We start from the raw sequence: 71245 nt of genomic DNA, 5'->3' as shown, positions 1-71245 counted from the left end.
ACAGGAACTTTGTGTCAGTGGTTCCCCTCCAGTGTTTGGGTCCCTCCTCTTCTAACTGGCTCAGTTGCAACTGAAGTACTGATTTACAGGAAAATGAAAGTAAGTTCAGTGATGTCAACCAACCAAAAGCTGTTCAGCATCAGTGTTGTGCGTGTTGTGTCATAAACACATCTTGTCACCTACCAACATCTGGTACGGCTGAGGTAACACTTCTGCAGGTACAGTCAAAGTCTATACATCATATTTTAATGTAGGACGAATTCAGTGAACATGTTGATTTGTTAATTGATTTTATAACCAAATAGTCTGTGGCACTGAATTGTGACTGCTGTTACTAACATTAGATTGTTAAAGTCATTTGTCTGTGTGTGTGTGTGTGTGTGTGAAGCTTCAGACAGAGATTACAGTTGCAGCGACGTTGGGAGAAGGAGCTTGGATTCCAGGTTGTACCCTGCTTGTGCTGGTCGCATTGTGTGGACCAGTCGTTTGCAGCCAAAATCATCACAAAGGTGGGTGATAGAAAAGAAGTTAAACAATATGGACTTCCTTTTTTTTTAGCATCTGCTTGTCAATCATAATTCTTTATAGGTCAGATGGCCTTTTCTCAATTTTGTATTAAATTCTCAACAGAGGAAAAGAAAGAAAATTGCTTGTACTTTTTCTGATTTTCTACATAAATCGGTCATGAAATGGTCTGATCTTCACTAAAGTCACAAATATCAACAACACAAACACACAAAGCTGGTGAAGGTATTTCATGTCCGGAACACACCCATAAACTAAAGCATACAGAGTGATGGCTGAAGCAGCTCTAGTTCTATAAGTGGTAATAACAGGTTGAACCACCTTTGGCAGTGCTTGAGGTTATTGTTAAGTTTATCAAGGTGTCCTACAGGATAATGTATGGGTGGCTGACTGCAAACTGCAAGCTGAAACGCTAAATGATTTTAAGAGAGTCGTTCACACCAAACGTCCTAAGAATATGTCTGGACTGAAGCAATTCTGTAAATTAAAAATGGTCCAGAATTTCGCTTACTTTTTCCACCATCACTGTTTACATTACATGGGTGTGTTCAATAATGACTATTTCTGCTTTACTTTTACTTGCAACTGCTAGTAATCCTAAAGTCAGTGTGAAGACCATGAATAAAGTAGTTTTCAGTAAATGGGCTACTTACTCTGGATGCTGTCGCAGTATTTTACTAGCTTTAATGTGTCACAGTTAAAATTAGAAATGTATTTAGGCTACTTATTTTTGACAAATTGAAATGAACTAAGACAGACATGTCATGAAACACTATGTGTTGTTAAATGTTGTCAGATTCTACAGATCTCGAAGAGTTGAGACTCATTCTGGTGGGAAAAACTGGAGCAGGGAAGAGTGCTACAGGAAACACCATCCTGGGGGATAAAGACGCCTTTAAGGAGGATATTTCACCAGAGTCTGTGACTAAAGGCTGTCACAGAGCAGAGGTCAGAGATGGTAACAGGAACATTATTGTCATCGACACCCCAGGGCTGTTTGACACAAATGTAACACAAGAAGATGTGAAGAAACAACTTGAGCACTGCATTGAACAGTCAGTTCCTGGACCCCACGGGTTTCTGTTAGTGATCAGTCTGAAGTCGAGGTTCACAGATGAGGAGAAGGCAGCTGTGAAGTGGATCCAGGATAACTTTGGCCCAGATGCTGCCATGTTTACCATAGTCCTGTTTACACACGCTGACCTACTGCAGGATAAATCTGTGGATGACTATTTGTCAGAGAGCAAAGACCTACAAAGACTGGTAAACCAGTGTGGAGGACGATACCATTCACTCATCAACACCCCGACAGAAAACAGAGCTCAGGTCAGAGAACTTCTGGGTAAGATAGATAAAATGTTGAAGTTGACTGGACAACGTTATTACACCAATGAGATGTACCGGAAAGCCCAAAAGAAACTTGAGGAGAAGGAAAAAAGGAGAAAAAAGGAGGAAGAGCAAAGGAGGAAGGAAGAGGAAGAAAGGATCAGAGAGGAAGAGAAAAGGATTGCGTGGTGTAAAAACATAGCTCTCTTGTCTCTGGGAGTTTTTGGGGCAGGAGCATATTACTCATCATATCTCCTCATGTCAGCAGGTGCAGCACTTGGCCTCACTGAGGGCTTTAACTGCACTATAGATATGTTCATGTAGCAGTGAGACCTGTGAAAAAAGAAAAGATGGAGAAGGTAAAAGATGATGGCTAAACGAGCATAATACTAATAATGTAACAGCCTAAGGTAGCCGTACTCAGATGGCTGTTAAGTTAATCTTAAATTGAAAATTAGTGTGTATTCTTTGCTTGGCCTTAGGAATACGGAATGTGCTTTGTGGATCAGCTTCTCTCTATGTGATCATGTAAGCTAAAAACATTCTGAATAAAGTTCAGTTGGTTTCTTCTGGTTTCGGGTTCTTTCTTTATGTTTTTGCCTTTGCAGGTTGTCAATGACATCAATCAATTTAACTCAATCCATGTATTAGAAAGAACAACACACATCTGCATGGTCTGTTATACATAATATATTTGAAATGTTTATTATTTTTTGCATGATTTTTCAAACTGTGCAGAAATAGAACATGATAAAAGTCACAATATGTTAATGTAGTAATGGGAGGGGATGTCAACAATGGAAGGATATGATGCCAAAACTCCCAGGTTTTTCTTGTTTCCCTGTTTCCTCGTTGTCTCATGGCATGTCTATAGTAAAATAACGTAATATTTAGATTACAATTCCCAAAACATACCACCCATACAGATACAAAAGTGTTAGCATAGCATATTCATTGTGGTGTGGACAGTCCCTATTTGGATGCACATTTTTAGATGTAAGCTAAAGACAATACAAGGAAATAGGAAGCCCCCTGTTCGTAGGCCGAGCTTCCAGAAGCTTCTCAGAAAAGGAATGTGAATGTTGAGCTGCAGAGCTCGTCCAAGTCACAGTCCGGGCCTGGAAAAACATATTTGGCCTTGTGGGATTTGAAAAAGACACATCAGAAGAGATGGCTGAAGGTAAGACAATCTATCTGATGTCATGTTAAACTAAACTATCCTTAACCCTTTGATCAGTGAGATGTATCACTTGTGATACAGCACCACTGGAAAAAGAGGGAAATAGAAAGATAAGTAGATCTTGATAATAATATCATTGGCTTATAGTCGTTTTTTTCTGTTGTGTCTCACTAATTTCATGTCATAGCAATACCGCTGCGAGAAAAGAAGCAGAAAACTCTACCTCGATCCGATGGGTGTGGTCTGAATAACTTTGACGGTATGCTAACATAGTACTTTTCATGGCCTCCCTAAGGCATTCCTCTTTTAGTGTTACACTCCTAATCTTAATACATAGGCTGTTGTTTATTTTAACATCATTAACAAATTTTGGGTTGTGAAAAATCCCCTTGACTGGTGTTCAGTATTACTAGCTCTGACGCTCCTGTTCAATACTTTACACAAAAATAAATAATAAGAGTTATTATTATGTACAACATGATCTGTACCTAAATGGTGTAACAGCTTATCATTTGCATAACAACTTTTTGTTATTTCTAACAAGCCAAGTGCCTGTAATACTACAGTAATACAAAGGTAGACGTCTCTCATGTGTTTGCCTATCAATAAATGTTGCTAATCAAATCTTTTAATACGTATTAAATTGTTCAATATTTACATCATGGAGGAATGTAGAAGAACTAGATACCGCACTGCGAAGTTGATGATGAAATGAATGGTGTTTCCGCCTTTACTTCCATGATGCAGAGTTCACTGCGCATGAACATTAGTGTTTCTCCTGCCGGCCCCACCCTTGTCATCCCACTTGACCCTATCACCTCTAGGCATCAGAATTTATTATAGACAGAGTGATGATTGAGCTGATTAGCTGAGCAGTCATGTAGACATACTAATATCTTTTTGTGTTTCATTCCCTGTGTCGCAGTACCGCAGTTCGTCACCTCAGGCAAATTGGCAGTGTTGTATTCAAAACTGGGACAAACAGGAAAGAGAGTTAGTTCTGACATGGGCGTGTTCATGTGTTCCTTCCAGGGAGTTAGCCCCAGTGCTAACCCTGTATTCACAGCAGATGACAAATTAATTTGCTGCTTTTCTTGAGTTATGAAACAGATACAAACAAACATAGCTCCTACACGTTGTGATTAAAGGATTATGGGGGATTTGCAGCCATTCTGTTTGTTGATTTGTGGGTAGATCAGAAATGCCTGAGAGCTATGAATATCAGGTTTCCTGCCTCATCCCCGTCCTGTTGGTTTTTGTTTTTTTTTTTGTCTCCCCCTGGTGTTCACTTGGCCTCCTGTGTTTTCTGTTCCCTTTATAAACTCCCCTCAGTCTTTTTTTTGTTTGTTGCCCATTAAACCCTACACTGCTCATTATACTCTACACCCTCCATGACTCCAGTGTGTTTGTTCACACTTTGTATTTTTTAGTTTGTATATTTGTTCACATTTTCCTGCTTTCGGCAGTGATTTTTGTTTGTTACTTTGCATTTCTTATTCAGTGAGTTAGTAGTTTGTGCTTAGTGGTGTTTTGTTTGGTTTATTCTTTGTGTCTTTAGTTTATTAATTCGTATTTTGCCTGCGTTTCTGCAGAGTTTTTCAGTTGTCACTTTGTATGTCTGTTTATGCTTTTGTTTGTACTTATCCACCGTGTTGTTTCGGGTCTCTTTATGTTGTTACTTTGTTAGTGTTTGTTAGTTCTCCGTGTCCCTGCCTTTTTGTTAATAAAAGACCCTATCAGTCTAAACCCTCACAATGAACTTGGCACTACAAGTCACAGGCTGCTGCAAATGGCTTTTCCTCTTTTGACTGCTCATAATGACAGGTTAAATTACATTATATCACAGTTTGCTACCTTGTAGTTTTCTATTCCTCTGCCATTGTTGGCACATGTGCATCATTACTTTACATCTTATCACCACCAGCTATCAGTCGTTAGTATAATATACACGACCTCATTTGTGCAAACTAGTAAATAAATATTTAGGAATTCGCTTGTTAAAACATTGAACTATTCCACTCTTAATGAGAGGGCTACAGATATGTAAAACAAATTATAACGGGGGAAGACTTACACCAGCCAAAGAGGTTTTTCACAGCCTAGCAAATCCAAGTGAACCCTCACAGCAGAGTAATGTTACAACAAAAGAGACGGTACAGGTTTCCTGTTATTCATTTCCTTTTTACTGTCACAGCTCTGGATTTGTCTGGAGGGCTGAGGATAGTCCTTGTTGGCAAGACTGGATCGGGGAAGAGTGCAACAGGAAACACCATCCTCGGAAGAGCTGCCTTCAAAGAGGACCCAAGCCCCATGTCTGTGACCAAACATTGTGAGACACAGAGTGGAGAAGTGGACGGGACTCTGGTCCAGGTGACCGACACTCCAGGTCTGTTTGATACAGGCATCACAGAAGAGGAATTAAAAACCAGAATAGAGGAGTGTGTGACGATGTCGATCCCCGGCCCTCACGCCTTCCTACTGGTGATCAGGCTAGGAGTGAGGTTCACTGAGGAGGAAAGGAATGCTGTGAAGTGGATCCAGGATAACTTTGGAGATGATGCCTCCATGTACACTATCATGCTGTTTACCTGTAAAGACCAGGCTAAAGCTGACAATGCTCTAAAGGAGTGCAAGGAGCTGCGGAGACTCTCAATAACATTTGGACGCAGGTACCATGCCTTCAACAACAATGACGCAGACGACCGCGTCCAGGTCTCAGAGTTGATCACTATGATCAAGGAAATGGTACACGACAACGGAGGGAAACACTACACGAATGAGATGTATGAGAAAGCCCAGAGGAAGCTCAGAGAGGAGGAGGAGCGCAAGAAGCAAGAGGAAGAGGAGAAGAAAAAGGAGGAGAAGAAAATATGGGAAGCAGAGAGGGAAAAGAAAGAAAAAGAGAGAGTGAAGGAGAAAAAAGTCAAGAGGAAGAATATACTTGCGTCATCGGCTGCTGCTGTTGTGCTGGTGTTTGCCGGGGTGATTATAGCAGTGGGAGCTAACACCACAGTCGCCCTGGCTCTGGGAGCTCCTGTGCTCGGCGTGGGAGTGATTTGTGGTTTAGCTGCTCTTTGCATATGGAAAAACATAAGATGCAAGCCTAAAGAAAACAGCTCAATACAAGCAGTTTAGTGACTGGTAGCAAGGACGTGTTTATCACTCTGCAGTATGTGGCACTGAATCCACAGCAGATACAGTATTAGTACTGCAAACGTTACTATTTAAATGTCAGTGAATGGTGTCATCTTGGTCTCTTCTGCATTCTGCTCCAAACATATTAGGTTTTGACCCAACATTGCATTAACAGTATGTGAATTTAATGCTCCTAGTAAATGAACAGCATGAAACACAATGCTTGTTTTCTTGACTTGTTTTATTTTGTTCTGACCCACTTTCTGAGTTATACTTGAAGAGTTTATAAGACACAGTCTGAGCCTACAGAACTCATATACAGTATTTTGCAAATACATCACATCATTTACACTCTCATAATTTATGCTATTATTTCTTAAATAAAATAGTCTGTTCCGCATGTGTTGTTCCCTGACTTTATTATTAGTAACATTACGAGCTGACTTCCCCAAAAGGAAACAGAGACAATGGTAAACATCTGCTGAGCGCTCGCATTTAGGTGAGGAAATGTTTTACACAAAGCAAGACCTCATTACATCACTGCCGTCACATACCATCAGTCACAAAGCAAGATCAGGTCTTAAAATGTTGAACTGTAGGCTGATCTGAATCAGCCACACACTGACTAACTTTAGCACAGTAGCGTGTTGCCAAATCCTATTGTTTCACTGATAAACAATATTTAATGGTACAGAAAAGTGAAATATTATTAAATCTACTAATCACTGGTTATTCTTCTCCTGCAACTTTGTTTCAGACTGTAAAAGTGATTTATAAGTACAGAGTGTTCTGTGATTTAACACGCAAGCACAAAACAGGTTGCCACAATTAGGACAATAAGTGAATCATGTCATATCAATTTTCAGGTCTAGTAGATTAAGTCTTAATGCACAATGGTAATGTGTTTATTCAAAGGGACAAGAAAATGATTAACCACACAATAAGCTAAGGTTTACACATTTCTTATTTGTGCCAAAGGTGTATTCAGTTTAGCGGTCTACTATGCAGTATAGTTAGAGAAAAGATTTGAGCTGATGCATTTTACAGTTGACTAGTATCACTGGATAGTTAACTGATCAAAGTCATTCAGGTGTACCCTGGAGTCACCAGTTTACCTAACTGCTGTGTGTTTGGAAAGTGGGAGAAGCTGGACCACCCAGAGAAAATCCAAGAAGGCATGAGGAGAACCTGCCAACTCCACACAGAAAGGATTCCTTCTAGCTGTGAGACGACAGTGCAAACCACTACAGCACGTTACCCGACTGGATAAAAAGCATGGACTGGTTTTGGCACAACACATTCTTTAATTTTCTTTTTATAAATCAAAAATTACAATACAGAGTCAAGAGTTTCCATACAAAGTTGCATTCAGGATAAGAGTGTACAATGTGCACCAATGTGGGACAGTTCGCAATTTCGTTGTACTGTTGTACCAAGTGTGACTGTACAATGGCAATAAAGCTTTATCTTATCTTGTCTTGTCTTACAAGATTAACAATAGATTTGTCGTGATAGGTTCACATTTACAGCATATCATTTAATAGGCAATGAATGTCATAGCTTGACATTACTCACTACTCTTTTGGTTTAGGATTCATCCACCCCCCGATGAAGTTAGCAACCCCTCCACCTGCCCTGGCTAAAAGTGAGGGTATAGCTGCTGCAGCAACAGTAGCAGCTGCAAGAGCAGCACGAGAAACAGGGAGAGCACGAGCAGCAGGGACAGCTGCAGCTGCTGCTCCCACAATCAAATAACTGCTTGCAGTGATCGCAGTGCCTCCACATTTGCTCCACAGTTTGCTCCTATACATCTTGTTCTGTGCCTCTTCATAGGCCTTGCTGGTGTAATGGTTCCCGTTTAAATGCACTACCTCATCTATCTTTTCAAACAGATCGGCCACCTGGGTGCGATTATTCTTGCATGTGTTGTCAAATACAATGTAGCCGCCTCTACAGTCACTAATGAGCTCCCTGAGTTCAGGACTTTGGTCTAAAAAGTTCTCAATAGACATTTTGTTGAGAGTATCACCCTTAGTGAAAAGCACCATTGTGTAGTTGGCAGCCTCCTCGCCAAAGTTTTCCTTGATCCATTTGATGGCTTTCTTTTCCTCTTCCGTAAAGCGTACGTCCACTCTGATGACAAGCAGGAATATGTGGGGCCCTGGGACAGACAGCGTGATACAATTCTCAATTTCCTTTTTCAACGTGTCTTCCATATATGATGTGTCAAAGAGCCCAGGAGTGTCCACCACACTCACACTTCTGTCATTAACATGGTTAGTTTCTTTTTTACAGCTCTTTGTCACTGATGATGGGGAAACCTCTGCCCTAAAAGCTTCCCAACCCAGGATGGTGTTGCCTGTTTCACTCTTTCCTGATCCAGTCTTTCCCAGCAGGACAATCCTCAGGTCTCTGACAACGGGAGCACTGGAGTCTGTGGACAGACAGTGAAACCCACAGATCACAGAAGGAGCACAAAAGGTCTGCTAATATGTCAACATAAAAATAAAGATTCTCACCTTCAGTGAAGCTTAAACCCATCATATTTATGGAAAAGAATTCCAGGAAACCAAGAACAAAGCTACAGTCAAACCATGCAGTCTGCCTGTGCTTTAATAAAGCTTGCAGTGCACAGTGTGTGTACCTCTGTATGCTCCCCTTTTCTCTCTCTCTCTCTCCACCAGGGTAGAGAGTTTCCAAGAAAACGAAACTTCTTGAAGTCTTGGCATCAGACATCTAATCAACAACATGAGTCAGCTTTTCTGCTGATGTGTTTCTTTTTCTCATTAATTCAGGTTAGTTAATAATTAAGCAACAGCAAATTGTGCCATAAAGGCAGCAGTATTCCTGCCATTTCATGTTGTTCGCTGTATAAATCAGACTTAGAAGGTATGTTAGAATAGAACAGATGAGAAAAGTAGTGTAAATGCATGGGGAAGGCATTATGAGCTCATTATTTGTGCCTCAACGTGGTGACCACCCTAACACCATCTGGTGGGCAGCTAAAGAACAACATCTGGTTCACTCACCCACATGCTATGATAGTGTCCACTCAAGTGCTCACTATTATAGTCAATACAGTTTTGACAGCAATTTCCAGTTCATCTAACTCTTTCTGTTGTTGTTGTTGTTGTGACACAACAGTGGTTTCATGCTTTCACCTTATCCTCCATGACTTTTTATGCTTTGCTGCCTCAATCTGGCAACTCTAGCTACAACAAATGACAATGTGGTAGTAATCAGCAATGCCTGCAACAAAGTGTCCTTGTGCTGTCATTTTTGCATAAGTAGCTGTCTGTATGTGTGTGTGTGTGTGTGTGTGTGTGTGTGTGTTTGTAGTTAGTATGGAGTATGACACACAGCTGCCCTCCTACACCCCTGTGTATGAGATCCAGAGACACAAACTGGTCACTCATAACAGAAGAAGGAAACACAACTGTAGCACCAACGACGTAATGACTGTGGATCTGATTGAAAAGTAAGTTTTACAGACTTTTGCTGGATATGTGGAATTGATTGGTACCTTCCTCAGACCAACATGGAGCAGGTTTCAGTTCTCTTATTTGATGTGGTTTTGTGATGGAGTAAAATTTGTCTTTACTTTATGTGAGTTTATTTAAAACGTGATTCTACACAGTTCATTTACTGAAAATTATGCCATCTTTTATCTACAGTACGTGTTAAACAAGACAGCACAGTGAGGAGAAGAAGAGCGGGTGACAGGTCACGATCTGTGGACATCTTGCTGGATGACTGACTTCAAGACTTGACTTTCATGTCGTAACAGCAGTAACTATTCAACTCTCTGCAACCTCACAGTGAGAAGAACAAGAGAACATTTGGACTGAGATTTTTCTAAGGAACATTTTTGTTTCACGCTAAGAGTGTTTTCAACTTTCGTGGTTATGGCATCAACAGGTCTACAGCTGCTGGGCTTGATACTGGCCGTACTGGGTTGGGTGTGTGGGGCGCTGGTGTGCGCCGCTCCTCTGTGGCGCGTGTCCGCCTTCGTAGGTGGAGAGCTGGTCATCGCTCAGGTGTTGTGGGAAGGACTGTGGATGAACTGCTTGTCCCAGACCACCGGTCAAATCCAGTGCAAGACCTACGACTCCACCCTGGCTCTGCCCAAGTCTGCTCAAGCTGCCCGGGGCCTCACTGTTCTCTCCCTGCTCCTCTGCTTTCTGGCCCTCATACTTGGCGTGGCAGGGGCCAAGTGTACTCATTGCATAGGGGACAATAACCAGCCTTCCAAGACTTGGCTTGCTAAGGTAGCTGGGGTACTCTTCCTTGTGGCTGGCCTGGCCTACATGATTCCCATCTGTTGGACTGCCCATGCAATCATCAGGGACTTCTATGATCCGAGTGTTGCAGCACCTCTAAAGAGAGAACTGGGGCCGGCACTGTACCTGGGATGGGGGGCCAGCGTGCTCCTGTTAGTGGGGGGCTCTCTACTGCATGTCGGTTCCTCTCCACCAGGAGGACGAGCGCTGCCTGTTTTTGGAGGAGCAGTGAAAGACAAACCAAATACAGGGGCAGCGGGGGAGGCGAAGCAGCAGGAAAAATCTTTTGTATGAGATCCTGTAGATGTACTGAGCATGTGAGGGATGAACAAACTCTTCAAGTTGAAAAAGATTGTAATAAATTAGAACATATTCAGCCTTGTGTTTTATATTAATTAAACGTAAAATACGGTGATGTAATATTGGATTTGTCTGATAAAGTTTGCCATTTAAAGATAAAATGTTTTACATTAACTACATAGCGATCTGGTTCTGCATTTACATGATGTAATCCTTTGTGTGGGTTGGGAGTTGAAATGAATTGTGGGAGGATTGGAGATGTTTAGATGTTTACTAATGTGTGTGACTTACATTTATTAAATTCCACTCTGCCTCTGCTTGTGTGTGTGCGTGGGTGGTCTGTGTACAGAAGACCAGTGTACGTCGTATGTTTGTGCATGTTGGTGTTTTCACTGAAAATGTGTGGGCAGTCAGAGCCGGGATTGTTTATTTACTTTTTATGCATGCTTTTGAGATTTTTTTAAATAGAGGTTCTGTAATATGTATTTTTACCATAGCCCTTCAATATCAGCTGAAACACTCCTATTGTCTATGGTAGATTTTACATCTTTTATCTAGTATACTGTATGTTGACAAAAAATAATTTGTTAAACTGGATGTTAACAGATATGTTTGTCATTGAACATGTGTTTTCTGGTTTTAATAGGATGGTTCAATGTTGGCAGTTTTCAATCAAGTCTTTTGATGTATAATCAGTTACAGATAATTAAAGAAAGACAATAAAGAGCACATGAAAAGAGATTAAGTCAGACAAAAGGTTGAAGGAAAATGGATATGTGATATCAGTACAGAAGAAAATTGTAAATACCTGTACACTCCAGATTACAAATTCATTGTAATGGGCAATTTACTCCCAGTTGGATGCTAAACCACTACGAGTGGTAACAGCAGACACACTACACTTGGGGGCAGTAGACACTAAGTGAGTGATGTACTCGCTAACATAAAGGACTGACATTTACGCAACCTTGATTAAAGATATAAATCAGGTGTGTTCAGTCACTGAGACGCTGCAAGATACCATCTTAAATGAAGGAAGAGTGACGGAGGACACAGTGAAGTGGTATCTGACTGACTGATCCAGGTAATGAGCTGTGGGGGGGGTCAAGGGTGTTTGAATAACAAGAAGAGTGAAGGGTGGAGAAAATAACAGAAACCTCCGCCTGCTGATAAGCAGGTGTTTGGCTTCATTTTACAGTTGCTAACATTCACAGTAATGCGGATGTGATTGTTTTTGTGAGTGAAGGGTTGAAAAAATGATGCATGTCTGCACTTGGCTGATTTGGATTCTGAGAGTTACTTACAAATGACATCTCACGCCACGTGCTGACTGCCAGACCTCTGCCTGTTAAATTGAACTTTTTGAGATATAACAGCGATGTGTTAGTGTGTTTACAGTTGTGATTAAAACATGGATTTATTGCTTTTGGCTGTGGTGTCATCATTATGCTGTATGTTTCAAACATGCCAGTACATGCTCAGCTGGTCAGTTATTACTGCTGAAAGCTTTTAGTTCCTTATTACAGAAAGTGTGGGAAAAACACTGGAAGATGAAGACATTACTACAGAAAACGCCACCAATGAGCCAAATTAAGCAGATATCCAACAATATCTTTGATTTAGAGTTGTTTTAAGGACACAGGCCAAGAGGTTAGCAGTCAAATACCTGTTGTCTGAACGTTACTGAAAAGAATCCATGAGTCTGTAGCTTTACTAGTTAAAGCCGTTTCAATTTAAACACTGCTGTTTTTTTTGGCAGTAATAACCTCAACCAGGCGCTTCCTGTAGCTGTGGATCAGATCTGCACACTGTTCAGGAGGAATTTAACCCATTCTTCCTGCAGAACTGCTTTAGCTCTGTCATATTCTTTGGACATCTCATGTGTGGCTCTCTTCAAGTCGTTCCATAGCACGTCTATTGGGTTGAGGTCTGAGCTCTGACTTGTCTCCAAAGGGTGGATTTTGTTTTTCTGAAGCCATTCTGTTTTAGGTCATAGTCCGAATGCATCTCCCAACTTCTACAGAGACATTCTCACATTATCCTGAAGAATCTTTGATATACTTGGGAACTCCTCTTCCCCCTCAATCACTGTGAGCTGGCCAGGTCCTGAAGCAGCAAAGCAGGCACAAATCATGGTGTTTCCTCCACCATACTTTATGATGGGGATAATGTTTTCATGGTAATTTTCAGTGATCTTTTTACACCAGATGAAGGGCTGTGCATTGTTTCCAAATAGTTCAATATAGTTTCATCAGTCCACAAAACATTTTGCGAATACTGCTGTGGAGTGTCAATGTACTCTTTCACAAAATTCAGGTGTGCAGCAATGTTCATTAAGTAAGCAGCAGCTTCCTTTGTGGTGTCTTGTGACACCCTGCTTGTTCAATGTTTTACCTACTGTAGACTCATTAACACAGATGTTAGCCAGTTCCAATGATGCCTTCAAACCTTTGGCTGTGACTAACTTAATGAGACTCCAGGTACGCTTATTTTAGGCTTATTATATTTGTTGATACTCTTGACAAAGGTGAAGGTCAGATCATTACTTTTTCTTGCCACTGTAGCTATATATTTGGAAACAGCTTATTCGACTAGACAGAATCTGTGATTTAACTCAAATACAATGCCATTCCTCCTACATGCAATCACTTGGATTTAAACACAGATTCAAAATGAGGAGAGCATCAACCAGATCTAATTTCATTACTATTATTGGTGCCTTCCTCGTCAATAAAACCAAATATGTGAAGGGAAAACTGGTGGAGACCAGATATGCTGTGTTGGGTGTTAGTGCCGAAATGACCACAGGAGGCAGCAACAAGGTCATCACAAGCTGCCAAACTAGAAAGTGGTGAGCACAACACACTTAAAATGTACTAAGTAGGTTTAGACACCATGTTCCAGTTTTAGAAGATAAAGAGCTTCAGTCACAAATCTTTATACTAGCTCTAAACCCACACAGAATAAGCCAACTCTAATGTTGCCATTAAAATCTGCTAACTACACAAAACTGATACAACCATGAGGTGAGTGTAAAATTACTGCATTAAAAAAATCTGTAATTAGTTTTTGGTAAATGTAATATTTTATGCTGTTTTATGTTTACTTCATATATTTGAGTAGGATCCATGTAAGCCTCACAGCTGCCTCTGCTTTGTTGACTGAATGCAGTGAATTTAACTGAGCTCATCGTGGCTCCTGTTGGAAACACATCACCTTGTTGAAATGATTTCTGTGGTGGTTCACACGCTCAGATATCTGCTGTCTGCAGAAGCGCCGTCCTCTTAAAGGGACAGAGTGAACTCAGCGTCAACCAGTGCACCGCGCGGCAGCACGAACAGGCGCCTGTCGCTTTAAATCCACATGACGGTGTGCAGCAGCGGTGGGACTCGGGCTTGTGAGTGTGTGCTCCGCGGGGCTTTAGGTCTCTCATACCTCGACGTCGACCTTTGGACCTGGGGCTCCGGAGCGGGTAGGCTGCACGGTCGATCTCGGCAGCAATTGGTTGCCCCCCCCCCCCCCCCATCTGTCTACAGCTGCTTTCACTGTGGCCCAAACAGTGACAGTGCGCGCTCACTCACACACACACACACACAGACACACGGGATCGCGCAGTCTTGCATGTGCGAACACGCACATCGTGTGGCTCTAGTGTAGGAGTCAAAGTCCCCCCCCACCCCACACACACACACACACTCCGACCTCCCCTCTGATGTTTTTATCGGAATGCTTGAACATTAACGAGCTGTCCGTGTCCCGCAGAAGACGATCCGCCGCCAGCTGTGAGCCCGCAGGACAGGAAGCCGACAGCGTGTGGAGGAAGTGACCGCCGCAGCTGCACCAGACGGCGGCACGGGACGGGGCCATGGCCGAGAAACGGATGTCGAGGTGGTATTTCGGAGGACTGGCGTCCTGCGGAGCCGCCTGCTGCACCCATCCTCTGGATCTGATCAAGGTGAGGGTGTGAGGGGGGACACCGTGTGTGTGTGTGTGTGGAGGAGTGCAGGCCTGAAACACCGCGCTGCAGACACACTCCACTGATCGCTGGTATTTCACTGTGATCTCTCTGCAGTAGTTTGATTTAAAGACGTTTCTGCACGGTGGCGGCTGCAGCCTGATGTTCAGTGAGAGACTGTGACGGATCACGTGTCCTGTGCTGCTAGTGTCATGTCTGAGGATGAGAGGAATATAGGGCACAGGTTATGGCACTCTGGCTAGGAAGTTACTGTTGTGTACATTCTCATTGTATGCCTGTGCTGACTAACTGTAACCTTACATTTAACTCTAATAATTAACTTTATTATTATGGTATCAGGGTGTTCACTCTGTCAGACCGACCTACTGTTAAAATCTATTTCTCTCCTTTAAATGCACAGCAACACATGATCTTGAAAACACTACATGGTCCTCAGTGGGTCATGTGTGGTGTAATTATGTAGGGATGGCTGGTAATCACCACTTTGCTGAAACAATTACCCTCTGGAGTTGTTCATTTTTACCCAGACCTGATTGCCGGTTGACCATTTAATGTAAAACTATATATGATTGAGTTGTAAAGTCCATAATTACTCTACTAATAGTAGTTTTCAGTGTGGCTGTATTACTGCTCTACTTGTAGTAATGAGAACAACTTTATTTTTAGCAGTGGCCTGTTGTTGCTTACACTTATGACTTTCTCCAGATATCATTTACAAACCATGGAGAACTGTTAACAAATGCACACACGTCACATCGCTATCGTTTAGCACAGGAGTTTCCTTAAACTGGTTAAGTGTAACGTGAAAATGTATCATTTAGACCTGGTTTAAACCGATTGCAACATCTGTTAACCTGTATTTATTTACATTTTTGTCTTCACATTAGCATGTGTCTTTCACCTTATGTTGCACCTTGTATTTGGACCATAATCAGGAGTACACATTTTATGAGAAGATACTCTAGCTTGTGATGGGTTAGATAGTTTGATCGCAAAAATATCAAATGAAACATGAACAGACGTGTTATAGAAGCCTAGTTTCTGCCCTGTGTGTGTTTTTAGGTGTTTGTTGAGTAAGTTAAACTACAGCACAGCTAATTGTGCTGTGTAAACAGCCGTGCCGTTGACAGTTTTCACTGCAGGCTTGATTTTCAGTCCAAGTTCACCTGTAATTGCATCTGAGGGTTTTTTTCTCCTTAACTGTTCTCATGTAATGAAACGCTACGAGAGGCCGTGAACACAAAGTCCTCCTCTGAGCCGAGCCGCTCCTGATAACAATTAAATCACACACTCTTCCTCATCCGGGTACACACAAGTTCTAAGATATAGTACTGCTGGAGACTGAGGCAGATGTTGATCTTGTGCCAGCGGCGTGCAGAGCTCCAACCTTTTAATGGTTTCATGATGGTGAATACTGACCACATTCCTGCAAAACTTAACAGGGCCAGTTAAACTGCAGGTCTGAAGTTCAGTTTGCAGCAGAAAATATGTAAATGTAGTTTTCAGCAAGAAAGTAGAGCTTGACCAGACATTCAATTAGTGCTGAGTCATGTTCTTTATTCATTTCCTTTTTTTGTGTTAACACGCAGTACATCATGACACCCTCAGAAAGGCTGCTCTGTTGTTGCGGCAAAGTTGCTAAACAAGATTTGTGGGACCTCATCTAAAGAGACTGCAGACACGTATTCGTTTGTCTGGGTGTAACATTTCACCACAGTTTATGTGTGGCAGAGAGTACAAGTTCATGTACATGAACACAATGGCTTGCTGATGGCCTAATACAACACTTTGTGGTTTCCTTTATAAGGTATTTGAAAATACAACTTTCAGCAGTTACACTCAGTTGTGTTCACTTTACATTTTCCTGCACCGGCAAGAATTGTTTTCCTGCTATTTGGGAACCTTGTTTAAAAAAAAAAAGACTCTATTAACAGGCAGTTAAACTTTTCAATCCATGCAGTGAAATATTTGGATATCATCTTGGCGCAGTAGGTGCAGGTTGTAACGTACTGGGGGTTTTATTATCACATGCCTCAAATCATACCATCAGATATAATAATATCACTATACTGCACATACACAACATACCCCAATGCATGTTAAATCCTAATTAGCAATGTTAGCATGCTGCCACTGTAAGACAGTGAGCCTGGTAAGAATTACCGTAGGTAAAATAGGATTTTGGCACAGTCATTGTGAATGTGCATGCTGACGTCAGCACTTCTCAAGCACTGCTCAAAGTAGCAGCATGTCTGAGTTCAGCCTCAAGGGGCTGCTGGCAAGGGTGTAGCTTCAAAGTCAGGCGTCTCTTCTTTTAGAAGTCATGTTGTGAGACAAAGTGTAAGTGGAGAAAATGTAAAGTTTAGGCAGTTTTCTAGTTATGTCTATGTTGGTTTTGGAATGATTTAAATGGAAACATTATTGTCTCTAATAGTTTATTATCCAGTAAAAAGAATAAAAGAATAAATTTGTGTAGACAGCGGTGGTACCCTGTCTCATAACTACAAGAGTTCTAAGCTGACACTAAGTGGTAAATATTAGCCTAGGATCATCAGATCTCTTCAATATGATAACAAAAGCTACTCTGCACATACACTGCATGTCCTAATGTGTGTTGAGTCCTAATTAGCAACAATGTACCTGCTGAAGATCAGGATATTAGCGTTGTCATTGTGAGTGTGCATGATGTGACACAAATAGGTACCAGCATGTCGGAGGTGCAGCCTGAACGGGCGACTAGCAAACGTGTAGCAACATTGAGTGATGGCACATCTTGTAAACTGAGATGACACGGCAAGAAAATCTTTTTGAATATTGTACGTTTAGGCAGTTTCAAGGCCGAGGTGGAGACATGAATCAGGTTGTTGTCCAAAAAGCCCATTTTTATGTTTCAGTTTGTGCAACCAGTTAAAAAACAATGTGTTGTGAAGGCCTTCAAACACATTTCCTAATCAGAACAGAGGACAAAGGCCACGTTGTAGACCTGCTGACCTCCTCTGACAAGGACAACACACACTTGAACATGCACACACATGTAGGGTTGCTGTTACGAGATACTTCTGCATGCTTTCATAACTTCCGGTGTCCCTCCCCTCCCGTCTCGACCTGACACTCTCTCGTTACACTGGAAGGTCAGTTTACTCATAATAGATGGTTCTACTCACCATGTGTCTGCACAACCTTGATGATGTCGTCGACAAACTGAAAAGTTTGAAAGATGTGAACAGGAGGTCGTGACAATGGACTGAAGTGTGGTTTGCTGCATCTAGGATACAGTTTGATTCATAATAGATTCAGTCAGTCAAACAACTTCATAGACGTACTCTACTAAAATGTGGCATTAACCCTTTAAGAGCTGACATTTAGTCATTTGACACGCTCACTGATGATTGCTGTATTACTCCTGCTACCGTCTTTGTCTGCTGATTTATTGTCTGTGTTCTGTCTTGTCGTTCTTTGTCGTGCCACCTCTGTGCCTGGCATAGTGTCCACAGTGACATCAGTCTCAATATGTTTCTTTCCAGGTGCACCTGCAGACACAGCAGGAGGTCAAGAAGAGGATGGTGGGGATGGCCATTCATGTGGTTAAGAGCGATGGGGTGCTGGCTCTTTACAACGGCCTCTCTGCCTCCCTCTGCAGACAGGTATGACACGTCTGCCGTTCATTGCTTCACTTTTCTTGTTAATAGACACCATAATAGATGTCTCTCTGAATGACCAGAAACCAGTCTGTAGCTCCTCAAGCGAGACCAGAGTATGTTCTTCCTTTTGTAGTCAGACATACTGAATAAGAAAACATAATTCATCTCATGTGAATGAGTCAAATAAAATCAGGTGTCAAATATGGAACCAAATATCAATAATAAAACAGACAACACATGTTGGACATAAGCCTGCATGCTATTTTTAAATATGAGAAGAAGTTTGAAGAAGCAGTTTAGTTTGCCTCGTTCTTTTAACTTTTAATAATGGAGTGACTTTGCAATGTTTGTTTAGCTGTTCTGTAAATGTTTGTAGAGAGGACCAATTATCCATGTCTGTAAATGCTGCAGGGGAAGATTCAAAATGACTACCTCCTCTCCTCTGCTCTCCTCTGCTCTCCTCTGCTCTCCTCTGCTCTCCTCTGCTCTCCTCTCCTCTCCTCAGATGTCTTATTCCCTCACCAGATTTGCCATCTATGAGACGGTGAGGGACATGATGGGGAGCAAAAGCCAAGGCCCCATGCCCTTCTATCAGAAGGTCCTGCTGGGAGCTTTTGGAGGTAAGAGCACACCTCTCCTTTCTCTGTTTGTCTTTGTCCCCTAGCTCTCTCTGTCTCACACACACAGACACACATATGCAGAACCACCCATGCCGGATTTTGTGCAAATAGATTTTGTCTGTCAACAGGCTTCACTGGTGGGTTTGTTGGTACACCGGCAGACATGGTGAATGTCAGGTAACAGCCATGATAATGTTCAAATTAGCAATGATTATACAAGAGTTTCTCTAAGCAAACAGTTTATGACTGTAGGTCTGAATCAATATAACAGATTTGATTTGTTTGTGTCTAGGATGCAGAATGACATGAAACTACCAGCAGAACAGAGGAGAAAGTGAGTCTGGTTTCTGATGTACACACTACACCTCTCTTATCTCTTAGCACACAGTAATTTAACCTTGAATGGTGTGTTTTGTCTTCTATCAGCTACAAACACGCCATTGATGGACTCTTCAGAGTCTTCAGAGAAGGTAAATGTCACTCAGTGTAGTGTTTGTAACTTCATATAGAGCACACAGCAACATTTTGTCTGTTGTTTGACTGGATCCTGTCCTGCAGAGGGAGTGAGAAAACTGTTCTCAGGAGCCACCATGGCCTCCAGCAGAGGAGCGATGGTCACAGTAGGACAGGTGAGTCACATCCCACAGTCTGGTGAAATCTGTGATCAGAAACCTTTGTGGTCTTTTTTTGGCATCATAGATGTAAAACTTTTCAGTTAAAAAATCATTTGGAAAGATGATAGATGCAACGTCTGTTTCTTTAGTTTGTATATTTACCTACCCTAACCTGCCTGGGAGTGCTATATTTAATATGATAGTTGATTTAATGGGATTAAATTAAAGGTACATTTATCAATGTTGAATGAATTGTCAAGATGAATAGGTTACAAACGGTTTCATTAAACTAATGCAATAAAAAAACAACTTGTGTGTGTGTGTGTGTGTGTGTGTGTGTGTGTGTGTGTATACGTGCACAGTTTTAAAAGTGATGCATTACTGTGCTTGTCCAACATATACCCTTCTCTGTCTCCTCCCGCCTTCAGTTGGCGTGTTATGACCAGGCCAAGCAGCTTGTGTTGGGAACAGGTGTGATGGGAGATAATATACTGACACACTTTCTTTCCAGCTTCATTGCTGTAAGTATCAGGTTGTGTGTGTGTGTGTGTGTGTGTGTGTGTGAGCACTGGAAGCCAGACTGACTCAGTGTAAAGGCTCTATTGTTACCTGATCTCATCTGTAAACCGTTGATCTGCAGGGAGGCTGTGCGACTTTCTTGTGTCAGCCTCTGGACGTACTAAAGACCAGGCTGATGAACTCAAAGGGAGAGTACACAGTAAGTAGATGACTTTTCAATCACCTCGAAATCTTTCACTCTATGTTTCTGTGTCTTCTCCTTCTCTCACTGCTTGGTCTAAGCCAGCGTCTTTTTTTCAGGGGGTGACACATTGCTTACGAGAAACTGCGAAGCTGGGTCCCCTGGCTTTTTACAAGGTAAAACCGTGCTGCTGAACACAGTATACATGCTGTGTGCTACACTTTCATTTCAGAATAAATAAGTTGATGAGTGAGTGAGCTGCACAGATCTGACGGTGGAAAAAAAACATTATATACGAATAATAATTAAATTTTGTTGCAGGGTCTCGTTCCTGCAGGGATCCGCCTGATTCCCCACACAGTGCTCACCTTCGTGTTCCTCGAGCAACTCAAGAAATACTTCGGCATTCGCATTGTCTCCTAAAACCTCTTCACACCCCAACACTGTCACTGTCGATCCCAACGCCACGCCGTCACTCTGCCCTCTACGATTTAGAAGAAAGAAGAGAAGAAAAGAAAGGAAGCACGTCCCCGTGCTCCTTCTCTTTTAGCTCTACCTCTCTCACTTCTCATGATCAAGACCAGCGACTGCTGCAAGATAAATACTGGAAGAAGAGATGATTTCCTACACTGAAAATACGTTGCCAAGAAATGCGTTACTAATGGAGTAGGTGTTATTAGAACGTGGGTTATTAGAACCTGACAACTTTAAAGAGATTTAATATAAACACTAGCAGATGTTTAATGTCGTCGACCGCCACCGTTTCAGGTGCAGTGTGATTAGTTATGTCATGTTATGACACGTACATAGAAAATATTGAGTTAGCCCAGCTATTCATCTGAAGATGACAGACTAAGTGCTGATTATATTATTTAATTCTACATCAGAATTAATCTCCCGTAAAGCCCAAGAGCAGTGGTGTGTGGTGCCTTCAGGGCCCGCACCATGTAACAGAAATTGAATCGTTAGTGGCTTCATCGCCATATTAGGCCACTATGTTATTTAAGAATTAACAGACACTACGTCGTTATGTACTAAAGGCGTAAACAAGCACCCTGTCATCAGTGCCATTCTGATCAGTCCATAATATTTCCCAGAAGCCACTGCTAAAACATTAGCGAGCAAGTTATGTAATTGCATAGTAATCATTCCCAATGGTGGCGGCAAATTGTTGGGCACCCTGAGTTTTACAGTTGATTAGTTTATTTGCCGTCTTATAACCTAATTATTGTTTTTTTTTTATCAGTTTTGGAAATCGGTTTCATTTTATCTCATTCTCATTGACTTCATTCCACTCCTGTCACAAATTCACACACGCAGACATCCGTCAGAAAACAGGACCAAGTTTTGTTTGCAGGGACTTTGTGGGGAAACTGTGAAGCAGAAAGAGCAGATAGCTGAAGGTACGCTTGCCTTGCGCTCTTTTAGCTTTCCAATCCTGGTAAAATTGTGAGTGACCACTCTTAAAGCTGATCAAGCCTGTGGAGAACCGTGCTGTACAGTACAAGTGTGCATGTAGCCTTTCCATCCGTGATTTCAGGGTTTCATCTGTAGCTAAATGCGCGTCAGACTTTATGACTCAGGGTGCGCTTCTCTTTTATAAGGCACTTTATTAAAATACTGACAAAGCTGAGTAGAAACACATGCTATACACTAAAACATGCTGTAAAAGTAAAACTGGATGTGTATTCACTGTCTTAAATTTAAAATGTTAATAGTTACAGTTGCAGCTATTGAGTTACTGTTCCACGATAAGTTTGACTTGGGTTCAGTCAAATGACGTATTCTCTGTGCTGTGCCTGAACTGTTTAGAGGCCTTGTCAAGTACTGCTGCCTTACAGTGTCTGTCCTGCAGGGGGCGGTGTAGTTACATATGAGGTATCCTCTCTTATGCATCCTCCTCAGTCTTATACATTCATCCCAGGATACATGAAAAAAAAAAAGAGCTACAAGCTCAGAACAAGCTGAGACAACGACTCAGTCTGCCTGCATGTCCTTATGTTCAACAGTACGAGGCAACGTACTGCAGATCAGCCATAAGATTGGTCAAAGCCAGCTGTACTCTTATGCACACAAATGAAACTGGAGGGACCCACGGTTCTCAGTGTTGAGAATTTGCATTTTCTAGGTAATTAACAAATGATTTTGGAATTAAAAAACCTAATGAAATATTTGTGTCTGTTTTTGTGCTCCATGTCTCAGGTTATAGTCTTTTATTTTGGCAGTGGGTCAGATTGTTGTTGATTGTTGACTCACACCACATTTTTATGCATTCATCTCTTTTATCATTTGATCAATCGGCTGGTTTAACACCCTGACCTACGTTAAATCCGCGTTCTAAAACCAACACTGTGGTCTTTTTGTCAGTGGCTCCTGTTGCCTCAGCCTCAATTTGCAACAACTGGGGCTGTGAATCAAGCGTCACCCTCATGCTCAGCCTCCCAGCCTGCACCATGCGGCGGGATCATTCGCGGTTATTTGGTGATTTTCAGCTCTAATGATAAATGGCAGCAGTGCGACTGTTGCTCTGCCTAGATGAACATACATTAGCCGCCTATCCCTTTATTAATACCATCCATCACATGCAAAGCATTATTGGCTCTGACCATTCACCTGTACCCTCGTGTGTGTGTGTGGGAATTTAGGTGCCTTTCCCCTCTGCATGCACAGTGCTCATCTACTAATTCTCATGAGTGCTGCTTCAGCCCTGACGCACAGTGATCAGAACATTTAGACAGTAAGTCTGCTTATTGTGTTGACATGTCTTAATTTTAACAGGTCCAAACACAGTATCAGACACAATCACCATTGTGGTACTGTACCATCTCTGGTACTTTGCGGACAGTGAGCTGAAATTGTGATTCCAAAACTAGTGCTTGTAGGAAAAATCACAATTTTTTGAAGGTATTTGATTCAGATTATTTGGCTAGTTAAAAAAAAACTAAACTAGTTAGATTAAACAATTCATTCCACATTTCTTTTGTTATATTGAATTTTCTTGTTTTCCCCTTTTTAAGAGCTGCAAAATACAAGTCAAATTCATGTCAGTTCAGGGCAACCACAAAATCTTGTAATAAATAAAACCAAAAACTAGAAAAGGAGCCTGTTTTTTGCAGGACAATCAATACTATTAGCAATAATGTATAGTGTGAAAAGGTCCAGCTTTAATGACACTTTTATTATTGGACCAGAAAATAACAACAACAAAAAAAAAAAACAAACTCTTTCTCAATCTTATGTGTCAAGAAAACAACAACAACAAAAAAATTATTTTCTCATGTATGAGTTTTTGTAATTGAAATAACCAACATCAATTGTATGTTTGTAAATGTATCTATTGCCTGGGCTCATCACCAGCCTCCACAGGACCTGCAAAGTAAAATATGAAGCTATTTAAATAGAAGGCTGGAAAGTAAGCCTTCATTGTTTCTTCATGCCAGGGTTGATATATATTTACACTTTTAAATTAGCAGGATACGGTAATAGAAGCGGCTTGCTTCTAATGCATTTTATTTTAGTACACAGTAATTAAGTTGGGTTCATCCTTATGATTTCTTTATGTGCATCTTCGTTGCTTTACAGAACAGAATGTAGAGAATTGCCACGGCACTGGTGGTTTAATTAATTTTAAACCTTTTGCCTACAGAACACAGAGAAAGAAAAGGAGGAAAACAAATTCATAGCAAACGTTTGGCGTCAGGTGTTGTACACGTTATATGAAGGACTTTGACATTAGGAAGAACCAAAAAACGCATTCCTCCATTTGCTTCATTTAAGGATTAAGGTAATTAATCATTAAACAATTGATTGATCACTATCAGTGAGTGAGATCAAAGTTTTCACTTGTGCCTGAAGTGCAATAAATCAATCTTAATAACCTTTAACTACTATTTTTCTTTTATTTCTTCTTCTTTTAATCTTCTCCTTTATTTTATACCAGTCTATTCACAGTCTGAGCTGTGTTATTGTCAGTTTGTTTCTCCTCTGCAGTAAAAATAAAAAAAACATAATTAGCTCAGTTAGTGTGTGTGTGTGTGTGTGTGTGTGTATGTGTGTAAGGCTTTTTAGATTGATAACCTCCTTTCACTCAGCCATGTTAATTTTGTGGTTGATCAGTTTTCACTCGAGGATGTGTTCAGTTATTGGAGAGCACTGATAGCATTGTAAGGACTGTGAGTAGGAATAATGAAGTCATTCGCCACTTCACTGGCCGGTGTGTGATTCAAAAGGCCAGCTGCAGTTCAGTTTAATCTGAGCACGGTCGAAGGATCAGGCGAGAGTGTTTGTGGGTTTCAGCTGAGGGTGATGGCGACACAGCAGGAACTGATATTAACTCAAAAGGTCACAGTGGAGCCCTGGTGACTGAGTGAAGGAGGCTAAGATTAAAGCTAACTTTGTGCTTTTTGCTCAGCACATGGTAATGTGGTATTTAGATACATAAAAAGCTTCCCTTTGTTATTTATTCATTTGATTTCACATAAATAGATCAAATAAGTATGTGCAAATGTGAGTGCTTTGTTTTGATTTTGCAACGTATACATTTTCTGTGATGGTTCACAGTGTTGTTTTCAGAAAGAGCAGCATTTAGATTCTGTTCTGCAGATTAGCAGAAACCTGCTTGAAAAGGAACTAAAAAAGAAGTTAATACTGGATTTACCAGATTTAACAAGTGCTGCTTTGTAAAGCAAGGTCAACGTAACAACATACAGATCCAACTTTTAGAGATGTGGCATTCACAGCTTTTTTTTTCACTGTTACAAAGTGAAAAAAAAAACACAAAAGTGTTTTTGCAGGGTTTAAAGTGCAAAAGGTTAAAAGAAATAAGAGTTTAGTGTGATGACGAGAACAAATGAGAACAGACTAAAGGTTCAAAGATCAGAGCTAAACAAGTGCTTCTTTCAACCGTTGTCCTCAGTTGATCACAGTTTCCTCTGAGAGCCTCCCAACAATTACTTCATTCTATTCAGATTATTCAGATTCAGAGTCTGCAAAGGCCATTCATCTCTTTGAAAAGAAATTAACCAACCGCTGTGCTGTCCATTACTTACTTAAATTGTGATCAGTGTAATGTTTTCTGAGCTGTCAGCTGAGACAGTGTTGGTGACGACCAGGTGCTGGTTCCAGTGTGGCCTCATTGAAACGTCACTCCACGCTCAGTTAGTGCTACATCAAAATCCTCTGCAAAGAAATGTGCTATGATGCAGTCTAATGAAGAACGCACAGTAATGTGCCATCAACCTGAGGTGGAGGCAGTGAGTGACCATATGTTATAAACTAAATGTGTGTCAGTGTTCACTAAACACAATGAAACTATATATGATCTACACTTCAGGACAAATTACAATAATACAGAAACAATTACTGTAGGTCTCAAACTGATTTTGTAGGATGAGACAATGTGTGGAAACTAGTTTCAGAAGAAGAACACCTGTTCCTGTAAAGAAAGAAAATCTGGGTCAATCTCAGCTTAAACATTTCCACCATTTAGCCAAAATGTTACTGATGATGTGATGATGGATTGCAAAGTTTGCATGATTTGCAGTGAGATTAAATTGTAATCCTCGGACATCTCATCCAGCACCATCATGAAGTTTAAATGGTAGTAGTAATTTAGATTATGACCATCGTCTGCTCAGTTCTGTGTTGTGTTGTTCTACTTAGCAAACATACACAACATGCTCCACTATGAGAGCATTAACGTGATAGATATGACCTATTAATCATTAGCGGGTTCGCATTGTCACTGCGAGCATGTTCATTTATGCTCTATCAGGTACATTTCCATGTACGTTCGCCTCTATGCGGCAGCAGTTTTCTATGTGGGGCTTTATAGTGACAACCGGCCACTCGCCTCCTTTCTTGCCCTGCAGTAACCGTGGTTACCCTCCTGTGCAGTCACCTGAGGCTTCCTCTCCTCTGACTCATCTGCAGCTCATTCCCTCTGATTAGATCTCCTTGTATATACAAGTGTGTATACCTGTCTGTGAGGCCCTCTTCTTTCCTTGGCTATTGTCTTCTCTGGTGTTCTTCGATTTCTCTATGACCTTGGTTTTTCTCTTATGCCCCTGGTGTCTTTGTGTTTTTGCCTCTGCTCCACCTTTTCCCCAAAGCCAATAAATGTCAACGGTCACTTTTACACCTAACTTTCTGACTTGTGCATCTGATTCAAACTGAGTTGTGGTAGCCCTTCATACATGTAGAGGAAGAAAACAATAGCTCGGGGTTATGGGTGGTGTTTCAGGCGTCTTTACAACAGAAAGGAGAGTGAGTGTGCGGAGTGTAGAGGTATTCCTTTAGTTCGCTCTCATACTCCCTCATACATGACTTTATTTCAACCAAGATGATTGATGCCTCCGCCAACCACAGGGTTATACAGTAAATTGGGTGTACAACAGGAAGAAAATTCTTTCTCTGACAAACACATCACATTTCTTGCTCCGAGGGAAATGTGAATGAATATTGAGCTCCCTGAGTGCAGGTGTTGGGAGCGCGCAGCGTGCATCTGTGAAAGCAGGCAGGCAGGTAGGGTGTGGATCAGAATGAGATGTCCTCTGATCTGTGGTGCTAAGATATGTGACAGGCTTTTGTGGCTCATGACCCGAAAGATAATGTCTCTTGTGCCTGAAACGCTGAATGTTCTCATGTCACCAAATCGAAATCGACTGTCAATGGCTCAGAGACAAATTGTGCTCTGTAATTACCTGTCTTCTCTTGTGTGCCACATTTAACTCGGCGTGTGTTTGTGTGTATGGGGGCTGGTGGTGTGTAAAGCACAATGGAAAAAAAGATCTGTATTGCATACGAGAGCATACGTCTGTGTGAAAGGATATTGAGGCCTGATCTATGAATGCAATTGACTTAAATTAGGTTTATGTCTTCAGTGCAATTCAAATGCTGTGTCTTTTAAGAAACACTCATTGTGAAACTTCCATCAAGGATTTCATATTGTTTCTCTGCGATGTGTGTCAGGGGAAATGTGGACTTGCACGCAGAGGGTTTGTACGTGGAACAGGATACAGGATGGAGCTAGTAAACTATAATCCCTACATATGATGAGAAGGGGACAATACGCACCATTTTGAAAAGAAAAGAGACCATTCGCACATACTGATGAGATAACTCTCATTCATGTCTGTTCGATTTCAAAATATTGAAATAGTAGTTTAAAAACAACTTTTAATTTTGCCTGTGGATGAATCAGGCACATTTATTATTGTTATTATTTTTTATCCATATATCCAGAACATGGCATCAAAGATTGCAGATGCTTTTTAATCCCTTCCCAGTCCCGCTTCTGCGACTTCGTAGTACACAAAGTCTGGGCACCAGGCAGACGCAGCCACAACTGACTCCATATTGCTTTCAACAGGCCACTTTGCCACTTTTGACCAAATAATTAAATGAACAGGTAAACGCATCTTAATCTGTACTGTACATGTCTGAAAGGGACTATTCAGGTGCAATGAAAACTTACCTTGAGAAACCCAAAGACACAATTGAAAAGATGAGAACAAGGCACTGGTCTTCATGAATGTGTAAGCTTCTGTTTGACAGCTGTGTGTGTTACAAAACAATATTAAACCATTCCTGGACACCACCAGCTCTCTCCTCTCTCTCTTTCTCATCTCTACCTTTTGAATTGACTTTGCCTCAGTAGCAGCACAATTGCCAGGTTATTTCCACCCTCCTGCAGGAGTATTTCAAACCATTAGCCCCTTTCAGAAGAGATGAGATGATGGCATCTTCCACATCAAAAGGCTTTTTTCTTTTTTCTTTCATTTTTAGCTCATTCAACAAAATAATCTCAGCTGACTGGAAAAACATCTTTGCATGTTATTCTTTCCGATTTCAATTGTCTATGAACTTAAAAATGTATTCTGTTGCTGCTGTGGAAACACGCTGCTTCCATGTTTCCATGTTATTCATGCTGGGGTAAGACACATGAGGTTCAAGGTCAGAGGCCACACTGTTATCTGTCACACACAGATACTGAATTTCTCATAAAGACCATTTTAAGAGAGAATCAGAGAGAGCTAATGTAGAACGCTGATAACATTTAATATCTTACATGAGATCAGATTTCCTCTGAGAGTACATGAACCAGACCTCCGATCAATGATTTCTTCTTTACGTCCAGCTCCAAAGGTCCCAACAAAAGACCAGAAGTATCTGACAGACTCTTTGTCAAATGCCATCGCATTCATCATGGCCTCATCAGCATAAGGTCCTGCTACATGATGATTATGGTGCAATTTAGAACATCAATTTTACTTTGAAATGTTATTGTTTATTGTGTAATTCTGTGTTGCACGCTTTTTAAAGACACCTGCAAAATGTAACAGATGATTTAAGTACATTTTGCATAATGATGCGTCTACAGTGCGTTAGTAAAACTGCTGTAGATAAAGAAATAAAAAAACAACAAACTTTTACACACATTTTACTTTGCAAAGATTTAATCATGAGATGGGCTTTTTTCACCCTCCCCTACTTCTCTATTCATTACTCTGTGCAGGCCATGCTTTGTACTTCTTCTTATTATAAACAAAACAAAAACAAAAAACACAGGGCAACTCCCTCCTGATCAAAACTGATGCCAGCATACAGCCACCAACCTGCCCTCCAACGCTGTCAAGACTCCCACTAGGGTCAGATTATATCAGTGGGGTCATGTTACTAATTCTGGGAAACTGACTCTGAATTACTGTAAATCTGTCTGGGCAATGATACATTACAGTGTCTTGCATTTATTACAGAGTAATTCGGCAAAATGGTAATTCACAGGACACAGGAGTATTAGTTAAATACTATAAGAATGCAACAGCAAAAACTGCGTATGTTAACAAATCATTTTTAATTAATTAATCAATATTATATATTATAATATTATATATATGATACAGGATGGAACTAGTAAACTATAATCCCTACATATGATGAGAAGGGGACAATACGCACCATTTTGAAAAGAAAAGAAGAGACCATTCGCACATACTGATGAGATAACTCTCATTCATGTCTGTTTGATTTCAAAATATTAAAATAGTAGTTTAAAAACAACAATAGATTTTGCCTGTGGATGAATCAGGCACATTTATTTAAAATGTATTTGTTATTTAAAATTAAAATGTATTTGTTATTTATTTGCTTATGGTGTATTACAAAAATATATGAAAGGAAATAAAAAGAAACAAAGAAATAAATCCTATGAATCCACTGAATTGTGTTTTATTATTTTGCAACACAAACTGGCGAGTAAGATAATCATTTGACTGAATGGTTTCATTTTAATAATAACAATAATAATACATTTATTAATAGAGCACTTTTCTAAACATATGTTCCAAATTGCTTCATATTAGCATCTGTGAAGTTCCATATTTAATAACACTATTTGTGTTTTTCTATCATACAGCCATACTAGAGATGTGAAAGTCATGGGACTTAGTCAGAGAATAAAAAACTAACTAACAGAGTCTCCTGTGTCGTTTCCCTCATGAGTCTCCCACATGCTTTATCAGCATGTGCGTTTTCTGACACAGGCCTCATTTTGATTTCACGGTTTGGTGATCTTTTAAGCCAAACATGGGGGATAACATTTTTTGGAAAAGAAAGCAAAACTGTCTTTACTTATGTAAATGTTTTGTGAAGATAAAATGTACTGGAATGTGTCCTGAATGTGCAGTGTGTTAGGACTGCATCAATACTCAAATCTCAGACATACAGTACTGTATCTACGAAAAGATGCTTCAGTCATTGAGTGGGAGGAATGAGGAGTCTGACTTGTCTCAAATATATAAATAAACAAATAAAGAAAAAAACTTGGTAAGGCGGTACAGCAGTAATGCACCAATGGAAGTTATACATTTGTGAAAGGAAACAAAATCACTTGTTTTGTTATGGAAAATGACATAAGCAGACACTTTATCTCATATCCTGTCTGTACATTTGTTGAATGATAACATGTTTGTTGTTCAAAAGAGCAAGTTGCTTAAAGCTACACTGTTTAACTTGATATTATATTTAAATAATATATTTATTTTTTAAAAATATGCTCCAAAACTGTGAAGAGGTGTCATTGAATCCTGTGATGTAGATTCTTCAAGAAGCCTGTCAACAATGGAGAGATATTCCCCTTTAAAGGATCCAAGTGAGGCTCACTCCTCTAACCAATCAGAGAAGCTTACTGCTCCAGGATTAGCTGAGTGTAAAAAAGGAGTGGAAGAAAAGAAAACCCAGTGGATAAAGCTGGTTAATTGATGATAAAAAGGTGAATGATTCAGACAGACTGGATACCTGTATAAAAGCCTCATTCATTGTTTCCCTTGCTGTGGTTGCCATGGACACAAAAAGAGCCATGGTAGCACAGTGAAAACGCTGAACATCATCAACACTGGCAGCAGCACACTGCATGTTCCCTCCGCCTCCTGCTGCTGCTGACCACGGGCAGCACGTCTCTGGCAGTGTTTACAGTGGTCAATGGTCTCAATCCACCTTAAAAACCTGGACAGACAACTTAACCTTGGCCAAAGACCCAAAAAGAATAATGCTATGACTGCTGCTTAAATGACTGGTCACTTTAATTTTCAAATGCTTTTTTTTTTAACATTGGCAGTCCTGGACTTCCATACTGAGGACAACCTTTCAACTGTCTGGCAGAACAAACCGCTGCAGCTTTAACATCAACAGGAGCCAGTTAACTGGAAGTGTTAACACCGGAGTCAGTCACATTGTTATTGGTTCACTTTGCTGTTTATTCTTTCCTGTTTCCATCTACCTGTTGCACACTACAGTCCACAACTGCCCGAGACTAACCTCCTCTTGCCACCTCTTCCACTTTTTTCACATTTACTGTGGTGTCCACATTTATTAAGGAGCCAAAATGATCCTTTTTTGGTGCCATACACAATCTAAAAGCACTATAACAGGACTGTGACTAGACTCTCAAAACTCTACATGAGTAACAAAGATAAATATTCAAGGACTGATTCACATTCATGTAAGATCACCAGCAGGGACCGACCTACATAAAGCTGCCTGCATTCAGGAATGCTCTGACTGGAAGCTGACAGAAATAATAGCATTTCAAAATAAAGACATGAGGTTCACAATTGACTGAAAGCTACAACAGAGCTTTCTCCAGTGCTTTCTAAGAGTCTCACTGATTAAAGAGAATCGCACAGACCATCAACACCGTGCAGTGACATTTACAGAATGGAAGACAAAGCCCACACATTTAGAGACACAGCACGAGCATTAATGCATGTGTCTATCTACATGCTCTTCTACCTGGTGAGTGCTCAGTCATTAGGATCGGTGCTCTTGTTTGGTTCATTCCTGTGTGAATTTGCTATTTAACATGCTGTGGATCAGATCAGTATATCATGTTTATACATTGCATGGAACTATTATGACTGACTATACTCTAGTGCCATGATAAATATCAAGCAATTTATATCTATATTTGTGTCATGTGCTGTGTTATTGTTATATATCCCCACATGAATAATAAATTATTCATTTTTACATAGAGCAGGCCTTCCGTAAATTATTTATAAATTACACACTCTCACATGCACAATGAGAGGGGGGCAGGGTTTCATGGCATTGCAACACATTTGGAGCTGAGTTCTATTTTGAAGCTTCGTGCCGGAAGTTATTATCTTTATTCACACTGCTTTGACACAAATGAAGCGCAGCAGCGGAGCAGAGTGACTCTCCCTGTCCGATGCGCTTCACTCCACTCTGCTACAGGAGCCAGCTTAAAAGTGACTTATAGACATTCACAGAGAAAAAAAAAAAAAAAAAAAAAAAAGCCAGCCCTGTATAACTGAGCAAACATAAACTAGAGAAGTCACAGGACCAGCCTTTGTTGTTCTTTCTTTCTCTCTCTCGGCGCACACAGTTATGCGCCCCGGCTGTGCTCTCTGGACTGTACCTGCGGTGATGGGCCGGGCCGGGAGATGAGCGGCGGGCGGTGTGGGGGTCCCAGGGGCACAAGAGGAGGTCTGGACGCATAGGTAAGAGGACGCTTTGTTGATGTTTGACGTGTGTTCTTCATGTGTCTGTTGGCAGGTGCAACTTTCAAATGTGGGCGAACTGTGTCCGTGGAGATGTACAATCACCCAGGTGAACTGGAGTTGGTTTAGAGTCATAAAAGCAGTTTTATTTTTGAGGGACACTCAGTTTTGTGCAGCGTTTGAGGACCTGTGGGGTGAGATTGCCATCAGTAGCATTAATAATATGCCACCTCGCCGCCCTTTCTTACTGCAGTTCAAGTCTTGTTCTTATTGCGCTTTTTGCGCATTGATGTGCTCTGTGTGTTTGAACCTTTATATTTCAAGTATTGCAGGCGTCCGTGTGTGTGTGTGTGTGTGTGTGTGTGTGTGTGTGTGGGCGTCCTTTCTCTGCTGACCACAGTAGATGCTCTGGGTTAAGTAAGCCTTTATCACTCTGGAGGGGGTAGACCCCCTTCCACCTTCAACAGTCACATGCCCACCTGAAGTTCACTAGTGACCATGGGGATGATTTTACCTGTTGATGTGCAGGATTGATAAATTTGCTTTTTTGGATCAATAGAAAGACAAAAGCTCTGACATATTGTTCTGCCTGTTACAGCCTGTATGTTGAATAAGAAGCACATGATCACTTGAGATTGAATCATGAAAAGTTTGCAGTATGATAAACATCTCTGGCTCTTTGCCCTGCTCTCTCCATCCCTCTCTGTCTCTGTCTGTGTCTTTGGCTTTGGTTTTCCTTCAAAACCATGAAGCAAATGGAGGCATTAACTCTTTTTCTTTCGGTTGTGGCCTGCCTGGTGAAGGTGCAGTGATAAGACGTGTTGCATACAAGATTACTTTACGTAGTCCCGAAATGTCTTATGATTGCTGCATAAACACACAATGGTTTTCATATAGTCAACATCTATAATCAGGAGACATTTGGTGCTTGTTTTTCTGCTCATCTTTGACATCGTAGAGAACAGAGAAGAGTTAATATAGCATGCATTAAATATGTGCGTAAGGAGCGAGAGAGCCCTGCAGTCACCAGCCCTCAGTTTACAGTAGCCTATAGGGGAGACATTATTAATCAGTGTAAAATCCTTACAAGGGATGACAGTAACATTATCATTCATTGATCACAGAGATGCATATGATTAAGTTTATTCTTGATCTTTTTAGTTATTTAACATTATAGTTTTTTGCTATTCCAATCTCTCTCTCTCTCTCTCTCTCTCTCTCTCTCTCTCTCTCTCTCTCTCTCTCTATATATATATATATATATATATATATGGCATTCTGTAATTTCAGGTGATGCATTTACAGTCTTTGTGTACTGATTTATATTTTTAGATAGTATTTGTACCTCGGCACTGGCCTCAGTGACAGATATTAGTTGATATGGACTTTTGTGTCTGCTGCGATGAGAGTAGCTGATGTGATTGACCATTACTGAAACATATTTGTTCCATCCATCCTCATTTCCAGATTGTGCTCTGATACACATAGTTTGCACCTCTGGCTTTAGTCATAAAAATGCCCCAAGTTGGTGCTGGTGTTTGTACCTATAGCTTCTTGAAGATTGAACCCTTTCTCTCCTCCGTGTTTTCCTTTACTCTCCACAAAGTAATATCTTAAGTTGTCTTGCCTGAGGGCTCAGTGGTTTTCCTCAGACATCAGATCATGCTTCTGTTATAGTAGGATGGCCGTAGATTTGATTTGCCCGGTCAGGAAGGGCCAGTGCACAAACAGGGAACCTTTTCAAAGGACAGATATTGATTCACAGACGTCGGTCTTCAAACATGAAGCAAGCTAATGCTTTTTTCCATTAACTTTTTCCTCTTGACACGAACATTGAAAAGTGTGCGGTTGCACTGCCTCAACTTTATTCACTCAACAGGCAAAGTCAAAGACTGACAGGGCAAGTGTCATGTGGACCATGCAGCGAGTTATCTTTACCAAAGAATGGTTAAAGCACAAGAAATGAAATGTTTTGGAATGGCAGAGTCCTGATTTTGATCCTGTGCTGATGAACCTGATGCAGGCAGTCCATGTAGGAAGCCAACAAATTTCCCTGAGTTGAAGTATAGGGTTTTTTTTTTGTCTAGTTTTAGGACTTGTGTAAAAATCTGAGAAAATTCTAAAAGGTTCACAAACCTTTAATCACAACTGCATTTGTAAATGTCATCCTGTCTCTTCTTATACCAACTAAATGACAGTTTGAAACAAAATGTCTGAAAAGAATCACAGGAGGTGGTGACTAGCCAACATATTGGGACTTGTAATTACCTGGTGTCACTTTTGTTTGAGGGAATGACACATCCCAGCATACCTTGACTATCTATCCTGTCTGCATCGAAGGAACAGTGTGTGGGATTCAATGATGTGTGTCAAATCACATGATGCTTGACAGTGCAACCAGTGTGTGTTATTTTGCAAGGTGTACTGTTTCTTCTCTAAAAGATCAGAACTCCAGCAGCACTTACTCACAGTGACAATACAGGCTTCACTTTACATAAACAGCAGATTATGGTGCTTCGAACTCAGTGCTCCTGTAACATCACTATGCAAATATCTAATGCTAGTTCTGTCCTGTTTAATTAGTGACAAGCTCACTTTTCTTAGCAGCTATGTGCCATGGAAGTAGCATCAAGGCTGAGTGAGAACAGCAGACTGAACAAGCAGGTCAGGAAGGCAAAATCTGTTGTCAGGCTGGAAGTTGACAATCTGGAGACAGCGGCAATGGCAGGAGGATGGTGAACAAGATCGGTGCCATTGTGGACAGGTCCTCTCACCCATTCTATGACGAACTCTGGCAGATGGGAAGCTTATTCAGCCACAGATTTATTCCACTACAGCGCAAGGCGGAGCGCTTCAGGCGCTCGTATGTGCCTGCTGCCTTGACAGTATCAAGGAACCTATATACCATTCTTATAATTAGATGGACAAACATAAAACACCTCATTTCCTTCAACTCAGACATTCCAACCTTAACATTAAGAAAATATAAAAATTGACAAACCTAGATTTTAGCCCAGTGTGTCCAGTTAAAGGTTTCCTGTGGGATTCTTAGCTACTACCAGCACGATGGAGCAATGTTATTACAAGTGGGGCCCTGTTATGTTTATATATATTATATATATATATATATATATGCACATACATGAGCACAGTCGGTGCACTTCCCTTCCCGCCATTAGTTTCAAGCAATTCCTATGCTCAAGAGTTGGTGGCAGTAATGTGCCAACAATCATGATATTTAGGATGTAGATTTTAAAAGATTTAAAAACTAGATTTTAGTCTATGTACTTAGACTACCTAGACTAAATATGCTCTGGCAAGATACACTGACTGTAAACATAACTTTGTTGACATATAAACTCTACTGAGGACTTTTAACTTTGTCCAGAAAATCCTTTTGTTATAGGACTTGCTGACATCAGCCGATCACAGGAAGCAAACCTGGAGGCAAGCTCAACACAGTTATGATGAAACATTTAGGATATGTTTGTCGTTAGATTACTGACCACAAACCGCCAGTTTATCACATGAGCTCCATGAAGTCTGAGTGACAAGGAGAGAACACTACCATAAATATATTAGTGCTGTGTTAGCAGGGAAAATAGTTCCTAAAAAACAGTGTCACTGGGCTGGAAACGTTAATTAAAACGTAAATTGCTTCACTTCTAAACACAAGTTATTAAACAGTCAACAAATGAATAGTATTACCATCGGAGGCTGGAAGGTGTTTTAGTTCCTGTGTGTCTAGGTGAACTCCAGTCTCTCCTCAGCCACACAGATCATTCCCAGGAACTGTGTTTGGCTGCTGATTTTCATTCAGGTCATCAGCCATCGTCCATGTCTTTGAAGTCCGCATGCATACACACCACAGTTAGCTCAACCTTTCATACCAGAACAGTCCCTGCAACCAGAAAACCGAATATGTTTTATGCATGCATGCTGAGCGGTGTGCTCTACAAACACACTTGTTTATTTAATCAATACTATCTCAAACTGGTTTCTGATGCATGGTGATGCATACACACACACACACACACACACACACACACACACACACACATTAGGATCAGTTTGTCCCTGCCTGATTAAAGAGAGGCATTTTATCTGTCAGTAAAAATCACATGAAATAATCTCCCCAGATAATTAATCTGCAGGAAATGAGCACAGGGCAGCAGAACGTGAGTCTTTATGCCTTACAGATGTATCCAAAATGCTGAATTTTCACTGGAAGCGCAGTATCGTTAAAGGTTAGGCAAACCTCATCGACATGTTAGTAAAACAGAGAGCTGAAGTTAAGGACTTACACACGTATTTGATAAAAGGACGCAGGATTGGGAATCAGAACCCGGTTCCAAATGAACACCAAATCCATACTGTAAAGTACTAGGTACCTAAAGCCACAACCCTAATTTCACTTCCTTATTGGTTTCAAAATGCTCCACCAATGCTGTGCATGCCATTTGTTTGCCTATGAGCTGGGATATGTGTCTAATGTTACAAGCTATAACACTGTGTGTTATAGATGGAGCGCAGGAAATGATACCGAGGCCTCACAGATGCTTTGGCAAAGCCAAGGACAGTTAGCTGTTGGCAAAGTGGAAGCTGGGGGAAAAACTGAGGACTGTCACAGAGCAGTAAAGGCATTTGAAGCTTTATATGGAATTTGTAGGGGTGTTGATGATCTTAATGATGATGAAATGTCATGAACGCTGCTCCTCATTACAGTTTGAAATAATCAGTCTGAGATAAGCGATTTACAGCATTAGTAACATATACAATACAGAAAATCATAAGATCTAAGACATTCCTGTATAAAACACAGGAAGCAGAAGCTAATCCAGCTCCATACTCCATTCCGACGATGGCAGCTTTTAAATAAAGATGAAAAGAAAAATTTAAATCTAATTTATGTATATACTGCTAATGGACTTTATAACACTGCTCAAAGAAATGGCCAAACTTTGGGGGTATGACCCGATTAAATAAAATCTGTGGATGGTGGCAAGAGAGCTTGAGCAAGATGTTGGAACATCCTGATAAGTGAATTTTAAGGTTTGTACCACATAACTTCAATGGCTCAATTCCAGCTCCCTTTGTCTCCTAAAAGATAAGGGGAGGGAGCAGTAGTGCCGCATGATTTATCTAATCACTGTTGCGATGTCAGCGGATGTGATAATATCACATAGCAGCAAATGGCTGAGATTTATTTAAATTAATACGTGCATGTGTGAGTATAACAGTCTGTTTGCTCTTTATCTGTGCTCATAATAAAGACACGATCAGTCAGCCTCTGTTTAGGACAGTAGTGCATGTGTCATGTGTGGTCACATGACTTTCTGACACGCAGAGACCAGGTGGACATCGATGTCTAAGAAAACAAACAATCAAAGAAAACGCGACTTCTGTTATGTGGCACAATATGTAGGATTCAAGCAGAGCGACACTGAGCAGATTTAAGAGGCAAAAAAACTTTATTAATCACAGAGGAAAATCGTTTCACAGCTGCTCTCTGTTGAAAAGGAAAGAAAAGAACCACAATCAGAAAAAGAACCAAATACAGAATAAGACAAATGCTCAAAAACTCAATAAGAACAAAGAACATTTAAAGCTGGATCGAACAGGTCAATAATGGTCAGGGGTGCAATGCAGCACAACAAACGGTGATGATGGATCAGGGATTTTTTTTAGAGTGCAAAGTCACTCAGTTATATCACGAGGGACCTCAACAGCCAACAAAACAAAACTTATGTCTTTATGAGTGTTACTTCATACGACAGGTCCTCACAGATATAAAGTAGAAAGAAATCACCCACTTCTTGGGAGGAGACATAATACATATATACATTAGCAACGAGGCCGCACTGTGGACTAAAGATACCGTCTGTTTGCATGTCGGAGTTGATCAGTAATCTGTGTGCTGTATTGAAGAAACAGCATTCACTGGTGTCTCCTATTTAAATCCTGTGCATGTTGTAGCAGCCCTTTCCCCTGACCTCCTCCCTATGCTGACTTTGTAGCTCTTTATTTTATGTCAACTAAAGTGACCTTTGATCTTTACAAAATCATTACTCATTATACCACATATCAGTGATACGTACCTTCTGGCCTACTGGTAGCTGAAATGTGCGCCTTCTGAATCATAATCATGGCCATGATAACTACTTATAATGGGGTGATCAGTCAGTCACCTCATTTACATTTTTACATTTAATCATTCGGCAGATGCTTTTATCCAAAGCAACTTACAAGTGAGGTACAAGATACAAGGCAAAGGCGGGGTAAGCATAAGAAGGTCTTGCCTAATGCTTGTACCCCTATGCTATTAGATATCTGCACCACTTGGCCAGCTGCAGCCACAGCTACAGTATTCAGACGTCTTGTTCCATTGTCAGTTCGTGCTAATTACATATTAGAACAAACAAGCAGTGTATATAATGTCAACTGCTGTGCTAATTACATTTAGCTAATCTGTAACATTGTCCATGTCTTTTTTGATTTAAGAATAGTTTACTGTGGGATTGCTGGAGAAATACATTTTGAAAGGCACCACCTCATACATGAAACGGTGTTTCTCTGATAACCATCACCCACCCTTTCTTAAGCTGCAGGTATCACGGAAGTGATAAGACTTTATATTACAGGTGAATCCGTCAAAAGTCATCACTCCTGTCATTTTACTAATGAACTCTGGGAATGTGTGACGTCACCTCTAAGAGCTCTGTAGTAATAACTTTTTAAGAAAACTTTTTCAACTAGTGCTATCATGTGGATTGCAGGAGTTTGTTTGTTGAGGTAAACAGCTGCCAAAACAGAACAAAGGGATGCAACAAAATTACATAATTACCTATTAGCTATTAATATTTCCTGCAGCCTCCTTAATTAACATGATTTTTGATTTATTGGCTACATCTGTTTCCATTTAATTTGTCACATTTTTCTGTTCGTTTTTAAATCTCACCCAAGCATACAAATACATTTTTAGGATTTCCAAATTCCTTTCCCTTCAGTTTATTTATGCACAAATTGAACATGTGCATAAAAATCAGTGGATGGAAACACACCAGGTGTTCTCGGTCTGCATCTGAATCTCTCATCTTTCTCTGTTTACCTGGTATTCATTTCTTTTGTCACAGCTCGTCTGGGGAGGGAGTAAGTTTTCTACTCTGTTGTTCTGTTGTACATCTTTCCTTGTTCGCATCTCTTTATTTTATTATCTCTTCGCACTCTACATTAACCCTCTCTGTATCCTCATTCCACCCTTGCCCTCCAACTCCTCCTGCAGTGCTCACTTTCAAATTATTCCAATCCTAATCAGCTTTTATTTTCTCAGTGTCTTTCTTGAAGCGTAAAATTGAACCTCTCCGGGCTCTGCCCATCCCACTCAGTGCGTCGTGTGTGTGTGTGTGTCTAAAAGTGGGCGTGATGCGCTCATCCTTTCTCCCAGAATCCTCAGTTGTGTTTTTTTTGACCCAGCTGAAGTATCACAGTGGCACAGTGCAACATGTATGTGTACTAGTACACCTTCATTTTCTCTCTACACTGAAAGGCAAATGATGTGTGATGAAAGACTCTGTGAGGAAAGTGATATCACAGAAGAAGAGAAGGGGAATAGAATTCATATAATGTCTAGATGCAGTATTGTGAACCACTTTAGTATTTTTAGTACTGAAACGGAAGTCACAATAATCCACTCTGGATGACACACAGGCATTAACATGTATTATGGTGTCTGCATTGAGAAAAATGTTACATAGCGCACCAGTGGTCCTCATCATGTCTATAATGCAATGATCAATTGAGAAAGAAAGATATTCTCTACTAAGATGTTTTAGAAAATAATGGAAGATTAGAGGCTCATGAATAAGGATGGTGAGGATCTGGATCAACATGTAATTTCTGTAATAAAGATTTAACAACAGCAATTTTTAAGCAAGTGTGGACAGTGGGACATGTTCAGTATGGTACGTCCTAAAACTGGCAAGAGATGTTTGAAAGATTTAAATGGAAGGAAGCGGGTAGTAGGTGGCAAGCTGATGTTCAGTGATGTACTCATGGAGTAGCTTCACATGTGAAGATGTATGGTAACATTTGATTTAAGCCATGTATCACATAAACCAGTTGATCAATAAGACCCTAATGGACAGTGATTAGAGAAGAAATCCTATGTTAGTTTAACTTAGTTAGTGAACACATCCAAGTTATTGGTGATTTGCCAACAGGGCTGGAAAAAGTATTCACCAGGACATTATCTAGCTGTTTAACGTACACTGTGATTCAATGTGACGCACTGTCAGTTGTGTGAAAGGTAGATTATAGGCAGCTTTTCCTAACGAGCTGGAGAGGGCCGGGTAGGTTTTCACTAAGTTAAGCAAATGGACCAAAGACCTGCTGGGCACAAAGTGGAGTGTCCATATTTTCTTTTTACCTAACTCTATCCCTGAAATATGCACACATAGCTAAAATTTAAGGAAAGAAGAAGATTAGTGAGGATACGTCCAGACTTGACAGCACTTGGATCACACTCTGGTCCTGTCCTTCTGAGCTTTACTTTATGAGGTCGACGGTCTATGTGCACTCATTGTATGTGAAGAATGCACATGTGTGAGCATTTACCTTCTAGGGTATCACTTACCCATCCATGTCTCTCACCAGCTTCCAACTAATGTTTTAGTCATACGGGCAACATGACACCTGTTGTTGCAACAACATTACCAAGGTCTCTTTGGGACAGGTGAAGTTAAGGCTAATATTTGTCTGCTCTGCTGCAGATTTACTTATCATACATCTTGTCAAGAACACTGAAGAGTGAGAGTGCCGTATGAATAGTAGTTAGCACCTGATTACATAGATTAAAAATAAAAAATCAGTAACAACAGCCATAACAAAATCATTTAAACCTTTTGTGGTTTGATGTATTTTGCATATCAGATGGTCAAATGTTCTTTATTTTAAGAAAAACAAAACATGACAACACTAAATACAAACAAGAACTAAAACAATTATGTGTAACACTTACAACTTACTTCATTTTCTTTAGCCTCGTCATCAGCGTTGACTTCTTACTACAGTCTTCTACTGAGAAATCGAATTGAAACCTACTGTACACTGAATGTGAGCAGCATGTGACCACTACTGAAGGGATATTCAGTCGAACCTCCATTCTCCTTTTGATTCCTTTGATAAAGTGGAATTTATCTGTGATTTCTATCTATCTCTTCTATCTTATCTTTAAATTGAATAGACATTCATGATGCTCAAAGAATGAATCCATGGTTAACCCTTAATTCTTTCTTTCAGCATTATGAGCTTCATATTTTTATGTGATATACCTTGACATGTGGTGGATACATTCAGTCTGATATAAAAAATCCTGCCCCCCTCAGGAGGGATTATAATGACTTTTTATGAATTTTCTAATTCATAAAAAGTAAATAAGTCAGTATTGTTCTATTAAATTTACTTCAGTAAAATAGTGAAAATAGTATTTTGCCTTTTAACCAAATTCTGAGTTTTTTTCTCATCTGACCAAGCTACTGTATCTGACCAACTACAGTTTGGTTAGGTTGGGTTTGGCTATTAATCATATAGTATTTACCTTTAGTCTGCAATACTGTGTACAGCATTGTGCACTGGCTACTGTAAAAAGAAGATGCAGCATAACATTTCTTTTAGTAGGGAGAGCGGAGAGACAAGTGAGATATTGCTGTAGGTGAATGGTGAAGGTGTTTATTATATCCAGAATGCAAGAACATTATCATTTCAAGGTTGGAGATTATACACAGCTGGTGTTTTCTGCTGGAAGAAATTTTAATGATCCATAAATCATCATAACATATGAACCCTACACGGTGTGAAACTGGAGTCCCACAAGTCTTAATATTAAAGAGATATAAACATTTTGTGTATAAGTAGAGTAGAGTAGAGAGAGTAGTGTAGAGTAAAAAGCATGTGGGCGGTGGATTTATTACTTATGAACCACAAAGTATAATAAAACACACAGGATGTACCGGAGACATGCTGTGTGTGTGTGATAGATGAATATCACGTGAAATTTTAACTTTATACTGTATATGGCAGAAAAAAAAATTCACATTGTACCAACAATTATTTGTCATGTTAAATGTATTGTTGCCCGGCCATAGCTCTTTTGAGGAAATCATTTTAGGTTGGAAGTTGGTAGTCTGATCCAGACTGCTATATGTAGGTCTCCCAAGCACCTGGTCAGTCGTAATCACATTGTCAGACAGACAAAATAATGTCTCCAAATGTTAATGGTGATCAGATGATTGAAGAACACAGGCGATATTTAATTCAACCCCCTCATCAGAGCAGCAACACTGTGATTCATTTAGCAGAGTGGTGACAGGGTGGGAACGGTCACAACAGGGGAGGTTTCTGAATGAGTTCTTAGTATTGGACGGAAGAGATGTGAATATCTATCTCAGCACTGGGATGTTTGCAGTGCCAGTTTCACTTTACATGAAGATGCAATTAAAGATGTGAGATGTGCAGCATTTACTGTTACATCACTGTTTTTGGAAAGAATAAACAACTTACAGCTTACATTACATAAATAAAACACCCAATAGAGGTTATTCTGCTGCCATGCTACTACACTGCCCTATTAAAAAAAGTCACACGCTTGCCGTGGCTTCTTCAATGTCACAACATTTATTCCCGTCCAAAGTTGCATTGATCTTTCTCAAAGATCTTGTATTGATTATGGTGCAGTCCTCTCCAGCACATCCCAAAGATTCTCAGTGGGGTTAAGGTCTGTACCTTATCCCTACTGGTGGTGGCCAATCCATGTGTGAAAATGATGTGTCATGCTCCCTGAACCACTCTTTCACAATTTGAGCCCGATGAATCCTGTCATTGTCATCTTGGAATATGTCTGTGTCATCAGAGAAGAAAAACTCCATTGATGGAATAACCTGGTCATTCAGTATATTCAGGTAGTCAGCTGAGCTCATTCTAGACCTGACCAACTGCAGCAAGCCCAGATCATAGCACTGCCCCCACAGGCTTGTAGATACTGGGCATGATGCATCACTTAACCCGCCTTCCTTCTTACCCTGATGCTTTCATCATTCTGGACCAGGGTAAATCTGGACTTATCAGACCACATGACCTTCTTCCACTGGACATCTCTTAACCCAGTTTTAGTAGTTTCATCAATCTCCTTAGTGCTTAATTCAATAATAAGCAATATTAAAGTTATATTAAGTAAAAGTGATGATATATCACATTTATACTAAATGTTTTACTACGTAACTATTCAGTAATTAGAGATCTGTAAGTTACTAGGTTACCGTACTGAGCATGTTCCTCATTTCTGCTGTAGGCTACAGGCAGACTGTTAGCAGCTAATAACAGAACACACTTCAAACTCTTGATGCTCTGAATAATGACTCTGTTCAAAATGTGCACACGTTGTTAAAGCAGAGAGGATGAGAGTCTCAAGCCTTTTGTCAGTTGTTTAGTTCTTTCTGTAGCCAATTGTCAGATATAATTTAAATTTTCCTAAAAGTATCTGGGCTTGTTTACTAATTCTGATTGTTTCCAGGATTAGTAAACTGTGGCCAAATAAGAATGGGGAATTGGAAAAGGGAAGAGACCACATTGGTTAGAGGAAGTGGGTTATATTCATATCGACTTTATTTGGAGATCAAGTGTAAAGGGGAATGGGGCATAGATAAATGCGTGGAATGCTGTGGCATACACAATAAGCTGAAAACATGTATCTAGAGGCTCACTCACACTGAATATATCTTTTAGAGGTTTCTGTATTGCCCTTGCCACAAAAAGCATCACAGTCACAGGTTCAGCTCCATCATAAGCACTTATGGACAGCAACAGTACACACACACACAATAGAAAGGAGAGTGATTCTTGAATAACTGCAAGTCATCTGATTACAAACCTAAATCACACTGGATATCTGGTGTTGATCACTCTTGTTCCTTTAACACACTTGGTCACATCATAAAGAACGATCTCACCCAGATCAGCTGAACAATCAGTCTGTGCAGCACAGCTAACCATTGTTATTTAACATCAGTGTCTGGAGTGCCTGTCCAGCTCAGATCAATATATGTGGACTTTAATCTTGATGGATAAAGAGGCTGAGTACTATCTTCAAGGTGCTCTGGAATGTTCAATCTCACAAGACCCCAGCACCAACATATATCCTCCTCTAGCGGCGGTGGAGCTAACGAGTGACTGGGAGGGGTCGAGGATGAGTAGTGGGCGTCCCACAGAGTATAGTCCAAACCACATTAAAATCGAATAGTAAGCATGTGAAGGATGGTCCACACAAGACAAAACAACCAGCATTAAGATGACAAGTCAGATGGGTGAGTCTGTGCCCACCTGACAATATTATCTCTTATCACACCAATTAACAGAAGAAATGTGCATCAATTATTATTAGTTTGCCTCAAAATCTAGTTTCTTGACAAGCTCAGACTTGTATAACCAAATGCATATGGTGCCATTCCTCCAGCACAAAACAAAAAAAAAACTGTAAAACCCGCAGAAGAACTGAAGCGGGGGCGAGCCTCCCCACAGCAGAAACCACATGGTCAGTATCAAGCTGTGAGAATAAACATTCATCCAATACCAAAATAAGTCTGAAAACTCACAATTTAGGCCGAGCAAGCTGTTAGAAAACTCTTAACACTCTTTGTCTCTAGTGTCACTGCCTTCCCTTCTCACCGCAGAGACAGTTCAACAACACTGCATCGAAGTGAATACCACAAACCACACACACAGGAGCTATTTGAAGCTCCAAGAGTCGATGGCTCTGTGTCTAAAATGGGCTTTGAAGCTTCCTGAGGTGGTGCTTGTTGTGACCTAGGAACTCACTGGACATTTTGAAACAGCTATTACAGGAGTTGCTGGAGGTGTGTTACTTCAGAGAAGGGAGATTTATGATTGCAGGGGATTATCTGATGCCAAAATGCTGGACAGTGTTTTATGATGCTATGAAAGATTGTATGACTCAGTCATCGTTTCATGTTTTTGGAACAATGTTCAATTTATTTTTCAGCTTTAAAAGTTCAGAAAGCTCGGTTGTGTTGGGTGAAAGGTTGAGGCTAATCAGGGTCCAGATGATAAATAACAGCAGTGATCAATAAGGTGCTCTATATACGCATAAGGAACTTCAGTGTGTATGAAACATGCCTCAGTAAACTCTCGGATCAGCCGCTCTTCTCTTTGCCTCATGTTGTGTTGCTCAGCATCAACCTGTCTTACGCGTGTATCCCTTCTCTCTTCATCGCCGTAATTGATTTTCCTTCATTTTTTCTTACTTCTTAATCTTATGAAAGAAAGAGCCCGAGGCTGCTTTGACAGGTGAACGAGGTGTCGTGTTGAGCTTTTAATGAAGACGGTCCTCCCAGCTCTCCTGCTCTGACACCGACGCCGCAGCGCTATGACTGACTTCTATTACAATTTAACAGGTTCCTGCTGGAGCTCTCGCCATTTTTCCTTTCAAGCAGAAAGAGTGCTGTCATTGACACCTGCCTGGTCTGATTCAGTCTCAGTAACACTTATTTGTGTCTCTTTCTTTCTCCTTATTTCATTCACACACACACACACACACGCACAAGTAAACCGTTGTGATTGAGAGGTGTTGGGACTGTATTAGTCCACTCTGATTGGTGTTGTTGACAGAACAATAGTCCTGCTGAGGTATTCTTCATGTATCAAGGCTGTACTCTGTATGCAGTCACACAAACACCCACCTACACACACTCACACACACACTTCTGCTGAATTCACCTCAGGTGTTAAGTCCAGTTAGTTCTGGGCAATTTATAACCTTTTACTTTGATCCACAGACCAGACACAGACATTGATGCAGTTACACACCCAAAGCTTGTTGAGTGTAAATATTAGTGTGTAGACGCAGGCGTGTGTCACTGCTGCTGACTCTCTGCAGAGCTTGGCTCTGTTTCCAGGGGACACTGAGATGAAGCGAGAGAGAAGAAAGGAGAGAGTTGGGGGCTATTATAGATTGAACATAGCAGTTCAGGTTACTCTGGCTGCGTACAGAGACGGCTGAGCAGTGAGCAGTTCAGTGACCATAGAAATACAATAATCTAAACGTACTACATTCTAATCTTACATGAGCAAAAGCATCAAAGTAATACTATTACACAAGTATGAAAAGTAAAAGAACACATGATGCAGAAATGTTTCATTTTGAAATAATTTCAATAATATGTTTTAATAAGAGATATTATTGCTAAACTTATTTATGTGTAGCCATTTTTATACACTAAACAGTTTTATAGTAAAGTTATGCCTCTTATTTTATTTTTTTATATTATATTATATTATATTATATTATATTATATTGAAAACAGAAATGAGAGTAAAGGCACACTATTTAATTAAGCCCCTCTTTAAATTCTGCAATATTGTTACTATAAAAGTGATCTTTTCTATCATTTTGCATTACATTAGCTATTAAGTCGGAGCTGACTGAACTGAGCTGTATTGTTTTAAACCAAAGTTGCAGGTGACCTCAGACCAGACATTATTTAAGACCTACTAAAGCTAGAGCCTTTGTCACCTGTTGTTTGTAGCAAATCAGTTGAGTTGATGAAGAAACTGAAGCATCTCTTTAAACTCTTTAAATGTGCAGTACTGCTCTAACCATATCTCCAAGCTCACCACTTGTCAGGCGTGTTGTGGTAAGTCGTGATTGGTCAATGGGAGATGGTAAATTGTATTTTCTAATTGTTTGGATAAACTGGCAGCATAAATACACGTTTACAAAAGCAATAACATCTAACATACCATAATTAAACTGACATCACAATTACTGTGGAGCACCTATGATGTGCCTGGCTGTCCCTTTGGGTTCTCATGTAATGGAGAGCTGTGTGGTGATGCTCTCCTTCCGTTGAAGCCTCTGGGGCTTTTCTATCCACCGTTGTTTGTTATGTTATGATGTGACATACTAGTCAGTGCACCGATAGTATACATATGACATGTGGAGCTTTGTGTGCAGGGCTGAATACACGTACACTTTATTGTGTTAAATCTGAATTAATGAAATAATCATTTTGCTCATCAGTCTATTCCTCATAACCCTTAATGCATTGTGCAAATTTAAAATCAGTAACTGAAATCTTTCATTTACAAAAGGATTCAGATCCAGTTTGTGGCCATGTGCATCCTGTTTGCTTTAATATTTGTCCACAGCTCGACTGGAGTCTGTCTGTGGCAACTCACGTTGACTGGACATCGGTATGCATGCACAGTATCTATAGTCCCACTTTATGTCAGGACAAAAGCCAAAACATGTAGTTCAAGAAACTATCTACGATTAAAGGGATAAAAAAAAAAAAAATATGTGGCAAAAAGAAGGCTAGACATAGACCAGAGTTGAAAAAACTATTCTACATCTTTGAATTTTTCCAGAAGCACAGTGGCCAGAGCAGTGGTGAAATAGAAGAAGTCTGGTTTCAGCAGGACTCTTCCCGGAGTTGAAACCCAGTAACTGGACAAAGAAGGACGTTGGTCGGGGAGATGATCAAGAATCCAGTAGTCAACCTAACAGAAACTTCAAAATCTTCTCAGTAACACTCAGTCAGCCCTTTATAGCGGAGTGGCTAGATGGAAGCCACAGCATTTCAAACACGGAAAAAGAGGAACAGAGGAAAAATGTTCATAGGTCTGATGAAACAAAGTAAAACTCTCTGAGGAGAACACTAAGCACTGTGTACAGTACAGCAGTGTTGAATAATACTAGCCCCACGGTGGAAAATGGTGGTATCTCAGCAGTGGGGACAGGGACTGACAGGATTTCTTAGAAATACAGATGTGCTTGAACAAAAAGGTGCTCTAGAAAGCATTGAAATAATAAATAAATAAATGTGTGTTTCATTTTGTTATTATGAATCATTAACTGTAGATTAATGGGCAAAACTTGTGATTTACAACACAATAAAGTCTAAAGGAGTCCAAATACATTTAAAACCCACTGCAGTATATGAGTGCACATTCAGCACAGTAGCAGGTCTACCTATTTTCACCTCTAATTAGGAAAACTAGACACTACATGAACAAATGTGAACCGTTGGAACCGGGTGAACCGTCTGACTCTCTGTGGCGAGACTCTTATCATCAAATACCTCCACAAGCCTGCGCACACATTGCACTGACGTGGGCAGTGAGTGGAAAGTTGCTGATTTAAATTTCTAATTCACTCTGTAGTTTCCACTTTTAGAATTCAGACCATTCAGGACCCAGCCAGTGGCATCTGTATAAAAAAATATAGCAGATGGTAATCTAGCGAGGAACATTTGTTGGTTTAGCATGATGGGACTAAGCAGTGCATATGGGATCACACAGATTCATGGTTCACACACAGGTGCTTCGTCAGATCACCTCAACTCAGACAATGGCCTCAACCATGATACCTAAACTGAAAAGAGGCACCATTAATGTTGTTAGTACCTTTCGTGCTGTAACAAATCAAAGTGTCTGCTGTAGAAATGGTTTATTCCTACATGGCATCGACAGACTCCTGGCACAGCTCAGTCAGTCAGCTTCAACCTGAGCAGGGCTTTAAACAGCCAGAGTAAACGAAAACACCTGCGTAGATGTGTGGAGCCTTTAATCGTTTTAAGATTTGATTCCTGTTTACCCTGGGAAGGCCTCTTTCTATACTGTCTCCACACTGAGCAGAGCCACCTGGCTGTTGTAAACACTCCTTAGGATTCCTCCAACTTCCCTGCCTGATTAAGAGCCTGTAATTCTGAGAAGGTGATTCATTTGAGTGAGAGGTTAGCGGTGTGGCTTCCTCTACGACATCTACTTCTGCATTTAGGACAAAGGAAAGTCATTTTAGTCCACTTTGGTGCAAATTGGCCGTGTAAAAATGATTTCTTAAGCGATTTACTCACAACTCCTGTCTTCGTTCTTGCAGAGACTCCAAAGCAAAGCAAAGCACAGTCAGAATGTCCTTTGTCAAAAAGTTTTGAACATCTAGAATTCACATGATTGGATTCACACACACGTTCATGTTTGTATCAACAAAACTGATTGATTCACTCTAGTCCTGAGCAACTGGGAACTAATGTAGCATTTTATCATTTTCGCACAGACGTCACTTCTTTGCATTTAAAATAGTGACTTTAATTTAACAGGGCACATAGTTGTGAACACATCTTGGTAAATCTGATCTGTAATTGAAATATAATTTGAATATAATTTAAAGTGAGTTACAAAACCAAAGAAAGTTCCTTGGGTTTTGAACCAGGCTCTTCAGGATGCAAATGTATGCACACTCTGTCTTTGTGTCTCACACACACAAATACCCACACATGCAGAAACACACTTGTGTTTCCAGATGCCTCTGGCACGTATGGGTCTGTTTAGTTTTATGTAATTATCTTTTTTCACTAAATCAGAAATGAATCTCATCTTCAAAAAGTGACCCATCCTTTCTCTGTTTACTTCACTCACTTATTGCGACAAACAGAGAGAAAAGAGAAAAGAAAGAGACAAGTTCACTTTCATTTTTTAGAATTAATTACAGTGATACCTTCAACTGGTTGGAACGTATTCGCCACGTTTTCTACCGTGAATGGAAATCATTAACACTTCTGAATAAACCCTTTCAAAAGTACAACAGCATCCACTATATGTTAGTATCTGACATTCCTATTTACAAAACATAATGAAAACATTTGGTTTATCTCAACTGCCACTGGTTCAGCTATAAAGCAGTATTTGATATCATGAAATCATTAAATGTCTTCACAGTTTTTAAATAAAAGCTCTTTATGGGACATGGCATAGTTTTGATTTTACCAATGTGATGTATAAGAAAGGCTGGTAAATGCATCTACTGTTAGAATACACATATCTGTAGTCAATCCCCTTAATTAAGACTGCGTGGGTTCGGTTTAACCAGATTTGATTAACAGCTTCTATTATTAGATTGATTTAATCAAACATCACTGGTGCACAGAAGATGTGGTGTTACATTTTTTTCTAACACTAGTGAGCACCAACCATTTTAAACCAGGGAATAGAGCAACTGAGAAATAAGCTGAAATACAGACATCTTTGATGTGAAATCACCAAAAGCTGGTGTTACAGTGGTAAAATAAATGTTGTGTGGCACATTCCACACTGGGAGACACAGTATCTACCCCTCTGAAAGAGATTGTCCTCAAATTTGAATGATTAGCCGCAGTGTTTCCTAAGCTTTATATAGTTGTATATTTCAAGAGTTGGCAGAAACAGCTTTGTCGTGTTTTTAAAGGTTGAGTTCACCAATTTTCACCAATGTGCATGAATCATATTAAACATTAAACATACTGTACCTCTGTCTTTCAAGTTGAAAAGGAGGTCTTTAGTTCCGATTATATCAGTTTTTGAGGTAGAAGCAAGGGAGAGTTTATTAACATTCACATACAGTATAGTTTACTTCCCAACCGTAAGCCACCCTACAAGTGTTATCAACAGACTTGGACTTGATCTAAGTCAAAGAATAATAAAAAGTCAATTGTGAGCTTTTAAGTATTAATATAAAGGAACATAATAAACCTTATTGAGGTAGAGACAAAAATGGAACCATATACCATAAAACAACATTAACATAAGACAAAATGTGTGAGGAGGAGGTGGGAGAGACAAAACGATGTAAAATGTACCAACACCATATTTGAATTGCTCAAATGGTGTTGGTATATCCATGCTTGCAAAATCATCCACTGAAGGTTTTTAATTCCCCAAAGAGAGGCCTGGTTATGTGAGGGGATCTGATCTCACTGCTGTCATGGTAACTCTTGGCGACAGTGCCCACATCAACCTCGAACAATACAGTTACATTTCAAGGCTAAGTTTGTCTTGTTTGTCTTGTTATTTCACAATGACCAAGAAGTGGTTTAAAATGCAGGTCATGTTTTCTGGAGTCTTAATTCATTTTGCCAAAATGTGCTCTGTAACAGCTTCCATGGTTTCTACGGCACGCAGGGATGTGGAGCCCTGAACTGCATCCTCTCCAAGCTATGCACAGTTCATTATTAAGCAAAACATGATTTTTTTCCAGCTTCTGGGCTTTGTAAGTAGCATTCATTTTTCAGCGTGGATAATGTCCTTATTTTATCAAAACGGCGTCCTCATAAGCATCGATTATTTTAGGTTCATTGCGTGTTATTCACCAGTTTATTTTGAGAGGCTTGATTTAAGGATGCAGACTGCGTTTTGTGGTTAATGACTAATGTGGGCTGATTTTTACCTAGTTTTTCAACTCAATTTTCAGAACTCAGAAGCATAAAAATACCGAATGACAGATTACTCTGATGCATGTAAAGCATTTATATGAAATCAAATAGAAAAGGTTCTCCAGATGCTATAGGCAGAGTAAAGAGTGAGGACAAAAAGTGTTGACAGTTTCAACCTCAGCAGGTCTTCATCTGGAGAGAAAAGACATGTAACAATATTTTATACAAAGTAAAATTACAACTACTACTTATTACTACCACTAAACACATTATTATCATAAAAAGAAGAAGAAAGAATGACAACATTGGAAGCCATCAGTGGTTCCATCTGTAAGGATAATTACAGTGTCAGGTTAGAGAGGGTTTATCATTATTTTTCAAACCAGCACATTTTAGCATTTCTATTCAAAGCTGTTTTTAAGGCAGTCCCCCCTCTGGTGAACTGGTCTGTTTTTGCTGCTGTTGAATTGCTTATTTATGTGTATTTATTACCCGTGTTCAAATCTGAGAAGTCTTCTGCAGCACATTAGGGCAATATTTGTATTTTTGCAAAACTAAATATAGTACAGATAAACATATTAGATTATTTTTCAAAAACCTACTATACTGGCTCTGGCTCCAGTTCATCATCATGCGTCCTTACTGTCTTGTATTTAAGTTTGTGGCCTCAGTTTAAATATATCCTAATTAGAGTTTGCTATCTAACCCAACTGAAGAACTTGTTTGCTATAACATCACATACGAACCAGACCTTTTCTGTAATTTACAGTTTTCTGGAGCAGTTGACTGCACTTTATGGGTTATTATAGGCAATATGCTGTCTCTAAGATCTGACAGAAACACTTTTGAGGTTGTCTATCAAATTCTGTTTCCCCAGATGAGAAATTCTTCATCCACTGAAGATATTAAAGAACAACTTGAGTTATGGACTCTCTATTTGCACAGTAAACACTGCCCCCACCATCATCTTCTTTGTTTCCATGAACTGCGTGGGCGCCATGATTGGTCCGTTCCTTCAAACAGCACGTATGCATGCATGAAAATTTGTATGCAGGCACATCCATACAGGGTTATGGAAACTGCGCAGCAAACTGTTTTAACAGGTAGAGTACAGTTGATACAGTTGATTTTATACCTTCATCCCTAAATGCAACAGCTGGCATTTTAGATTGATTTCTATCTGTTATTTTGTGTTTTTGCATCAGTGCTGGTCATTGTGGTGTATCAGCATGCCATAGACCATGCTGTGTCCCCCATGTTTGTGGCTATCACAGGTTTGATGGTGTGTGTCAGGAAGTGTTTAGTTGCTGGATCTTTTATGAATATGTGACAGGCAGGTTAAAGGGTAAGCTTGGACATGACACCCACTCCTTTTGTGACCATTCTCCCCAAAATGATTTGTGGGAGACACAGCCGATCAGCCTCGGCTCGTCTGTTCTTTTTATAGCTGGCTGCCGATTATTCGTATTCATCAACCACCAGTGCTGAGCAGTAATACAAGTCTTCATAACAGTTATGTGACAATTTTTCCATCCATCATTTATCTTCATCTTCCTGTCCTCTTAAGGGTCGTGGGGGTGCTGGAGCCAGTCCCAGCTGTCACTGGGTGAGAGGCGGTGTACACCCTGGACTAGTAGCCAGTCTATCACAGGGATGATGTATAGAGACACACTCACATCAACATCTATGGGCAATTTCGATTCACCGATTAACCTAACTCATGCAAACACGGGTGATTGCTTGCTATTAACAAATAATGTAATGAATCATATTATTAACACTTTGGAATTTGATTTGTTGCTGTTTAACTAGTAGTTAGACGTGTGTTTCAGTAGCTCCATCTAGTAGCAGTATTCAAAGCAGAAGTATGTTTATGTTGCTGTGTTCTTGTCATGCTGGCAGAAGATAAAGCTGGAAACAGTTCCTCTAGTGGTAACATCAAAGAATCCAAGTAGTCCCAAGTCGACGTCTTCTGCAAAAGTGAGCTAAGTAATAGCCTCACTCTGCCAACCTGCTATTTTGCCAAATAGCTATTTCTGGTTCGTTGTTTACAAGATGTTGTAGGGTTGTCCATCCTTCCATCCGTCTCACTTTTGTGCAAGTGATATAGATAACGGCTCAAGAGAATTTCTTCAAAATTGGCACAAACGTCCACTTTGACTTAAGGACAAACTGATTTGACTTTTATGGTTAAAGTTCACAAAGGTCACTGTGATCTCACGAGAGTAAGTCAGTGGGAGACAATTCCCAAGATTTTTAGCTTAGTTTGAGCGTGACGTGAATGGAACTTTTTACGCAAAATTAGTATTAAATCTAACAATCAGAATACAATGTGTCAACAACAATAATATTAATAATTTTAAAGTAAATAATGTCTATTGCTTCTGAGAATTTACTTTACAACTAATAACCCCAGTTCATCTTGATATTATCTGTATATTTCTTTCCTCCATAGTACTTCCACATACATATTTTGTTCATAATACCTCAATGTAAAGTATATTTTATCCATAGTACTTCCACTTGTACATTATGTCCATAATAGTGCTTATCTTGTACATATCATAGACACGTAAATTCAGCTTCTACATGTGTAATGTCATTTAAGTTTAATCTAATCTAATCCAATCTTCATTGTGAAGCGAACATTAGATTAACAATAAAAAACTTAATGAATAACATTATTAATTTAACAACTCATATATTCAGGTTATTCAGAAGAGGGCACCACTTTGAGTTTTTCTCTGTTTGCCATTTGTTGGTGCCTTATCTGTGTGTGTGTTTGTGTGTGTGTGTGTGTGTGTGTTGGCAGGGTTATGTAGTGCCATCTGTTTCCATAGGAGAGACAGTTTGGATGTGAGCGATGCAAGGCTGAAGGACAATATATAGTGAGCAGGATATCTGTGGTATAATTGAAGCATTTTTATGGAGGAGTCCAGGGAGAACAAGGCTGAGGATTTAGGGTCTGGCTCTTGGCATTCTCCACAGGACGCAGAGAATGGTATGTACTGGCCAAGCCTTCTTTCCCATCTGCTCCCTGTCCCAGTCTATCTTCCTGTGTCTCTTATATTCACACCGGACTTTTATGACATCTGGACACTGCTGGTTTTGTCCACACTCACCTTGGATCACTTGCATTTAGATGAAGTGCTAGACAGAAATACCTCTTTAGACCTAATGTAGTGATCAGCTTAAAGCCAGTGGTTCAGTGGTACCCAGACTTCTTTCTAACACAGATGTGTCTGTGTGGAAGTGGTGATGATTTAAGCAGGACATTTTTGTTGGGAGCCAAACTACCTAAATCTTTTAGTTTCAGAGCTGAGAATTGACTCTGCTGTATTTTACACATTCAGAGAACAGTTAACCGTCTTCATCCTCTAAAATGGGAGATACTATGGGAATTTATAGTACCACCATACAGAAGACTTAAGAGTGAAGCTCATCTGCTATTTCTGTGTGTTTTAAACCCACTGTCATTCCCAAAGGGAAGGGTTGGTGTTTCCCACTGTACTGATCTCCCATACGAGCCAAAACAGACAGGAAACAAGATGATTCCCCCTTGAGAAGCATAAGAAATGCAGTAATAAGGAAGGGAATAGGGCTGGATTCTCTGAAAACCTTCGCCCTATGGAATTTTCCCCCACTTCTGTAAAGCCACTTTGCTTCTTTGTGTGTGAAGAGTTATAAATTAGAAGAGTGGGAGAAGGACAAGGAGGACAAGCCACAGATGAAGAGACAAGAAGATGTCTCTCGCTCTGCTTGTGAAGCATAACATCTGCTGAAAGTGCAGATTCTGGGTGATCTCCGTCACCGGGCTGAGTTTAAGAAGACATGATGTTACTCTTGCATGTACGCACACACACCTGCACACATATCATCGTGATTGTCACTAGCCAAGTGCATAAGATTTGTCTTAAAAGACGGCAGAAAATTACTTTATTTACGACCTAATGGATGGGTTTCAGATTTGTGCGCATGGCTTTATGATCTTGTAATGTAACGTTATCACCATATTAAATGGTCGTTATCAGTTGTTGTGACATACAGAATTATGCTTCAGTAGTGGAAAACTGCACCTACAGAACCGGTAGGCCAGAAAGTGCATACCATCAATGCATGTTATAATAAACCCTGCTTAAGGAGGAGGTACTATATAGTAAGGGTGGATGACAAGGCACTTAAAAAAAAATCAGCAGACAGGTCATTCCTGTTTCTGTTATTTCCTATATTATAAAATTTTCTCGATCCCCTAAAATTAGGGATTTTTATTTAAAAAAATTAGTTGTAATTCCCACAGTGTTCATACTAAATTTTTAACCAAACTCGTAAAGTATTACTGTTAACAGATCTATTGTAAAAGTAATTGTATTTATATATCTATACTCAAAAAGTGAATAGCAGGTGTTGAGAGCTCACCTACTGTAAGCTGTAGTCACAAAAAAAGCATGTAGTGGTTAAATATAAGCAAGTTCAGCCATAATCTGCAAACATAAGTAGTGTATAACCAAATATTTAATCAAAATTAATCAAATAATTATTTGATTACTTAATCATTTTATTTTAAATTGAAGTTTTTTAAATAGTTTTGCCTGATAGTCTACTTTATTTATGAAATAACAAAAACATCAAATTCTCATTTTGATCAAATCAGATAATTTATAATGTATAATATTTATACAAAAGAATGTAAGTTTTTGCAAAAGTAACTTAACCAAGAAAGCTACACTAGGTGCTAAGCAAACATGAGTTACACAATGTTACGCGACACCTGGACAACTGGGCAGGAGAAAGTCATGTACAGTGCAAAGAGGTTTTACTGGAGGGCAGACAAATGATATTGAAGGGCTAGATTGACATACTGTAGGGCTACGATATCCGTCCTGCATGTGGAGCAGAGCTGCAAAGAAACGGCAGAAACATCATAATTACAGCTCCGTTTAGCTCCATTACAGCCACTGCACTCCTGTCTCTGGAAACACCTACATAGTGTCCATACTCTACCTAATTGTCTGCTCCTCGTCATATAGAGAGGCTCATTGATTTAAACAACATAATTCAGAGGTGCTTGCGGAGGGTAATGCAATTATTCAATAGCACTATGCCACAAATAGACGTGAGCAGATAATGGCGGACTGTCTGATGATTTGCCGTAACACCTTCCTACTCCGCTTCCTTCTACCTCTGTCTCTGTTTTTTCCTCCAGGACGTTCACATTGTGCACTTAAATGGAAATGTGTGGGAGGAGAGGACAGAGGCAGGGTCTAACTTCTGACACACGGTTACAGATAGAGAAATAAAATGAAAAACCGAGCTGTAAGGATGAAAAATGTGAATGAAAGACAAGAAGACAGACTGAATGACATGATTCATATACCTGAGAACAAATTACACACTGGACAAACAAGATCAGAACAATAACACTCATTCATTTAGCCAGTCACTGAATGACTCGCATGAGGAACTTCTTTCCTGTGATCTGTTGTCATGGTCATGAGTTCTAGACCAAACTAGTTGAACTGAATGAAAGTTTTCTAATATGTATTAAATGTTTTGACAGTTTTGTGATGCTGAGGTGTTGACTTTGACAGTAGGTAGTGACACCAAATGACATACTAGTTGCTTTTGAGGAAACATTACCTTGTACTGACAGTACAGTAGTACAAAATACTTTAATCTGCCACCCAACAGTGCGTGGTCACTGTTATCTGATTCTCTCTCTCATGACGCACCATACATTTTTAATGTGAGACGGTTCAGTTATCGTTATCTTGATGGCAGTACATTTCCAGTATATATCTCAACATTGATGAAATCAGTGAACACACTGAAAATGTTTTCCATGTTCTTTTGTCACGTCAAGTGGCACATCATAGATGTTAGTTTTAATTGCAATTTAGAAAAACTCCTCCAGCTTTTTTTGGAAATAAAGTTTTGTAAGTAGTATTATTAAATAAATAAAATGTACAGTTATGTATTGCTCAGTATCTGTTTCAGAGTTTGTTCAATTAGACTGAAAAGGACTCTGGTACGGAGTGAACAACCTCTGCAGTGTCAAGTCTTTACTGGACAGTCTTACTGTAGCTATACATGTATATAGTAGATGTCCTCATCTAATGTTCCATTGAACAAGATCAGGAGAGAGTACAATAAAATTATTATCAAAATCCATTAACATGTCATTTTTATTAACAGTGAGCACATTTTTACCATTTATTGATAGTAGAAGCACTGTAGCTACAGTGTATTACGTTAGGAGAACGAGGTTTAGCTTTTCCTATAAAAGGTGATGACACCTTCGTAATCACCTCTGTTGATTACAGTTCTGCCCGTCAGTGTTTGTGCCTGAGGCGCTCACATTGGACTAAAGGTTATTTCTACTGCGTATGGCTCAAGCAAGTTCAGCTGGAAACCAGGGCTGAATCTGTTTTGTACAGAGCAGGATAATCATCAGTGTGGGTTAAAATATTAGAAAAATAATGTGGTGCTGAATTTGGATCTTGGATCTGAATGTTGTTCCAATGTGAGTGATATAAATCACAGAGGAAATCTCATGGATTAAAATGTTTGAAATTTCTTTTCTTTTTGTGGTTTTCATTTATCAACAGATGACGCAGCTGCTCTCTGGATAATTTGTGTTGTGAGCTAAAAGTGCAAAGTACAGCCTGTGATTATCTTTTTCACTTCCAGAGAAGGGGAAGTAATTAGGTATGTGTGAGTGTATATGTGAGAGAGAGAGAGAGAGAGAGAGACAACAAATAAGTAAATAATAGCTTAAACTTGGTGTCCTAAAGCAAATGTCCACATAGCGGTTGTCACAAAACAATGAGCACTGAGTCACACACACGTGTGTTTTGATTTACATGTGGCTTTATATTAACAGCACATTTTTTGGAATACTCCAAAGGAAAGGCTGTGACTCACGCAGGCTGATTGTGCTCATACAAATCAGTGAGCATGGTCGTGCAGATATGTCCTTTCTTTTCATCTCTCGCTTTGTCTTGCTCTCAACAACACGCGCAAGCACACGCATTCAGCTCTGTACACATCAGATGACTACGGGACAAGGAAACTGAGCTTTTCCAACTAAATTCAAATGTAAAATAGATCCAACCCAGTTATTTATAAGGAGGATACGTGCATCTGTAACAGCGAGTAATACAGACTTACAGGTATCTAATGTGATGTGTGTGAATGTATGTAGGGGCCAGAAGATGATATGTATTGTTCTTCATGGCATTTTTAAGTGAATCATTCACTTCAGAGTTTGAAGGGCACTAGAGCTGAACACCCATAACATCCAAACTGTAGCAATCCTGTTGTTGTTTTTATTCCACCACGAGATAATTTGTGTTCTGAGAAACTTTCACAACATTTTGGCCCCCATTTAAAAAAAAAAAAGACTATAAACACCTCAGGAAAAAAATGAAAAATGCTGTGTCATCAAGCAAGGCAGATTTTTCCTCTCCCAGAAGAGATGACTTCTGGGAGAAAGAAAAAACAAACATTACATCCAACCACAGTGACACATTTGACCCTAAAGCAGCTACTGAAATATGTTCTGAGGATTTAATTGCCAGTCTTAATGCTCCTACTGTGTTGACATGACATCCATTATGCTATGGGTCAAACTGACCTGCATCATTTGAAATACACAATTCACAAACCAGTGCAAATTAAAATTTTATAACGACCTGTCAGTGAATTTAGAAACAAGAAGAACAAGAAGATTACTTGACATTTACTGTGTGGTATTTTCCTCAGAACCACATATTTGAACTTAGCGGCACACGGTAGGATTCATTATCTGGCAACCATGAATGTCTGTTTGTGGTAATCTAATAAATACTGTAGATACCTGTATCCTTTTGTAGTGCAATCCAACATGCATACAGTGTTTGAGCTATAGTACGCATTGTAGGATTGCCCAAGTCCAGTAACATCATTCACATATTCATACTGACTTCAGGAGTTTGTCAACTGTTCGTCTGTCCTTCTGATTTCTGTCTGGTTGTCTTTGCTGCTCATGTGATAAATGCTACATATGGTTATAAAGCAAATGAGTTATTTGGGATGCAGTTGTCTATAAACTCTAGGGTCAGTGGTTCGACTCACAGCTCCTCCTGGCTAGATGTCGAGGTGTCCTTGGATAAGACACCGGCCCCCCACAGTAGCAGTGCCATGTACTGCAGCTGTCCAAACAAATATTTCCCCCAAAGAGATCAATAAAGTATGTCATTATTAATGTACCACCACAAGATTAAAGATCTGTTGCAGGAAGGAAACACAACAGTCGTTCACAACATTGACATTTGCTCTGTGGTCCTTTTAAAATGAAGGGACTAGTCTGTGCACTGTGATAACATGTCAAGCTATCGATGTTCATCTTAGAGCTTTGCCGGGTAGCGCAATTCAGTAAAGTGGACCCAAGCACACAGATGGGCTGGCGATGCAGAAGCAAAGAGACTGGAATAGAATGGAATTTGAAACGTTTTAGCCAAAAATGTTTCCATGGTTAAGGTGTTTTTTGCAGAAACGTTTCAGATTTCGTTTTGTTCTCCAGCTCCGCAGGTGAAGATGCCACCGCAGCAGCAGCCACTTCCTTCAAAATCACACACTCACACAAATAACTCTGGCTTTTGGCTTCTTTAACTGGCTTCTCCATGTCGTGTGTTTAGGCCCTATGGTGAGATAGGGTCAAGACTGCCTTATGTGTCGGGTCTCCCCCGGTCCCCTCCGACCCCCATCCTCCCAGCATCAGTGGGATGTCCCAGGTGTGTTTCTGCTTGGCCTTGCTCATGCTCTGCAGCTGCACAAAGGTACAAATCCCAACCTTTCTTTTGTCCATACAGCCACACAGACTGAGATGTCTCTTTCTTTGACCCTATAAATCCAAATCAATAGCTACATGACAGAGAAGCTACCACCGACTACTGTGGTAGAGCTGCTGAAGGTTGGCACTTTTCTCTTACTGCAGGTCTCCTCTACCAACTCCCTGGAGCTTGTAAAGGAGAAGTGGAGCAGCTACAAGAACAAGTGCCTTAACTACCTGAACGCCACACCTCCTGCCACAGGTGAGCCCAACTTCTCCCCCCATAAGCTCATGTCTGGACAAGATCCATGTGGGAGATCTCACAGGTCAGGTCTCTCCTGCAGGGCTGGTGTGTAACAGGACATTTGACCAGTACGCCTGCTGGCCTGATGGACTCCCGGGAACCACTGTCAACGTCTCCTGCCCATGGTTCCTGCCATGGTTCCATAAAGGTCTCTGTATGTGTGTGTTTGTGTGTACAATATGTTTTTGTACAGTTTAGAGTCTATTAATCTGAGAATTCAGCTGATTTCCAAAGCTTTTGGCAGGAGAAGCTGCTGGTTAAAAACAATTCTTCCTTTTTCTACAATTATGCAACAACATTCTCATGTTAAGCTATTATAAGTGACGAGTTTTGTAACCACACAAGGATTCATCATCTAACAAACACAAAGTCCTAGCGGTGTATCTTGTCTACTTCACAGATGATTGATGCACTCTGTGAGGTTGAGATGATGGGAGATTATTCCCACTTGCTGGAAATTTAATTCCTTTGTGGTCACAAAAATACGTCTGATGCTAGCCCTCAGAAATCCCTTGCAGGTTTGACACTTTTGCAACAGATTAGTGGAGCAAAGATTCTGTGGTAAAGCCGTAAACAAACCATGATATATATGATACTCTAATTAAAAGGTTTACCTTGTAACAAAAAGATGGTCCTTGATCCATTCATAAAAGCTGATTTTATGAGCATGTAGGCCTGGTACTCGATGAATAAATGAGTTGTGTAGCTGTGCACAGAAAATTAAGGTCTTTAAATTGCGTATGAAGGCCAAATCTTAGTCAGCCACAACGCCACACTCAAGCTGATAATGGTGTGAAGTCTTTGTGTTTCCAGCAGCAGCACACCTGTCCTGGAGATTTCTGAGTCATTTGACCTTGGTGTACAGAGTTGAGACTCGCAGGGGTCTCACCATGTCTTCTTCCAGTGTCTGTTTGCTTCCATTTCTAAATTTTACTCACAAATCCATTCCTAAAATGAAACCTCACAGAATGTGTATCTCTGTGTGGACAGTTCAGCATGGTCTGGTCTACAGAGTGTGCAAGGAAGATGGTCACTGGGCACAAAAGAATACCAGCGAATGTGAGGACGACCCTGGTGAGGTGTGTGTATACAGTGCAGTATGTTTTTTGTGTGTGTATATATATTAACTTGAGTGTGTGTGGCCTTCCTTGTAAAATAACTGTCGACTCTACAGTTTAGATTTGCACAATTTTTCTCCGATCAAAAGCAATGACAATTTGTAAGAGAACATCTTGACTTCACGTTTAGTGTGTGTGTGTGTGTGCTCTGTTTTTCTGTTGACATTGTGGGGACCGAATCCCGCATTCACATTGTGGGGACATTGTTCATAGAATTCACTGAATCATTGAACTTTGGGGCGTATGTCTTTGTTTAATGTTAGCATTAAGCAAGTAGTGGTTATGGATAAGGCTGGGTTAGTCAACACGAAACTCATATGAGTAAAAAGCTCATGAGGTTATAAAGACAATTGTGTGTGTGCATGTAAAGACAATACAAATGATGTTTCTCTGTTGGCTCTGCAGCAGCAGTATGGGCGCATTCTCAGCCACTTACGGATCGTGTACACAGTTGGCTACTCTCTCTCTCTGGGAGCTCTGCTACTTGCCTTGGGAATCCTCATCGCCTTCAGGTGAAATAAGTATGTTGTGTAAAGAGGGGAGGAAAGGGGAGAATGATTAATCTGGACAGAGGGTTAGGGAAGCTTGTGGAAGGAGAAAGAGAACAAAGGAAGAAGGAAACAAAAAAGGGTATAGAGAGTATTAAAGAAGGGAAATATTCAGTGACAGGCATAATAGTTTATAAAAATGAAAAGAAAAAAATCATCCAGTCAAAAGAAGCAATAAAAAAGGCCCAACTAAAGGTGGAAATGGGAAGGAAAAGAACAAGAAAAGGAAACAGTCAGGAAATCAGTGAGGTGCATCCCTTAATTTCTTGTTATGGCTTTCTTTGCATAGAAGGGCTTGCAGCATAATTTTGGTCATGTACTGTAGCATGCAGAGCGAATAGTCAATACAACATATAATTAAAAGCCATCACATGCTGTCACCTCTGCACTAGGAAGCTCCATTGTATGAGGAACAACATCCACATGAACCTTTTTGCCTCCTTCATCCTGAGGGCCGTGTCCATTCTGGTAAAAGACGCCCTGCTGACCCTCACACTGGACCCCACGAGCAGCAGCGACAACCAGACACAAGCCTGGGTCAACATACCGGTCAGACCACGCACACCGCAGCAACCTCCTCTGCTATGATTCATGTTCATGTCGAGCTTTTGTGGATGACACTAAGAGGTTGTAGGGGAATGCTCACTGAAAACATTTTCCTCCCTCTGCAGTGTGGTTACGGTTTGGCAGCTACAACCACTTGATTAATGGAAGGGACCGAGCATAGTACAAATGTCAAACTGGCTAATTATGAGGACACACAACCCACAGAGCTCATCCACTACAATATTTGAACATTCAGGAAACACGCCTATGTATTATATCAGGACAGCAATTCTAAGCAGTTAATTCAACTGAACTGAAAACCAATAGTTGTCATAACATATATTTTACTTTCATGCTGCTAAAGAAGATGTCTCCTTGTCTTATTGTTTGCCTCCTCCCCACCCCCCTGCTCTGTGTCCTCTGTTAGGCTGTAACATGGTGTCGTGCCGCCGTGGTGATGATGCAGTACAGTGTAATAGCAAACAACTATTGGCTGCTGGTAGAGGGCATTTACCTGCACAGCCTACTAGTCATCACTGTGTTTAGCGAGAGGAAGTACTTCTACAGTTACCTGATCATTGGCTGGGGTAAGAACCCACAAAACAGGTTATTACACAAATACAAAAAAAGAGGTACATCTGTAGATTAGTACTGTGACCTTTACCAGTTAAACTATCACATATGCATAAGCAACAAGTCGATAGATATGGACTAGTGCAGAGCAGCTGTATAGGCAGACAGGTATTAACAGACAGGAGTTGTACCTTAAAGAAAAGTATTTATCCAAACATCATTCTGTGACAGATAAGTGCAAATAGTTGTTCAACTGAAACAAAACTGAATCTAGCTGCTACTGAAAACTTATCTTTTTTAAACATCTCAGTCCTCAGAGCAGCTGGAGTTTATTATATCCACTCATCTGTTGTCCTGAGGTCACATTTTAATTTTCTCATTGCTTTTAAATAAGCAATGACTGCTATGATGCACATGCAGTATTAACATTTCAGCCTGCTGTTCTGAGATAACAACTTAATTGTATAATTATCTTGATATGTCATATAACATTTTTTTCCAGGATTATGAAAGCTCTGTGAGCATTGATAACAGATCTTGCCACAAAATTAACTCTAACTCATGTTAGTGAGCTGAACAGATGAGATGTCGCTTTAATCCAGTTTGGACAAAGACAGATCACCCAAACAGCTGCTGACTCATCACTTTAACACTGTAAACCTATCTGTGACTAGCTGTGTTGTATTGTCAGCTCTTACAAAATCTGTTAACATTGTCTGTTTATTTTTCAGGTGCACCACTCATATTTGTTCTGCCTTGGATCACAGTGAAATATCTGAATGAGAACGAGGAGTAAGTTGAATCGATTTCTTATCATCCCAGTTTAGATGAGACAGCCTTTATCGGTGACCTGTGACAAGGGAAGATGCTATCTAATCATATTATGGCATATGAATGTGTGATGACTCTTTGGCTGCAGCATGAAGATCAGAATCACTTAGATCTCAGCAAGATGTTACAGAGTAATGTCTGTGTGTGTGTGTGTGTGTGTGTGTGTGTGTGTGTGTGTGTGTGTGTGTGTGTGTGTGTGTAGGTGCTGGGAGAGGAATATTAACATGGGATACTGGTGGATCATCCGTTCTCCTATACTGTTCGCTTATCTGGTAAGATTGTCTGTCTGCCTCCTTTGTTCTCTGTCTGGCAGTTTCCAGTTGTGCTACAGTACGAACACACACGGCTGCTGACATTTTTCAAACTGCTTCTTATCAAATGCTGCAAGTTACCTTAAGGAGCTCAGTGTGTGGGATTTTTCAGTCAACCTGAACTGAAAAATGACCCGGATTTAAAACTGTGACATTTTGGAACAGTCTTGATCAGAGTATTTGCTTTAGGAGGCAAAGTAAATCCCTAGAAGTTCAACTTTTGTGAATGTGGACACGTGAATTTTCATTATTGACCGATAGCATATTGCTTTGACAGTGCTGAATTTTGAGAGGACAGAAATCTGAAGAGTCTAACAGAGGAAGCTATTAGACAGTAGAGTTTTAGCTGTGTGGCAGCATTCACCTTTACCAAACCTCCTCTGCAGAAGCAACTGCTCCATAAAGGAACAATAGTTACTGACAGTCATTGTTAAAAACTGTTACAATGGTGAATAAAATCTTAGAGAAGTGGAGGGAAAATAGAAAGAAGCTTTTGGCAGCTGTGATCATTCAGTGCTTTAAGAGACAAGAAATGAATGAATGAATAAAGTTTAATCTGTGACTTCTAGTGCAACACTGTTTCACACAATTTCATTACTGGGACCAAGTAATTATGACAAAGTAATTAAGTTCACAAAGATTCCCACCCTCAGCCCTGGATGGTCATTTATATGATGGCTCTCTTCCACTCGGGTGTACGCACACACACACACACACACACACACACACACACACAGGATAAAGCTGTGGAGTTCATCTTGTGTGTTTCGTACCTCTTGTTCCCATAGAGACAAACAACATTATGGACAGACACAACAACAGCAGCAACCTTTGTGTAAACACACACAACACACAAACCTACACTGTGTAAGTATACAGTATGTAAGTGTATACATACTGTACGTGCTGTGTGAAAACATTCTCTATACAGTAATCACTAAAACCAACGGCTGACAGATGAAATGTCACATGTCATCCTACAACAATCCTAAACACAACCCTGTGGTTCACACACACACATTCACACCTAAGTACACACACACACACACACACACACACATGTTACCAAACTTGGAGCGCAAATGTAATAATTAATGCTCTCTGTCAGCAAAGGGGGTTCTGCACTAAATCACAATTTGTGTGTATGTGTCCAGGTCAAATCCCACAGACCACAGATGACAGACATAATGGACATTTTAGGAAGTTTCTGTCTCCCCCTACATTGTGCCTCTATTTAACTTCACTCCCTTTCTTATTTCAGATTAACTTCTTCATATTCATCCGAATTATCAAAATTCTGATGTCTAAACTCAGAGCTCATCAGATGAGATACACTGACTACAAGTTCAGGTGAGAAAAACAGTTTCCTGTTTCTGAAAGAAAAGCAATGTGGGAATATTTGCTGGGACGATTGCAGTTTGACGTAGATGACCTTTTGTACTCATCTTTCAAACCATCTGTTAGCATCAACACTTCTGGTTTCTTGTGATCGACTGTTTCTTATTTCCATTGTCCTTCTCTGATCCAGATTAGCAAAGTCAACTCTGACTCTCATCCCCCTGTTGGGGATTCACGCCATCCTCTTCACCTTCTTCATTGACGAGTCTGTGCCCAAAGGCTCCATGCTGCGCCTCATTCGTCTCTTCTATGACCTGCTGTTCAACTCCTACCAGGTCAGACGTTTGGGGCATACAGGATAAATTTGAAGTCTGTTGTTTCTACACATGCATTTTATCAGTAGTGTCTACTAGACAGTATCTCCTACATACTATTAACTATCATGGTAAATGTAGTTCTTTCCTCTCGAAACATCTGCAAAACGGATTTCTTGAAGTTTGAAAACCTTTTATCTGTATTCACTTGCTAGAAGTCCTCTGCTTGAACCACTGCTGCTTCTTTGCAGTCACCTTGAGCAGTGTGAAAACACACAGCCAGGAATGTAAATGTCATCACCAATATCCCCTTGTGTGGCTATGATAATGTAGGAAACTGTGGCTGACTCATAAAAACATTGCTCAGTAGCAACACTACTGGTCTCTAGTGTATATACACTGTAAACTAGACAAAGAACAAGGACAAAACTAAAGTAAAGTAGACATAGGACCCTAGAAAGGATTATAAACATAGAGATATACCACACGTCTTTATATTTTTTTGTGCAACAGTGGAGTTCTTTGTGACTTATAGACACACACAGTATATTCACAGTTCAAAATACGTGAAACATTATTTTCTCATCCAGTACCACAGATTTTATTAAATTATGTTGAAACTCTGAATTCCCTTTCAGGGCCTGCTGGTTGCCATCCTATACTGCTTTGTCAACAAAGAGGTGAGATAGATGAGCTTTCATGCTGAAGACCACCTTAATTTAATGTCTGCCATTACTTAGGTTTCTTTTTTTCATTTTGTAAATAAAATAAATTACATTTTTCATCATTACTGTTCCTAATCGACCATTTTATTTCTCTAAAAGCTCAATTTTGATTTGTCCTGCTTTTTTTTCTCTTGTCTATCTTGTCTCTTGTCAATGATCCATCTGCTAATCTTTAAACTTTTTCGTGTGATCTTTGGCAGAAGGCATTCATCAACTGAGGTGCTCAGTGCCTTATTCAATCGCATATCTTCATATGTGTCTCTCTTCTGTCCCATCGTCTCTGCAGGTGCAGTCGGAGATGCTAAAAAAGTGGAAGAGGTGGAAGCTGGGCAAGGACATCGACGAGGAGTACCGACACACCCACAGCCACACGCCACACATCAAGAGCGGGAGCATTGCCACTGGCAATCTGCCTGACTTCCACCAAAACAACATCAGCAACCCCAACTCACCTTGCCTCAAGAAATCTCCAGTGCCACAGAGCAGAGGCCCGCTTTGCTCCACCGTACCAGAGGAAAACCGTCGACTGGTGGTCTCTTACATCAATGGTAAGGGGAAAGGAAAGGCCAACAAGAGCAGGCACACCCTGAAGTTCTCCTTCATGCCACACCGAGGCAGTACTAGCCATGCCAGCACTACCACAGAGAGCACGTGTCTGGAAGCGAGGGAGCAGTGCTGCTCACACCCTCTGGAAGGAGAGGAGACAAACGTCTGAGAACAACCTGCTCCGAGCCCGTCGTCACGAAAACTGTTTATCATGTGCCAACAAGACGGCCTGACTGAGAATGAGCAGAGCGAGGAAGTGGTCCACACCCGTCAGGACGTTCGCTGCTGCATAATGTGGCAGGAAGTAACGTTTCAGTGTTCTGAAAATGAATATTTATTGGTTTTGGGACCTTGAACAAAAAAGCACTTATTGAGATCAGACATCAGAAAAGTTTGTGAAAAAGAGTGAAACTGTAGCGGGGTTCAGTGTGTGTGTGTGTGTGTGTGTGATTTTCTTTCAAACTCATCACTGTGCGGACATGAGGACAACCATAGAAAGACACACATGTGTGTGCATATGGGGACCGGCCTTTTCAACACTGACCCTGCTCAAATCTTTCCATTTTTGCGGCTCTTGCCATTGTGAGTCATGCTTGTGTGTCTGTTTGCAGCAGTAAGTGCTCCCTTGTGGTACTCTTCTACTGTTACTTTTGTTTTTTTTTTACATGTTATGAACCTGAATGTGGACAACAGCATGCATGACTGCTGGAGTGTTGGTCGTGGACATTTTAGGAAGACAGAAGTGAGTGATTCAGTGGAGACAAGTAACTCTTATCACAGTGTTTGCCCTGCAGAGGACATTTTGCAGAGGACGGATCATTTCATCTTCAGGACTCTGTTGTAGGTTATTCTGGTTAATAAAAAATGAAACTAATAATATATCATAAAGGGTTCTTCATCAGCTGGGTAAATCCATTATTTATGCACATTCCTTTCCTCTCTTTTTTTTTTCTACCCACTCTATATTTTTCCTTCTAAAGGTTTCCCTGTCTGAATGTATAGTGGATGAAACAACATTTAAGTGTATATATGTAATTAGAAATGCCACTGCATCTGTTTTTATCTAGTGATTAATTTAAATTATCAATTCAGATTCAGAGTAAGCTTTTTATACATCTCACTGCAGTTAATCAGATATTCAGTACATCAGTGTGGAAACTGTGATTTCTGATGTTTACTGAAAAGTTCAATGAAAGTTACATTGTTTTGAAGTCTTTTAAAGTATGTACACATGAAAAAAATACATTATGTGTGTATGTGTGCATTTTGAGAGAGGTTGCAGCATTTCATAGCACAGCATTTGAAAATATTCCATTGAAAAGAGTAACACATTACCAGTGGATGAAGCACCTCATTTGGAATTGAAATTGAATCATTTCATCTTATATCATGATGCAGAAAGCAAGATGTGCCACGCAGAACCACTTCTATCAGTTTAGATATAAGGAGAGTAGCACAGTTCACCACAGATTGGAGACCTTTGGTTCAAAAATTGACTGAATTGAAGTTACAGAAAGGCAAAGGCTGCTCAATAAACTTCTTCATCAAGCATAGAAAATGAATATTGTGTTGGGAGGGTATAAGAGAGCGCAGTGTAGTGAAAGGCAGATGGGAGGGTGGAGGTCGATGTGTTGTTTTTGCTCACAGTCCAACGCAGCAATGACAATGAACATGGCTAATTATCTTGAGAAAAGACACTGTTGTTACAGAACATGATTGTACCCGTCCTTTCACATAAAATGCTGCAGTTGTGAGTGGGGCCCCAAAGCAAACAATGTCAAAAGAGAAAGCAAACAGTCAAAAGCCTAATTGTCATGTCTCATATGTCTCTGTGGATCCAATTAAACTGAATTCTTTCTGTCAAACAGTGTCAGTGTATATTGTGTAAATATAAGAGCAAGACAGTCGTGTTAGAGTGCTGCCAATCAGGAGCTGATATATGTGGGAAATCTTCTTCTGAGCACCATATTCTCCTGCAAAGCCAATCAGTAGACTTACTAATCAATCAACACGCGTGTTTCCATAAAAAAGAAACGCAACAGGAAATTATAACGGTTCGTGTTCATAAGCACATTAATTATGTATTGATCACACACAAATATCTAATATTACAGTATTATATTACAGTATTTACATATAACAAAGAGTAACATAGTTTGTGGGAGTGGATTGATTTTGTATTTAGCTTTAAGGTATATTAAGTGTTAATATACCTTTTCTTTTTAAAATAATTATTGCCATTTACGTTCTCGTGCCCTCTAAAAAGAATATTAATGACAATATTAATTTTTGTTACGGCAAATTTTGTTCCCCCAAACAATGTGTTTATTTTAAATGACAAAGCCGTCTATCAACTGTAGTAATCATGAGGTGATTGATAGCAACAGAATCATGGAAATGATGTGTCAACAGAACTAAACTGCCGTTCATTTCCTGCTTCTATCCAACATTTGAAGCACATTATTGTAACTATGACAACAGAGGTCCTGAAAAACCACCATTTTTGTGACTAAACCTAAACATAGATTTTGAGAAATGTATTTATTGTTAAATATTAATTTGAGACTGTTTTTAAAATTATTTCAAATAATTATGTTCACTGCATTCATAAAAAATAATAATAATAATATAATAAGAGTTTTTCTTTTGTTAGGCAGAACAGCTTTACTGTAGCTCCTCTGATGTCCACGCTGTGAGACACCAGGCTAAATTAAGAAGGTACCATTAGAGTGGACTTTAATCCTATTGTAAACCTTAACTAACATCTCAGTCATTTAATTTAGATTTGTTTGCTTGCTAAATATTCTTCTTCTATAGGCATAGTAGTGAAATTATTTTCACAGAAGCATTTGTGAAAACAGTAATCAAATGCCAGCACAGATTATTAATGTTTATATAATGTTGCTTTCACACTATATCTTGTACAAAAACTCAACATGGCTCTTATACATATAAACTAGATTATACTATACTATATATGCACACAACAGCTCATTAATAATGAGAACAGATGCATGTGTTATGACATCAGTGGATCTTCAACTATATTTATAGTAGTAAGTATTAATACACTTGTGTTTACAAGCTTCTAATTACAATAAAATCAAGTCTGTTTGCAAAAATCTTGCTTTTCCAGTTAAATTTTGTTTTGCTTTTGTCACTATATTTTAAAACACCTTTTACTTACTAATAATAAAATGAGTAAGTGAAAGCTAATTTCCTGATGCTAAGAAAATAGACTCAAATTTACAAAGCCCAAGCAAGACATTACAGAAGCAAAATAAATAATGGACTGTCCTGACGCTACCCATGCAGGAAACATCTATTTTAAGGACTGTCATATTATGCATGCTACTGGGACCAACTAATGTCCTAGGTGGGCATTTGTGATGTTGCGAGTCTACAGGGAGGACCGTGGAAAAGACATTATATACAATTGAAAACATATTGCAGTTGTCAGACATCTTCCATGCAGCCTCTGTACAGCTCCCCCTGAGGATCACTCTGCTAGAACCATCTGACAGTGGCAGATTCAGCTAAATGGGGAAGCATTTCACAGCAATGACATGAATTGCACAGACAGCCAAACACATTAGAAATGAGTGAAAACGCCTCTTTTCCAGGTAGCAATGACATTTTCACCATATAGGATACAGAAAAATGAAACAGAACGATGAGTGTTAATTCCCCTTTTTGGATTTTCTACTTGCAC

At 40.0% G+C, this 71245-nt stretch overlaps 6 protein-coding genes across 7 annotated transcripts in view; 5 read left to right on the top strand and 1 right to left on the bottom strand.

The window, feature by feature from the left end:
* The window catches only part of LOC113161856, an 8077-nt gene extending 5654 nt beyond the window's left edge, over window positions 1–2423 (top strand). The window contains exons 3-5 of the mRNA XM_026359671.2: window positions 77–218; window positions 389–509; window positions 1322–2423. Coding sequence (XP_026215456.1) covers window positions 77–218; window positions 389–509; window positions 1322–2175 — 1117 coding nt within the window. The 3' untranslated portion in view covers window positions 2176–2423. The remainder of the gene's footprint in view (window positions 1–76; window positions 219–388; window positions 510–1321) is intronic.
* Window positions 2424–2914: 491 nt separating this feature from the next.
* On the top strand, window positions 2915–6532 carry LOC113161291 (GTPase IMAP family member 7-like). Its single transcript, XM_026358791.1, has 3 exons — window positions 2915–3031; window positions 3219–3290; window positions 5226–6532. The coding sequence occupies exons 1-3, from the start codon at window positions 3022–3024 to the stop codon at window positions 6164–6166; spliced, it is 1023 nt and encodes a 340-aa protein (XP_026214576.1). The 5' UTR covers window positions 2915–3021; the 3' UTR covers window positions 6167–6532.
* A 138-nt stretch (window positions 6533–6670) lies between these two features.
* Window positions 6671–8837, bottom strand: LOC113161292 (GTPase IMAP family member 9-like). The gene is made up of 2 exons (XM_026358792.1): window positions 8686–8837; window positions 6671–8600 (listed from the first exon to the last, which is right to left on the bottom strand). The coding sequence occupies exons 1-2, from the start codon at window positions 8708–8710 to the stop codon at window positions 7741–7743; spliced, it is 885 nt and encodes a 294-aa protein (XP_026214577.1). The 5' UTR covers window positions 8711–8837; the 3' UTR covers window positions 6671–7740.
* A 25-nt stretch (window positions 8838–8862) lies between these two features.
* Window positions 8863–11261, top strand: LOC113161294 (claudin-9-like). The gene is made up of 3 exons (XM_026358796.1): window positions 8863–8961; window positions 9506–9644; window positions 9841–11261. The coding sequence occupies exon 3, from the start codon at window positions 10072–10074 to the stop codon at window positions 10738–10740; it is 669 nt and encodes a 222-aa protein (XP_026214581.1). The 5' UTR covers window positions 8863–8961; window positions 9506–9644; window positions 9841–10071; the 3' UTR covers window positions 10741–11261.
* Window positions 11262–14093: 2832 nt separating this feature from the next.
* slc25a10 (solute carrier family 25 member 10) lies at window positions 14094–22240 on the top strand. Of its 2 annotated transcripts, XM_026358795.1 has the most exons (12): window positions 14094–14218; window positions 14509–14701; window positions 18247–18366; window positions 18869–18983; window positions 19112–19160; window positions 19276–19317; window positions 19410–19453; window positions 19542–19612; window positions 20026–20118; window positions 20238–20315; window positions 20417–20473; window positions 20619–20720. In XM_026358795.1, exons 2-12 carry the CDS (start codon window positions 14612–14614, stop codon window positions 20718–20720), a joined length of 861 nt encoding a protein of 286 aa, XP_026214580.1. In that variant the 5' UTR covers window positions 14094–14218; window positions 14509–14611. The 2 variants fall into 2 exon arrangements, with proteins under 2 accessions (XP_026214580.1, XP_026214579.1); XM_026358794.1 differs by lacking the exon at window positions 14094–14218 and having other exon boundaries at window positions 14612–14701; window positions 20619–22240.
* A 9755-nt stretch (window positions 22241–31995) lies between these two features.
* gcgrb (glucagon receptor b) lies at window positions 31996–69398 on the top strand. Its single transcript, XM_026358790.2, has 14 exons — window positions 31996–32317; window positions 60246–60386; window positions 60545–60641; window positions 60724–60831; window positions 61674–61762; window positions 62207–62313; window positions 62742–62898; window positions 63323–63482; window positions 64200–64260; window positions 64502–64571; window positions 65872–65960; window positions 66139–66283; window positions 66901–66942; window positions 67274–69398. Exons 2-14 carry the CDS (start codon window positions 60333–60335, stop codon window positions 67700–67702), a joined length of 1608 nt encoding a protein of 535 aa, XP_026214575.1. The 5' UTR covers window positions 31996–32317; window positions 60246–60332; the 3' UTR covers window positions 67703–69398.
* The last annotated feature ends 1847 nt before the right edge of the window (window positions 69399–71245 follow it).

The sequence above is a fragment of the Anabas testudineus genome, chromosome 1, assembly GCF_900324465.2.
Source record: "Anabas testudineus chromosome 1, fAnaTes1.2, whole genome shotgun sequence".
NCBI lineage: Eukaryota > Metazoa > Chordata > Actinopteri > Anabantiformes > Anabantidae > Anabas > Anabas testudineus.
This window is presented reverse-complemented; position numbering and strand designations above follow the sequence as displayed.

What these genes read in the sequence shown, in the direction of transcription:
- gcgrb (XM_026358790.2), top strand. Translation starts at nt 60,333, where the DNA reads ATGTCCCAGGTGTGTTTCTGCTTGGCCTTGCTCATGCTCTGCAGCTGC. An exon ending in AAGCCTGGGTCAACATACCG is followed by an intron (nt 62,899 to 63,322) that starts GTCAGACCACGC and finishes GTCCTCTGTTAG; the next exon opens with GCTGTAACATGGTGTCGTGC. An exon ending in CTATACTGTTCGCTTATCTG is followed by an intron (nt 64,572 to 65,871) that starts GTAAGATTGTCT and finishes TTCTTATTTCAG; the next exon opens with ATTAACTTCTTCATATTCAT.
- LOC113161294 (XM_026358796.1), top strand. Translation starts at nt 10,072, where the DNA reads ATGGCATCAACAGGTCTACAGCTGCTGGGCTTGATACTGGCCGTACTG.
- LOC113161291 (XM_026358791.1), top strand. An exon ending in TGGTCTGAATAACTTTGACG is followed by an intron (nt 3,291 to 5,225) that starts GTATGCTAACAT and finishes TTACTGTCACAG; the next exon opens with CTCTGGATTTGTCTGGAGGG.
- LOC113161292 (XM_026358792.1), bottom strand. Translation starts at nt 8,710, where the DNA reads ATGATGGGTTTAAGCTTCACTGAAG. An exon ending in GGGTTTAAGCTTCACTGAAG is followed by an intron (nt 8,601 to 8,685) that starts GTGAGAATCTTT and finishes GTCTGTCCACAG; the next exon opens with ACTCCAGTGCTCCCGTTGTC.
- slc25a10 (XM_026358794.1), top strand. Translation starts at nt 14,612, where the DNA reads ATGGCCGAGAAACGGATGTCGAGGTGGTATTTCGGAGGACTGGCGTCC. An exon ending in ATCCTCTGGATCTGATCAAG is followed by an intron (nt 14,702 to 18,246) that starts GTGAGGGTGTGA and finishes GTTTCTTTCCAG; the next exon opens with GTGCACCTGCAGACACAGCA. An exon ending in CCAGCAGAACAGAGGAGAAA is followed by an intron (nt 19,318 to 19,409) that starts GTGAGTCTGGTT and finishes GTCTTCTATCAG; the next exon opens with CTACAAACACGCCATTGATG.